The sequence below is a fragment of the Durio zibethinus genome, chromosome 7 (genome assembly GCF_047325235.1).
Source record: "Durio zibethinus cultivar Kanyao isolate XHJ-2024 chromosome 7, ASM4732523v1, whole genome shotgun sequence".
Taxonomy (NCBI): Eukaryota; Viridiplantae; Streptophyta; class Magnoliopsida; order Malvales; family Malvaceae; genus Durio; species Durio zibethinus.
Window position 1 is genome coordinate 17,666,939 of NC_143168.1, and position 55,829 is coordinate 17,722,767.

The 55,829-nt window shown below is 30.2% G+C and overlaps 5 protein-coding genes and 2 pseudogenes across 15 annotated transcripts; 1 reads left to right on the top strand and 6 right to left on the bottom strand.

Annotated features, from left to right (window-relative positions):
* The first annotated feature begins 3,569 nt into the window (after positions 1-3,569).
* Positions 3,570-22,226, top strand: LOC111286870 (uncharacterized). 10 transcript variants are annotated; one of them, XM_089763689.1, is made up of 15 exons: positions 3,570-3,754; positions 5,538-5,765; positions 5,939-8,491; positions 9,548-10,009; positions 10,127-10,861; positions 15,050-15,901; positions 16,142-16,645; positions 17,513-18,007; positions 18,199-18,726; positions 19,068-19,913; positions 20,203-20,322; positions 20,400-20,485; positions 20,565-20,768; positions 21,626-21,788; positions 21,878-22,226. In XM_089763689.1, exons 3-11 carry the CDS (start codon positions 5,969-5,971, stop codon positions 20,257-20,259), a joined length of 7,002 nt encoding a protein of 2,333 aa, XP_089619815.1. In that variant the 5' UTR covers positions 3,570-3,754; positions 5,538-5,765; positions 5,939-5,968; the 3' UTR covers positions 20,260-20,322; positions 20,400-20,485; positions 20,565-20,768; positions 21,626-21,788; positions 21,878-22,226. The 10 variants fall into 10 exon arrangements, with proteins under 10 accessions (XP_089619815.1, XP_089619805.1, XP_089619814.1 ...); XM_089763679.1 differs by having other exon boundaries at positions 17,510-18,007; positions 21,626-22,226; XM_089763688.1 differs by having other exon boundaries at positions 21,626-22,226.
* Positions 22,227-22,688: 462 nt separating this feature from the next.
* LOC111286874 (F-box/kelch-repeat protein At1g57790-like) lies at positions 22,689-23,889 on the bottom strand. The gene has a single exon (XM_022877030.2). The coding sequence runs from the start codon at positions 23,872-23,874 to the stop codon at positions 22,774-22,776; it is 1,101 nt and encodes a 366-aa protein (XP_022732765.2). The 5' UTR covers positions 23,875-23,889; the 3' UTR covers positions 22,689-22,773.
* Positions 23,890-31,013: 7,124 nt separating this feature from the next.
* LOC111277718 (cytochrome c oxidase assembly factor 5-like) lies at positions 31,014-34,634 on the bottom strand (annotated as a pseudogene). The gene is made up of 3 exons (XR_016343531.1): positions 33,921-34,634; positions 31,924-33,801; positions 31,014-31,344 (listed from the first exon to the last, which is right to left on the bottom strand). The product of XR_016343531.1 is annotated as a cytochrome c oxidase assembly factor 5-like (transcript).
* A 144-nt stretch (positions 34,635-34,778) lies between these two features.
* On the bottom strand, positions 34,779-35,986 carry LOC149518067 (putative UDP-arabinopyranose mutase 5). Its single transcript, XM_089763691.1, has one exon. It carries the CDS (start codon positions 35,984-35,986, stop codon positions 34,928-34,930), a length of 1,059 nt encoding a protein of 352 aa, XP_089619817.1. The 3' UTR covers positions 34,779-34,927.
* Positions 34,779-38,189, bottom strand: LOC111276870 (uncharacterized). Its single transcript, XM_022862786.2, has 3 exons — positions 37,846-38,189; positions 36,203-36,332; positions 34,779-36,115 (listed from the first exon to the last, which is right to left on the bottom strand). Exons 1-3 carry the CDS (start codon positions 37,957-37,959, stop codon positions 36,096-36,098), a joined length of 264 nt encoding a protein of 87 aa, XP_022718521.2. The 5' UTR covers positions 37,960-38,189; the 3' UTR covers positions 34,779-36,095.
* A 1,252-nt stretch (positions 38,190-39,441) lies between these two features.
* Positions 39,442-44,248, bottom strand: LOC111277425 (uncharacterized). The gene is made up of 4 exons (XM_089763692.1): positions 44,134-44,248; positions 41,474-43,755; positions 41,228-41,364; positions 39,442-39,766 (listed from the first exon to the last, which is right to left on the bottom strand). Exons 2-4 carry the CDS (start codon positions 43,752-43,754, stop codon positions 39,551-39,553), a joined length of 2,634 nt encoding a protein of 877 aa, XP_089619818.1. The 5' UTR covers position 43,755; positions 44,134-44,248; the 3' UTR covers positions 39,442-39,550.
* A 662-nt stretch (positions 44,249-44,910) lies between these two features.
* On the bottom strand, positions 44,911-46,924 carry LOC111277426 (protein SICKLE-like; annotated as a pseudogene).
* Between the last annotated feature and the right edge of the window lie 8,905 nt (positions 46,925-55,829).

Genomic DNA, 55,829 nt, shown 5'->3' on the forward strand with positions numbered 1-55,829 from the left:
TTTTATGTAGGTAAATTTGGTTAGTTAATTTATTTTTTGATTTCTTGTGTGCATATAATATATATATATATTTATATGGGAGAAATCAAGTTATACAAAAAAAAAGTTTTACATCTTTTTACATTTTTTTCTAATCATTAATTTTAATAGATCGAAAAGATAAGATAGATAAATTAAAAAGATAAAAAAATGATTTAATTACATCTCTTGAATTTATTAAAATCAATAATTAAAAAAGTAAAAAGATGTAAAAATTTTTTTGGTATAAGTTGATTCCTCCCCTATATATATATATTATATCCACAAAAAATAAATTAACTAACCAAATTTACCACCATAAAATTAAACTAAACCACTTGCAATAAATTAAAAAAATCTGAAATATTCTAAACATTAAAAAAATTTTGAAAAATAAAACATCCAAAAAATTTTAAAAATTTAAAAGTTCATAAAATATACAAAAAAATTAAATTTGTAAGATTAAAAAAATTAAAAATTTTTACAAAATTTTAAAGTTTTAATTTTTTTCGAAAAATATTTTATTTTTTATACACTTTCTTACAACTTTTTAAATAATTTTTAGTCTCTTGTTTCAATTTATTACAATTGGTTTAGTTCAATTTTATGTTGGTAAATTTGGTTAATTAATTAATTTTTTTTATTTTTTTATGGATATAATATTTTATTTATATATACGTATATATATATATATATATATGAGAAAAATCAACTTACACAAAAAAAAAAGTTTATTTATATCTTCATACACTTTTTTTTAACCATTGATTTTGATAGATCCAAGAGATGAAAGAGATAAGTAAAAAAAAACAAATCTTTTAGATTTATTAAAGGCAATTATTAGAAAAATGTATAAAAAATTGTTTTATATAAGTTAATCCCTTTTCTATATATATATATATATATCAAATATTACATTTACAAAAAAAATAAAAAAATAAATTAATTAACCAAATTTACAAACATAAAATTGAACTAAACCACTTACAATAAATTAAAACATGAGACTAAAAGTTTCAACACCTTCCCTTTTCAAGGATTTATAAATATTTTTTCCTCGTATTTGATACCAACTATATATTTTCAAGGAAGTTGTTAGCCCATCGCATTCCATTGGCAACTTGCAACAAATAGAAAATTTTTAGGCTTTTTATATTGCTCTTGGTTGGAGCCACTATCTTGCTTCTATCTATCAACTTATTGCTAATTTATTTTTGATGAGCCTTATCTTAGTGGACTTTTTGTACTAAAGAAAATGTAATTATCGTTTCAATGTGACTTACACCTACTTTTTAATTTTATGATTATTTCAAGGAAAATGAAGATAGTCTTTTTTTTTTCTTTTCTTTTCTTTGATGGTTTTGGCTCTAGTGGAGAAAAATTGACTTATAAGCACTCAAAAAGAAGAGACGTCACTGGGTCCCTGAGCTAGAAATTTCCTCCGCAATTTCTTTCATGTTCCCATTACTTTAAAAATAATTGAGAAAAAATTATTTCAAATTCTCCTTCATATATAATACATTTCTTATCTTTTTTCCTAATATCAAGAGTACAAATTCCCCTTTATAATTTTCTTGAATAATTCTGTTAACTTTTTCCACTTCAAAAAAAAAAATAATAATGAAAATAATTTTCTAGAATTTCATTGTTTTCCTAAAAATTTTCTTAAACATGGACTAAGAATCATGCGGCCACATGGATTACATTAACATTTATAAGATTTTAAAATAACATGTAATTATCGTTAGAATGTGATTTCTACGACTTTTTGGAGGAAAAGATGACATTCTTGTTGAAATAGGTTCCCATACTATATATATATTTTAATTTGGTATTAAGAGAATAAAATTTTCAATTAGACACTCAAACTTTACTTTTATTACATTCTTTACCTTATTTAATAAAAGCGTTAGTTAATGGATTGACGTGGCAAAAACAATTAATAAAATCATGATATGCGATAAAAAATGATACATTATTTTTATTTTTGAAATAAAAATTAAAAAAATTCAAAAAAAAGGAAAATTAAAAAAGAGAAAAAAAGATAGAATCGTGAGAGAGAAAATGAGGAAGGTGAGAAGGGAAGAGATACAGGGCAAGAGAGGGGGTGGAACTAAGGGTGTAATTAAATCAAGTTAAATTGATATAACAAAAATTTTGTGTTCAACTCAAAATTTATCTTGAGTTCGATCAAGTTTTATTTTTCAAATTTAAATTGATTCGAGATAAAAAATTAAATTATTTAATTTTGTTATTTATCAAATAAAAAATAAATTCGATTTTTATATTCGACTTTAAGTTTAATTATTTGTGTTCGAATTTAAATTCGAAATCAAATATATATATAAATAAAATAATAATTTTTTAATTAAAATAATAAGAATATGTTGAAATAAAAAAAGTTTAATTAGATTTGTAAACTGTTTAAATTGAATATTAAGATATTTAAACTCAATTTACTTAATAAATCAAATTATTTAAACTTAATTCGATAATAATTAAATTAAATTTTATATTTTAATTGAGTCTAAACAGTTTTGCGAATACTGAATTATTATTTATACTCCTAAGAGGAACTGACTGACCGATGAGGAATCTAAATCTATTTGTCCCGAATCAGAAAAATTATCACAGATGTGGCTTGCCAGATCAAAGCCGATTTGCCTAATTTGGGTCAGTTCACCCTCTACCTATCTTAGACCTACCACTCAAGGGCCAGTCAATCTCCTCCCTTCCCTTCCTCTTTCTTTTCTTTTTCCCTCTCCTAAAATTTTGGCTCTATTTCTATTTTTTAGAAATTTTTTAACTTTAATTTTTTTAACAAATCCAAAATTTAAAATTAATAAAAAAAGTTTTTGAAGATTTTGATTTTTTAAAGTTGTTTTTTATATTTTTAAATTTCACATTTTCTTTAAATTTTTATGTTTTTGGGACATTTTCTTAAAAATTAAATTTTTTTAAAATTTTTTTCTACTAATATGATAAGAGACTCAGGAATAATGTGATACTGGCATATTAAAAAAGTTTTACCTAACAGTTGATTAAATATAAACGGAGTTAGCTTTTAAAGTAATTTGATTTACTGAAGATAAATTTAAATATTTAATTGAAATTTTTTATTTTTAAATATAAAATTAAGAAAAATAGTATAATATAAAGATTTCTTCTTTTGCATTCCATTGTATTTATTTATTTATTTATTGTTGATCCGCGACAAGCTTTCTTTTTCGGTGAAACTACTACTGCATAACTACTGCATACTGCATGCACTTCAACAATTCAAGGAAACAACTCATTAGCGCGTTGGTAATGGTAATCTTTGGCAGTGATGTTGACGTTAAATAAAAATATTATTTTAAACAATATTTTGAACCTTTTGCATGATGACTAATTAACGCAAATAATACTCTTGAGGGTCCAATCACTCTAAAATTGTTTAATTTAATTACATATATTAGAATTAGGATTTGTGGATGTAACTTTTTCTTTCTAATTTTTTCTCTTTGAAATTTCTTTGCGTTTACTTTTCAAGACACTTCGATGGCCATCGCATCTACGCAAAATAATTGAAACTTCCTTGCTTTGAGTCGCCTTTCTCAAATAAATTCTGGCTTTGCTCTGTTACAAAACTAAAAAAAAATTATCACTTTGCTGTGGGAGAATTAATTGCTGAATCCTTCTCTTCTCAGTTCTCATCAGTAAGGTTAAAGAAAGGAAAATTTTCTCATCTTTTGAGGTACATCGCTAAAATCCCTTCCAATTTTAGGCCTTTGGCTTTCTTTCTTTGGTTTTACTTATAGTTTTTGTTATTCAGTTTGCTTCTCACAACTTAGAAAATGAAAAAAAAAATGGAGATTGTTATTGGTATTGTTAGCTCAATTGTCACTGTAGCAGCAAGCGTCACTAGGATAGGATGAGGACTGAAGGATACTGAAAATAATGTAATCCTTCTTCAGAAGGTCTCCTTTAGAGGTTACTTAATGAAACTTTTTTTTTTTTTTTTCACTTTACCCCTTAATTTTTCTTAAAAATGCAAAAGGAAACAAATGAAATAATTAATTTTAAGTATTCAAACAAAAGATGAATATACTTTTTTCTTTCTTTTAAATTTTTTTTCTTTTCTATGCATTTACTTTATTTATATATATCCAATCATAGCGTTAATGTGAAAAAAAAAAAATGAAATAGCTGTATGTTTTGGTCCAGCCTGAAAAACATATGGAAAGTTAAAGGTTTGGGTTAAATACGTTCTCCTATTTTACCACTTTTTCAATAAGATGTCTAAAAAAAAACCACTTACTTCCGTTACATACTTTGCTCTTTTTAACTAATAGTTTTAGTTGATGGACTAACGAAGAAAAATACTCAATAAAATTATGATATGATAAAAAAAAATTCAAGAAAAAATTTCAATTTTTTTTCTAAATTTTGAAATTAAAAAAGAAAATCAGAAAAAGAGATATAGAGAGAATGGAGAGAAAGAAAATAAGGGAAGGAGGGAAGGGGAGAGATGAAGGAGAAGGGAGAGGGGACGTTTTGACGGACCGATCGGTTTAGGGTAATTGTTTGGGGTTGATCTGCCCTATATTAGGTGGATTGAAGTCGATCTCTCTGGTTCATGTCAAATCAGCCTTAATCTATCGCAGACCAAACGATCAAGGACAAATCACTCCTTTTCTTTTCTCATTTCCCTTCTTCCCTTCCCTTTCTCTCTACTCGATTCTTCCTCTATTTTGTTTTTTTTTATTATTATTATTTTGAATTTCTTTTAAAAAATTCAAAATTTTAAAATTTTAAACAGTTTTTGAAGAATTTTGATTCTTTGAAAAAAAAGTCAAGATTTTAATTTCTTTAAAATGTTTTCTTTCATATTTTAAAATTTAATTTTTTAAGAAAATTTCATACTTTATTTATTTTTTTCTTTTATTTTAATTTTTATGTTGTTTAGGACTTTTTTTAAAAAAATATTTAAAAATTTTTTTTACCACTAACATGACAAGAAACCCACTAATTGCATAAGATTGACGTATTTATATGATTAAGCTTTACCCAACAGCTTACACTTTTCTATTGGTCAAATATGTCTTGTTACAATGAAGTTTGCTTCTTAGACAATTCGACACACGAAAACAAGTTCGTTTACTTAGTTGAAAATTTTTATTCTTTAAATATCAAATACAAAATGGTAATATATAGAGAACAAGTATGTATTTAATCTAAAAATGTTTATTTATTTATTTATTTATTGCTAACCCGACCACCGGTTTCTTTCCAATGAAACTACTGCCGCATGAACTTCAACAATTTCAGGAAACAAGTCATTAGCGCGTTGGTAATCTTTGACACGTTGTTTACATTATATAAAAATTATTTTTTAAAAATAATATTCTGAACCTTTAGCATGATGACTAATTAGTCAAATAGTGCTCTTAACCGTCCAATCATTCTCAAATTGGTTGGTTTACATATTAGAATTAAGATTTATGGAAGTGACTTTTTTTAATGTTTTCTTTTTTCAGTTTATCGCATTGATTTTCAAGACACTTCAATGGCCATCACATCCACGCAAAATAATTTAAACTTCTCGCTTTGAGTTGCCTTTCTCAAATTAGTCCTTCCTTTGCTCTGTTATGAAACTAGGACAAATTTGCTCGTTGATAAGTGGGAGAATTAATTACTAAATCCTTCTCATTTTCGTTCTCATCAGTAAGAGTGAAGAAAGGAAAATTTTCTCATCTTTTCAGGAGGTACGCCACTAAAATCCCTTCCAATTTTAGGCCATTTGCTTTCTTTTGCTCGGTTTGGTGTTACTTAGTATACAAGGAGCTTTTCTTTTTGGTCGTTTCATTATAATTTTCTTTCCCCAGTCCCCTGTTTTTTTTTTTTTTGTTCATTGGTTTTAGCTATACTTTTTGTTCAGTTTGCTTCTCACAACTTGGAAGGGGGAAAAATGGAGATTGTTATTGGCATCCTTAGCTTTATTGCCACAGCTGCAAAGCACACCATCTCTCCCATAAAAAACCATATCAAACACCTTTCCAATCATGAGAACCAGGTTCAGACCCTCAAGAATCAAGCTGAGAGCCTGAAGGATAGAAGAGAAAGAGTGCGACATTCCGTTGATGCTGCTAACAGAAACGGGGAAGAGATCGAACATGATGTTGACAACTGGTTGACTAAAGTCGACAAGAAGATCGCTGAAGAAGTAGAGAAAGTAATGCAAGATGAAGCAAAAGCAAAGAAAAAGTGTTTCATCGGCTTGTGTCCTAATCTCTGGACTCGTTACAAGCTTAACAAGAAAGCTGAAGAGGAGGCGAAGGCTGTTGCTGAGCTACTTGAGCAGGCCAAATTTGACAGGGTTTCTTTTCGTGCAGCTCCACAAGGTATCATTGCCGCATCAGTTAGAGGTTTTGAAGAATTCGAGTCAAGGACGTTGGTTTTGAATGGAATCATGGAGGCACTGAAAGATGCTAGTATCAACGTTATAGGGGTGCACGGGATGGGTGGCATAGGAAAGACTACGCTTGTCAAAGAAGTTGCTAGACAGGTCAAGGAAGGCAAGTTATTTGATTCCGTGGTTATAGCAACCGTAACTCAGACCTTTGATGTTAAGGGAATTCAAGATCAAATTGCAGATTTATTGGGTTTAAGATTCGAGGAACAGAGTATGGTAGGAAGGGCACTTCGACTGCAAGAAAGATTGAAAAAAGAGAAGAAGATTCTTGTTGTTTTGGATGATTTATGGGCAAGATTAGATCTTGAGGAAGTTGGGATTCCTTTTGGAAATGAACATGAGGGATGCAAGATTCTGCTGACTTCTAGAGATCTCAATGTCCTATCAAGTGGGATGGATACTCAGAAAAATTTTGCAGTTGGCCTTTTAAATGAAGACGAAGCCTGGGACCTGTTTAAGAAGATGGCTGGTCACTGTGTTGAAAGTTGTGATTTACAGGCTACAGCTATTGAAGTAGCAAAGAAATGTGCGGGACTGCCAATCGCCATTGCAACTGTTGCAAGGGCTTTGAGAAACAGAAGTTTGTTTGAATGGAAGAGTGCTTTGTGTGAACTAAAGAGGCCTTCATCAAGAGACTTTAAAGGGGTAACAGCCGGCGTATATTCAGCTATAGAGTTGAGTTACAATTATTTAGAAAGCGAGGAAGTTAAGTTGACTTTCTTGCTTTGCAGTTTCTTAGGCCATAATGGGTTGATTGAAGACTTGTTGAAATATATAATCGGTCTGGGTTTGTTTCATGGCGTCCACACAATAGAGGAAGCAAGAAACAGAGTATTGACAGTGGTGAGTAACCTGAAAGCCTCTTGTCTGTTGCTTGATAGTTACAACAGTGAACGGTTTGATATCCATGACGTTGTTTGGTATGTTGCTACATCAATTGCAAATAGGGACCTCCGCATGTTTGCGTTAATAAATGGTGATGTGCTGAAACAGTGGCCTGAAAACGAGGCGATGAGAAATTGCAGTGCGATTAATTTACTTGATCCTAATATTAGTGAGCTTCCGGAGGAGATGGAGTGTTCACTTCTTTCCTTTTTCCATATGGCCCATGAAGGTACAGTGAAAATTCCAGTCAACTTCTTCAGACGAACAGAAAGACTCAAAGTCTTAGATTTGACTGGAATGCACTTTCCATCCCTACCAGTGTCAATTGAACTCCTCACAAACCTTCACACGTTGTGTCTAAACCAATGTACACTAGATGACATAACCATCGTTGGGAAGCTCAAGAATTTAGAAATCCTTAGCCTTGCTGGATCAGACATTAAAGCACTACCTCAGGAGATAGCACAATTGACTCAGTTAAGGATGCTAGATTTGAGTCATTGTACTAGACTCAAAATCATCCCACCAAATGTCTTGTCGAGTTTGACCAAATTAGAAGAATTATATATGGACAATAGCTTTGTTCAATGGGAAGATGAAGTAGTCGGCAAAGAAAGGAGAAATGCTAGTCTTGAGGAGTTAAAGCATTTGTCTCATCTGACCACATTTTATGCTCATATTCCTAATGCCCAAATAATTCCAAAACATGTGTTCATTGAGGCATTGGACAGATACAGGATTCTCATTGGAGATGAGTGGGAGTGGTCCAGAAACTATGAATACTCAAGAACATTGAAATTCAAGTTGTATTCAAGCATTTACATGGATCATGGGGTAAAAATATTGATGAACAAGACTGAAGATTTACATCTGGATCAACTTAAAGGCATCAAGAATGTACTTGCTGAGTTAAATAATGGGGAAGATTTTACACATTTAAAGAAACTTCACATCCAAAATGGTCGGAAGGTCCAATATATTGCAACAGAGAAAATTAAGCTTTCTCAATTGCAGTCCATGACACTTGAAGGTCTGCCACAGCTCATTACCTTTTGCTCTCAAGACAAAAGGTGTTTCACATCCCAGCAGCAGGGAAACGCGAGCTCTGAGCCCTTGCCACTTTTCAATATACAGGTATTAATTTGTTTGTTTGTGGATTATTCCATATTCCAACTTTGGCTTTTATGCATATTTGCTTACATGCTAAAATATTAAAAAAGTCCTTTGAATTATTTCACTAGTTAAATAACTTTTTGTATTTTTATTGTATTAAAATAAGTACTTATACTTTTATTTATATCCAAATAAATTCTTATTTAAAAAGAAGTACTACATTTTTTTTTCTGGTTCTCCTTAATTTGGAAAATTTTGATATTTTACATAAATAAAAGTCTTACTTTAGCATTTGTGATTGTGAGAAACTAATGTCATACGTGATGTCGTATGTTAAGGGCTTATTTAAACATAAATTTAAGATTAAAAACTTAATTGAATGTAATAAAAATATAAGAATTTATTTAAATAATGTGGTAAAGTTGATATACTTTTTTGTTGTTTTAGCCTTTTCGGATTTTTTATTTTCCCTTGAATGAGTCCATAATCCCTCTAGATTATGTTATGTTAAAGGTTTAATATTCAATATATGCAGTAAGTTAAGAATCAATATTTGATATGACTGTTGGATATATTACATGTTTGGTCACTTAAGTATTTACTATTTTTTTTTATTATTTTGATTATCTAATTATAAAAGTTTACAATTTGATCATTAGCATTTGTCAAAATTTTAGTCTTTTGTCACTCAAATGTTAAAGGCCATCGGATGATTGATGTAATTTTCTAGGGTTGAATACATTTGCTACGGTGTGTTGCCATATAATTTTATATGCACGTGGCATTATCAATTTAGCATTATAAATTTTATAAAAAATTCAGATATTAATAAAATAAATTATACATTTTGTCACTTAATTTTGAAGAGTTTTTATTTTAGTGACAAAAATTTTAAAAAATAATAATTTTATCACCAACGTTTATAAAATTTATTAATGTTTTAATTTTCATTTTCAATTAAATCTTATTATTCACGTGACATTATAATGATTTAGTCACCATTGACATATTCCATTAATAATTTACTCTTTATTTTTAAACTCTTCTATTTTCTTTTTAAATTGTATTTGCATGCAGTTTATGTTACCTCACTTGGAAAGCCTGCAATTGTCCTCAATTAACGCCAAAAGAATATGGCACAGCCAGCTTTCAGAGGCATGTAATGGCATTCCGAATTTAACGAGCTTGATCATTGAGGGCTGTGACAACTTGGAATATCTATTATCGCCATCTATTGCTAGAAGTCTGGTGCAGCTCAAACAATTTAAGATAGGGGAATGCATGTGCTTGAGAGATATAATATCTACAGAGGGAATAGAAGAAGAAAAGGAAGCTGTGATTTGTTTCCCTCGCTTAGACTCCCTGGAATTAAAGTATCTTCATAATTTCATCAAATTCTGCTCAGGAAATTATAATATTGAGTTCCCAGCCTTGAAAGTGCTGAAGATCAAGCACTGCCCAAAATTAAGAGAATTTATTAATGAAAGTAAAATGGAGGGGGACTATCAATCCAATAGACAAGCTCTCTTCAATGAGAAGGCGAGTTAGTAGTCTTTTATTCTTACTTCTGTTCTCTCTTTGTTTTCATTTCTCCTTGCATTTTTGCCTTAATTTTATGAACTAACGTTACCATCGGCATGTTTTATTATTAAATAGGCTGCAGTTCCTAGCTTGGAAAGGATGACAATCTCCCACTTGAGAAATGTGAAGAAGATACTTCATAACGAACTTCTAGCTGGTTCCTTTCGTAAATTAGAAGAAATGACAGTTACAAATTGTGATGAGTTGTTGACTGTTTTTTCATCTACTATAATCGGAGTATTCAGCTGTCTGAAAAAGCTCACAGTGAGCGATTGTGATTCACTACAACAGATATTTGAGGTTGGAGGGTTAAATATCAAAGAAATACATGCTGTAGATTGCCAACCAAGAGAATTGTACATTTCTGAGGTACCAAAACTGAAGCATGTTTGGAATAATGATCCCCGTGGAATTCTCGCATTTCAAAATCTACGAAAAGTAGTTATTACAGAATGTCCGAGTCTGAAAAATCTATTTCCAGCGTCCATAGCCAAAGATCTTCCACAACTTGAATTTCTAGAAGTGACCCAATGTGGGGTGGAGGAGATTGTGTCGGCAGGAGAAGGATTGGAGAAGCCTATTAGGTTTAAATTTCCCCAAGTGTCTTCCCTGAGGCTTAGATACCTGAATGAGCTCAAATGTTTCTATCCAGGGCAACACACAATAGTTTGGCCGATGTTGAAAAAGTTGGAGACAGATTATTCAACTTTACTAAAGATAGTAGCTTCCGAACGCCTTAGCATCCAAGAAATGAATGGGAATGACCAACCGGAATCCACAATTCGACGGCCACTTTTCTTGGTTGAAGAGGTATGATTATAAACCTACACTATTTTCTTTAAAAAACTAAAACATGGTCACATGCATGGCACATCAATGATTGATATGTGTTACCAATACAATAATGAAATTTTAAGTTATTACATGAAATATAATTAATAAATGTTTTTTTTAATTTATCTGTGATTTAATAACAATAATTCTAAAATCAATACTTATATATTAAAGCTATCTCTAATTGAATGAGATTGCTCATTTTGGGATTTTGGACCATAATTTTTGGACAATTAAGAATTGTCATAAATTATCATTTAGGGTTAATTGGGTTAATGATAATTTGAGATTAATTGGATATAAAATTATACTATATCTAGTGGTAAATTATTAAATTACCTCTAAAGAGATTAATTGGTTTTAAGGATATTTTTATCAAGGTAAAGGAATAATAAACAAAAACGCTAAGAAAAGAAACAAATTGAGAAAGAGAACAAGAAAACAAAATAAGAAAATAATTTAGAGAAAACAAAAAAAAAAAGGTTTTGGTTTTTGGATTTTTTAAAATTTTTTAACATTATGCTATTCTTAAATTTTTTAAAAAATATCTTCTAAAATAATATAATTTAGAATAATTTAAAAAATATTAAACATGTACATTTAGCAATGGCTTTTTTTTTTTTTTTAAATGAGCATAAACATTTTGAACTCTTTTGTTTTTTAAAGAGACAAATGATGAAGTATAAAACTACTTAAAATGAAAATATAAATTTATTTTTTTATTTGTTTTCTCATGTTTCATGTTGCATGTTTCATTTTCACTTTTTATGTACCAGAACATAAAATATAGCCTATAAATTTTAAAAATTAAAATTTTAGGAACAAATTTAGATATTTTAAAATTAAAAAGCAGACATGTTTTGAGCTTTACATGGTTTTAGTATTTAAAACAATTTTGAATCTTTTTCTTTGTTATTTTTGTTTATTTTCTTAATCTTTATTTTTTAATTTACACTTAAGTAAAATATTTTTATATTTTTGATAAAAGAAAATTAGGGATAAAAAGAAAAAGGTATGAAATCTTTTGATTATTATATTTTTTAATTTTGGTTTTTCTTTATTTATTTATTTATTTCTTAAATATCTCTCTTGTAGAAATTTATGATTTAATAGGATATGTGTAAAAAATACAAAATATAAAAATATCAATTTAAATTGTTCTCAATAATGGAAAGTGACAAAATATAGTTTTCTAAAAATAAATTATACCAATAAAAATATAAATCTATTCAATAACATTATCATGTTTATGATCCGCATCCAACCTATAAGAAATTATTCACTTTGATATGAAAGTTTTATCATTTTATCATTTTATCCCACAAAAAACGTGTTACAAGTATGAATTTAAATATCTATTTATATATTATATCGTATCTTTACACTTAATCAATATGGGATTAAGGGCATTATAATTTCTTTGTTAAAGCTTGACATCCTAGTTTAACACATAACACACAGAACCAGAATTCAAGGCAAGGTTCTAGAAGTAGTTTTTATCGTGTAGCATTTAATTTTTAAACTTTCGGTTGATGATTGTTCTAATACCATTCATGAAAATTTTTATTTAACCTATAAAGTACTATTCATTTTAATATGAAAGTTTCATAATTTTATGTCATAAAAAGTTTCTTACAAGTATGGATTTAAACATTTTCTTATGTATTATATTTATCTTCATATCTAACCAATGTGTGATTGAGAGTTATAGTTTAAAAGTAAGTTTTTAACTTATTATGTTTAGAAAATTTTCTTGATTTTATTTATATTATAATTTAATTTGTTAACAATCTCACAAATATTAAGATAAATGCATATTTTATTTTTGTTTTAAAAAATTATATATGAGATTAAGTTTGGCATTGTGAAATATTTAGCTTTAATTGGTAAATGAATAAAACTATAATCATATAAGAATTTTTTTGAATTAATATGTTTGACAATATATAATCATTTATAAAATATATTTTTGATTATTTCAACTTACATTTGTTAATAAAAACATAAATATTCATAAAAATAATTCTTACAGAAAAACGCCTGTTGCATTCTAATTTTATATTTAAAGTTCACCTTTGATATACTTTCTATTTAACTCAATTTCTAATTCTGATTTTAATTCAAAATATTAAATTTAAATGCAAACGATTCTTTTCACCAATAATGCAATAGGTTTTGAAACATAAAATAATTTGAAGTATAAATAAATGAATGTGTTGTATTCCTAAAATTTTCACTTAATTTTTGAAATATTATTTTCATATTATTTTTCTAAATATAACATTTGAAGCAAAAAGGCTTAACTTAGGAGTTCAACAAAAACTTGATGCCCTTATACATCCAAAATTGTTTTACAAACATCCATATATAGTTTTATTATACTAGCATAGAGTTACATGGATTGCACATGTATATGTGTTATGAGTACAATTTTAAGTAAAATTTTTGAAATATAAATAGCTGTGTTCTTAATTTATTGAGTTTATAATAAACATAATTAGAAAATAGACATAAATGAAAATTAAGATCATATCTTAAATGACAGAAAATACATTTTTTATATCTATATCAATTTCCTTTTTATATTGGTGTTAGGAACTTTTGCCTTGCAAGTAGTCCATCTAACACTATAAATAGTTAAGTGAATCGTTTGAGCTAAATTTTCGGGTTCATATCTATCTCAATTAATTAGTTAAGTATTGTTTCAAAAAAATTATTAATTAAAATTTATTCTCCTTATAATTTTATAATATAATAAAATAATTTGTAAAAGGATTTTTTTTTTAAAATTACACTCATAATCAAGTATTACATTTATATAATTCATATCATTGAATAATTAACTAATAAATTATAACTTAATTAAAAACTAAATTCACATATAGTGAGAGTTGAATCTAAGATTTTAAGGTTTTAGGACTTTCACCTTGCCACCAAGCCACGGTCTCATTACTATTTGTAAATGGATGTTAATTTTGAAATATAGTAAAACTTTATATCCCTTTATGTCTAATGACATCCTTTGTATCCTTTCGTAATATAATAAAAATAATGTACACATAATATTATTATTATTATTATTATTATTATTATTATTATTATGTTCACTTGTTAACTTTGAATGGCCGATCTAGATGGTTGTTTTTTTCTTTTTTTTTTTTTGGTAAAATCTATCTTATATCTATATATCTATCTAGATCTTATATATACATATACAACTTTTAATTATTGAAACTAGAACATTAAAGTAGAATTTTTTACTATGCATACACACAATTTTTAATAATAATATAAATAGTGTTATGTTGAAAAATATGTATCTTAAAATGAACTTTTATCTTTTTTAAAAATTAAATCGAAGAATAGTATTTGTTTTTTAGAAGAAATTATTCAATTGAATTGTTGTTACTTTTATAATTTTAAATGTTAAATGAGATGTAAGATTTAAAATAAGACACGATGATATCACATAAAAATGATATGAAAAATATACAAAAATAATACTGTTTAAAATTTTAACAAAAACCATTAGAATTAACAAAATAATGTATTTCGTATTTTTGTATTGACATGAATTTTAATACATAATTTTCGTGTAATATATGGTTAATATACACGAATTATCAGTATTTTATCCGATACGAATACACGAATTATGCAACATGAATTGTATAATCCATTAAAATTAATTTTTTTATTACATGCTTCTAATAGTCCATTAATCTCTCAATTACTTTCATCCTTTGAAATTTTATTTGTATGCATGTTAACATTCGTATAAAGTCACGAGACATTATAAATATTTCATAATTTTTATGTTAATATCTAACTCATTAAAAAAATGAAAAAGATTTACAACCGTATAACATCGTGCTGGCCAAACTACTAGTGTTTATTTTTATTTTCCTTACATGCAAACATCACGGAATGACAGCTCTCGTTTCATCGGTGTTAACAATTTTTACTTTTTTTTTTAACAAATATACTTGATTAATCATATAAGTAGGAGGACTAAATAATTCAAAATTGAAATGATGATTGAAATGCACATTTTAAGGACCTTTGAATTACTTAAACCTGTGACCAATAGTTGAATGACTCTTTCCTTTTGATCTTGTGGAGGAATGTTGGCTCTGACTTGTTCTTATTTGATTGGTTTTCAAGGCCACTCCCAAATTAGAGGAACTGCGGTTAAGAAAAATTGATGATATTGCAATGGTATGTGATGGCCAGTTTCCAGCAAACTTCTGTCACCAGATAAAAGATTTTGCGCTGTATGACTCCCGTAGTGGATCTCCTAGTTTTCCAATTAATTTCTTCCAAATATTCTACAATCTGGAAATTCTTGAATTTGGGTTCTGCGACTTAAAATATCTAGTCTCTTGTGAAGAAGGTGCTGTTGAGAAGCCAGATGGAGGGACAATCCTCTCTCGAATTAGAAAGTTAAAATTGAATTATTCTAAAAATGTTACACATATATGGAAGAAAGATTCAGAGCTAGCCCACATTCTTCCTAATATTGAAACTCTTGAAGTCCAGAAATGTAATGATTTGATAAGTTTTGGATCCTCACCCTCCTCAGCATCCTTTAAAAATCTCACGACTTTGCAGGTGCAAGGGTGCAACATGATGATAAACTTGGTTACACCCTCAGTAGTCCAGAGTCTGGTACAATTAACGACAATGAGGATAAGGCGTTGCAATACAATGAAAGAAGTTGTTGCAAACGAGGGATCTGATGGAGCAACATATAATGAGATAATATTTTTCAGCAAATTGAAATATTTAGAACTCTACTGTTTAATGAGCCTCGCAAGCTTTTGTTCAGGGAATTACGCCTTCAAGTTTCCTTGTTTGGAAGAATTAATTGTGAATCAGTGTCCTAGATTGAAGATCTTTTCTCAGGGTGTTTTAAGCACCCCACGATTACAAAGAGTAAAATGGTCGTCTTATGGTCACAAGGGAAGTTGGACTGGTGACCTTAATATCACCATCCAGCAGTTGTACTCAGAAAAGGTATGGATTAATTCATAACGCTTCCTCCTGATAAAATTTATTTTGCATACTGCTGTTCAATTTTCTTTTATGATTGAAATACTGCCTTCTTCATTGTTTTCGAAATTCAAAAGATATTTATAGTAGTTCAATAACTAACTAAGAGTGTTAATTGTTAATTTGTTATTATTTGTATTTGTGAATTGTGATTGTTATCTTGTACCATATATAACGGGTCGAATATATCGCCTAATTGGTTAGGTTGGATACCATGGCATATATGATTTCAAATTCTCAGACACATTTCCTGAGTTGATGAAAATATGGAATACCAACCCTCAAGAAATTTTGGACTTCAAAAACCTTAGGAATGTGGAATTTTGTAATTGTAGCAGCTTGAAATACATATTTACACTCTCTATGGCTTTGAGCCTCAAGCGACTTTTCCATTTAAAAGTAAAAGAATGCAGTACAATGGAAGAAGTCATCGTGGAGCAGGGCGTTGAGGAGGAACCAACAACAGATAAGTTAACAATATTCCCCTGGCTTTGGAAGATAGAAATTGAATCATGTCTCAACCTGACAAGTTTTTATTTGGGAAGTCGAGCTCTTGAATTTCCATCGTTAAATGGCATTAGAATAGCTGACTGTCCAAAAATGACTACATTGTCAAGAGACAAGCAGGAAGGGACAACTGGTGATGGAAATGAAAAAAAGCTTGGTCAGGGGAACGTCTATATTACTGCAACCTTTTTCGGCCATAAGGTCAGTTTATTAGTGAAGACTCATTTTTATATTTTTGCAAGATTTTGTTTCATTTTTCTTTATGTCTATCTCCCATTTGAATAATAGTTGTACATGCATCTCTTTTGTTTTTTGTTTTTTTTTGTTTTTTTCCATTTGGAATGGCCAACTTTTATCACATCATATGAGAGTCCATAGGGTTTTGGGTATGTTAAGGTTTTTGTGGGTGGTAGGGATTTATATTTGATGCATTATTAGTATATTAAGTGCTATACACAGTTAATGAATCATACAATGACACTTCATAAAAGAATAATTTTAAATATATTTTTAGAATTAAGTGTATATGCTTTTCAATTAGGCTTTAAAATTTATTTTTTTTATAAAGTGTCATTGTATATTTCACTGATAGTATAGCACCTATAAATTACAGTATATCAAATATAAATTTGTTTTTTTTATAAAGTGTCATTGTATATTTCACTGATAGTATAGCACCTATAAATTACAGTATATCAAATATAAATTCAGAGCAGGGTATTTTCATATCCTCTTTCCTCTTTCACGGCGCAAAACTGGTAATTACATATTTGAGTAAGAAGCAGGTGAGTGAGTTGGCCGTGGTCTGTGTTGTGGGAGCATATGGAATGTTGTTTTCAAGGGTTGAGATCCTCTCCATTGGGCTAATGTGCTTAAGCAAATCAAATTTGATTAAACCAAAACAATGGAGGGGAACAAAACCCACGTGATAAAGTTAATCTTAGTCTTGAGTTTTGACTATCATCATTCCTTATCATTATAACATACCTATGCACTGAACTCAATGTTCAATTGTATTTTCTATCTAAAGAACGAAGAGTGATCTTACCATGAGAATTATGCCAGCAGATTGTCTCTCCAAAATTGGAGAGGTTGGATTTGTCCTCAATTAACATTCAAAGGATATGGCACGAGCAACAACTCCCATCCTCGTTATATATTGAGAAATTAGAATTCTTGTGGGTGAAGAGCTGTCACAATTTGAAATATCTGTTTCCATCTTTCATGGCAAAAGATTTTGTGCAACTCAAAGGCCTTGATATTTGGGACTGTAAGATCATGGAAGAAGTAATCTTCATTGAAGGGTTGACAGAAGAAGAAAGGATGAGCCAGACATTATTCCCTAAACTAGATTTCCTGTCGCTCAAAGACCTTCCCGAACTCACAAGATTCTGCTTTGAATCTTGCTTTAAATTCCCATGCTTGAGAATTTTAAGGCTAACAAATTGTCCTTTACTGAAAACATTCATCTCTAAATCTGTAACTGGAGATGAACCTCAAATTCATCAAAATACAGAAGGAAGTAACTTGGAGGTTGATAATTCCGCTCTCTTCAATGAAAAGGTGATTCTTCTTTTGTTTTTCCTTTACCATTATTTTCTTCACGAATTATCATTTTAATTTGTTGTGGCTTTTCTTTCATCTGTTATTTCATCAACCTTGTTTGGTGTTCTTTTTTTTTTTTTTGAACATTTGTTAAATTTGTTATTTTCATACGTATTTCAGTTATTAACCCAATTATATGAATTTATTAGGTGGTTTTCCCTTGTTTAGAGAGTTTGACAGTCACAGGTATGAGGGACTGTAGAAAGATATGGCAGGACCAACTCAACATGGATTCATTTTGCAAACTAAAGAACATACTGGTTAAAGACTGTGAAACACTCTTAAATATTTTTCCCTTTAGCATGATGGAAAAACTTGAGGAACTAGACAAGTTGGAGATTGTGAATTGTAATTCGCTAGAAGAAATAATTGAACCACGAGGACTCATTGCTAATGAATCAAATGCAGTAACAGCTACTGAATCTATTGTGGTAGAAGCAGTTACTAAATTTGTATTTCCCAGAGTAACATACCTACGACTTGATGAATTGCCCAAATTGAAAAGTTTCTACTCTAGGATGCATGCTACAGATTGGCCATCATTGAAAAGAATGAAGCTGGTTTCTTGCCACAAAGTAGAGTTATTTGCTTCAGAATGTCTTGGCTTTGGAGAAACTCAAGCAGAGAGCCAGCTGGGTGAAATCTCAAATAAACAACCCCTGTTTTGGGTCAATGAGGTATGAACACAAACAAAATTTTAAAATTCTTCTCATGCATATTAATTGCACCAAATCTTCTGTAACAATTTTATATCATTCATTTTGTGAGATTAGTTCTTTTTATTGTAGCAAGTATCTATTTTGTTACTATAAAACACTGGCGGTTTGCACTTTGCACATTAAATGCTTATTGAAATAACTACTGTTCTCATCTTCTCTTAATTATAAGAAAGAAAAGCAAATGTTCATCTAATTCTTACCAAGAGCTTTGTTGGATATTAAATTATAAGTTGCAATTATACTTTTAACGTCCTTTACAAATTTAAGCTCTGTTGTTTAACATATTTGTTAATATACAGGACACTTTTCCTGTCCTAGAAGAATTGATATGGAAGCGGAAAGATAAGATGAAAGGGATATGGCATGGACAACTCTCATTGCAGTGTTTCAGAAAACTAAAAGTTCTTAACCTCAAATGCTTTCCTGACACATCAGCAACTGCTCTTCCATATTGGTTCCTTCGGCCATTACCATATCTTGAGAAGATTGTCATAAATGAAGCTTCCTTCTGTCAAATTTTCCAGTTTGAAGGGATCAGCGATGAGGAAAGACATACATCAGCTCTCACTCAGATAAAGGAATTGAGGTTGTCTAAACTTCCAGAGTTGACACATCTCTGGAAAGAAGAATTCAATCCTAGAGCAACTTTATGTAAAATAAGAATTCTTGAAGTGCTGGAATGTGGACAATTAAAGACTTTAGTGCCATCATCGGTGTCTTTTGAAAATTTAACAACTCTGGAAGTTTCAAGATGTCATGGATTCATCAATTTAATAGCGTGCTCAACAGCTAAGAGCCTGATGCTACTAGAAAGAATGAGCATAACTGATTGCAAGATGATAGAGGAAATCATAGCTTGTGAGGGTGAAGAAATAAAAGGTGGCATTATGTTCACCAAACTCAAGTATCTGCGGCTAAGTTGTCTTCCAAGTCTAGCAAGCTTTTGCTTAGGGGATCATATCTTTGAATTCCCAGCCTTGAGAAGGGTGATTTTGAGAGAGTGCCCAAAAATGAAGAATTTCTGTGAAGGAGTTTTAAGCACACCAAAGCTGCAACAAGTGCAACTGACAGAAGATGAAGTTGAAGTAAGAGTACGGTGGGAAGGCGACCTTAAAACTACTGTAAAAGAGCTGTTCAAAGAAATGGTATGTGTCAATTTAAAGGATTTTCTTATGTTTTTCTAGTTTTTATTTCTTCAAATTTTCAGCCACGTTTGCTTTTCCCCATCCTGCCAAAAGTACTTGTGCAGTGATCCATAAACATAAAGCTATAAACATAAACGAGTATAATCTGAAGCTACAAACATAAAGATTTTAGTGTCTTCTTTTTACTAATGTAAATGATTGTAAAATGTTATTTGGTGCCTTTCCAGACATAACTAATTGATCAATTGTTGGTTTTACCTTTCCATGTTGTTGTTTCTTACAATCACAGAATGTCCTAAATTCTGAAGTGACTGAGGTGACCCTTCAGTTGGACAAGCCAGAATAAGGCAAATATGTTTTGGTGCTTGTGAGATATCTCATTTTCCTTTCAATTCAAATCCGATAGAAAGTAAGTACCTGTTCTACTCTCATAATTCTTCATTTGTCCACTTTATTTCCCTTCATCAAGTTGCAATTTCTTTAAAGAGTGACGTGGGAGATGCCTTTTGATCGTTGAATGTTGAATTGTTCTACTGAAGTTCGAGACTGCCACTTTCCTTTGAGCCCAAAAGGTTATTCCACTTTCTAAGAATGCTCTGTTTGAACTGTTGCATTTTATATTGTAACTTCAATTCTCAGCTTGAATTTCAGGTGCATCATGCATGGCACTGCAAATTACAACATGTATTCTCTTACTTGCAAAGTCAATCAGCTTAAGACTACCGTGTTTCAATATTACCAAAATTTGTTCTTCAAGGTTGATGGATTTTCCAATATGTTACGGATATCACTAAGTCTCTCATCCTTCATCCATTTCAACAACATTATGCGACAGAATAGTATATTCTTTTGCTGGTATTTTCTCTTTTCAATTCTTGACTTTGAACAATTCTGAGTTATTGGTTTCTTATGGTCCGATAATTTATTATAGTTTATATCTTTCTTATCATTGGAAATTTGACTTGGTTGGATTTGATATTCTTAATTCCTTATCAAGTGGGAGTTAGTTTCCTTATTTGACATCATAGAGAGCCAGAGTAGCTAGAGTATCATTTTAGTTTCACCCCACACTCTTAATCTTTGAAATAAGTGAATCAATTTATTCTTCAGCATAATTTTTACTTATTATTATTATTATTATTATTTCTACATAATCCGTTTCAAGAGAGGATGCCAGACATAAAGCAGGACACTTTGAGTTTATATGGTATGGTTATTCCCACCAATTATAAATTGAAATTTGAGAGTGAATATTGCAAGCTCATATTCTTATGAAAAAAAAATGCCCTCCATTTAAACATTGACTTTTTTTTTTTATTTTTATAGAGAATTTTTATTACAAAACAAAGAAAAAGATGGTCATTAATATTCCATATGCTTGGTGCTTTTTTTTTTTCGGTTTGCTGTTTGTCTCTTATTTTTAACATAACAATTTACATTCCCTAATCCTTGTTTCCATATCTGATGAAAATATTTGATTTATGACAAATCCATAAGCAGAAATATGTGAATTTCTGTTCTTAGTTTTGGAATCTTGCTTTTACTTATACTAAAATCTTTTGTCAGTATTTAATTATAAAACTGCTTATAACAGAATTATCAGATTGTGGTTTTTGAATAAGAAAAAGTTGTTGCAACTATTTACTGGAATGATTTGTTTAAGGATTAATGCTAAAATTAATACTAGATTTTGGATGGGCGTCCATATACAGGTATGAAGTAAAAATGAGATCAAACTTGGCTCCTTGCCTGAGAGGCGCAGTGATAAAGATTGTTCTCCTCTGGTTGAGAAAATCACTAAGAAAATCAACAATTGGACGTCCAAGCACCTATCTTATGCTGGGAGGCTTTAACTTGTCCAATCACCTCTCTTTGGTATGCAAAACCTCTAGTGTCGTCAATTCACTGTTCCCCAAAAAGTGATAAAATAAGTGACTCAATTCTGCTTTGCTTTCTTTTGGAAGGGGATGAAAAGTTCTACGATTATTAGTTGGGATTTCATTTGTCAAGGGGACATGATTTGAAAACTCTTAAGTTGTGGAATCAAGCATGTATCCTGAAGAACATCTGGATTCTCCTTACAAAATATGGTTCCTTATGAGCTGCATGTGTTTCTACTTTGGTGCTTGGGGGTGGGAGATTCTTTATAAATCTAGTCTTCCAAGAAATAAAGAGATATTTTGTTAATTCTCTTTACTTGTACTGTTTCTCTCAGTAATGTTGTTTAGCAAAATTTTTCATCTGATAGCACTGCTTCATATAAAAGGAAATTTTTTATTTTTTATAATCAAAATTAAATAATAAATAGATTTACATTGTTTTTTTTATTAATATTTTACCTTAATTTGAATTCGGGGTCATTTCAGATAATTTTATATAGTTGACTTTTTTTTTAATCAAATCCAATTGAGTTGTATCAAGAATGAATTGAAAATTTCAAGTTTAGATCATTTTTGATGACTCTAATTGAGAATGATGCAAGGTGGGGTTTAGTTAATTTAAATTTCATTATGCATCCGTTTTCAAGCCATATTGATATCAAATCTTATTCATCATCTTCATGTCATGGCTACTGTTTAGCACTCGATATATGAAGAAGCATATTATAATAGCGTAGTTTTAGTTAGCCATTTACATAACAATAATTAATCAACATGTAGTATTACATCCTATCACCTGTAATTTTTTTTTATCTTCAAGTTACTGGTTATGGCCTCTCATGTATAAAAAAAAATCAAAATATAATTAAATTAAGTTTGATAATATATTATAAAGATTAATATGAGTATAATGTACAAGATAATTTATTTAAACCTTTAAAAGATTGGAAACAACTATTAAATATGGAGGCGAAACAATCTTACATAGATATAAACCAAGAGCTATGTTGAAGGAATTTAATATTATAGGAATCTTTACTTGAAAGATTATCAAAGAAAGAATGATACTTTCCGGTTGTGAGTGAATAGAAGCAAAACGAGCCATTTTTGTCCCAAAAGTTTGGACCATAAATTTTGTTACCGGTTCCTCTCACGACAGCCGTTTTGGAGAAGGATGCACCCTTACTTACGAACAACATATTCTTTCCCAAACTTCTTACCGGTTCCCATATCTTACTTGTCAGATTCAACTTTAAAACATGAATCTTTTGATCATCCTTTGTAATGAGAACGGCTAACAATTCTTCTTCATCTTCCATTAGAGATGCTTGAGCAATTGAATTGATACGGCATGATGGGAAAGTCATTTTGTAGGTATCCCAACTATTTTCTATGTCTTTCAGATCAAATACTCCCAAGTTTCCCTTGGCATCCAAACAATAGTATAATCCTTTGTATAAAACTGGATTGCAAATTGATAATCGAAACTTTCCCTTACATGGAAAATTAAGCATTTCCCAAGAATCTTCTCCTAGTTTATGGACAAAAAAGGAGACTGAATAAAATCGCCCTTCGATTCCGAGAACCAAACAATCTGGGGAAGGTGGAGAAGTAAAGAACATCGAATGCACCCATTCGAGGGGAGGTAGCTCAGGAAGTTCAATAACCTCTTTCGTCAAAGGATTGAAGAGAAACGGATGTGCCTCATCTCGAGTCATTAGTAGCCAGCCATACTTTGAAAAGCGGACTTCAGCACCTAATACTTCTGCTGGAAGGTCCAACTCGCAAGTGTAATTATGTAGGGGATGAAAAAATTGGCCTCTGTCAGTATTGCCTTTTAGGATTCGGAACAACCATGGAAATGGAGAATCCTCATCATGTTCGAATGGAGAAGGAAGTGGACGTGGTGGAGAAATGGGGATTGATCGCCATGTTTTGCAAATTGCATGGAAAATCGCTTTGTCCCCTGCAAAGAGATTTGATGATACCAAACTTAAAAGCTCTGGTGGAAGACTGCTCCACACATCCTGATCTTTGTTCACTTGATGCTCTTCGGATGGTATCAAATCTTTGTTTTTCATAGTTGCTGTGGCATTTACAAAGAAGTTAACAAAAATTTTGATTACAATATAAAATAATAAATAAAGCATATATTTATCAAGAAATAAAAAATAAATATTGTATAGTAGCATTCAAGCATTTGATTTAGTAGTAATAACGTAAAATCCCTATTGCTGGAAGAGAGCAAGAGTGAGGTCTGAAACTCCCTTTTTTTCATATCAAAAGAAAACGAAATACTTTAGTCATGTTTGGATGTTTTAATACAGTTCAGATGTAGGAGAAATCAAGCAGTCTCAATTAAATGACCCAATTTTATTCGGCTCCTCGTATGTTAGGCTCTCAAGAGAAGCCTCGGCTAGCCCTCGTTGCTTTTGCAGTCATACCACATATCAGCAAGCATAACAAAACAAAGCTCTTAAGGTAACCAAATTCTAATTAACTAGCTATCTCAATTAAATTTCCATAATTAGTATCTCGACTTACTTTTTTTTTTTTTTTACTTGGAAAGTGGAAATTGAGAAATTAACCAAGGAAAATAAAAACTAAAAACTATACGAGACAAATGCTTCTAAAACATAAAAGCGAGATTTGGGTTTTGTTTTTTTTCTCCTGTCAATTGAGATGATCAAAATTAAAGCATGAGTGTAGAGTTAAATTTCAATAGCTAGTTTAAAACTTAAGCAATTAGACTTGAATTTCCAAATGTATTTAATTGCTAAATCATAATACGAAAATTGGGGGGAAAATTGTGAAAGCTAAATCATCAGAAATTATTAGGTAATTACGAAAATTGTGAAAGCCATATGCAATAATGAAGAATTAAAGCTGACTTCCATGTAACACTATTTGTGATAATCAATTAAGAAAGAAAACTTATTAAGATGCATAATCTTTAATTGTGGGTAATTAAGATTGATAATAAATAACAGGTTGTTGGGATTCTAGTTGGAGTTTTGCTTCCGATTTAATTAAACAAAGCTAGAAACATGTAATCCCAACACAGCAAATCATGCAGTATACGTACAAAAAAAAATAGGGTTGATAGAGATCATACCTAACAAATCAGAAGATATAATAATCGCCTCTTTTCTTGAAAATACAATACCTTCAATCTCTCCTTTGCTGTCTTAATTCCACCCATCCATACCAAAAACATTATATATATATATATATATATATAAGGTTATGTATGTATGTAAGGTTAATATTGGGATTTTGGCAATTAATTAATTAGAATTCTTTTCGGATTTAAATTTGTAATTATGGTAGCAATAGGTATTATTAATTGTAAACCAAAGATACTCCTTTTCATATTAGGATTAATATAACTATAATTAATATTACAATTATGCAATGAAGATGAGGAAAACTTGTGGTTTTCCCAATCACGATTGGAGCTAAAACAGACTGCTCTATTTCGCAAAAGATGAAAGCAGGGTATTTGTCGCAGGTGTCACAGAGCTGTGACCAAGAGTGCCTGGTGAATGGTTGTTTGGCTGAGTGTACTTCCCCATCGCATGAAAAACAGAGCTTGGCAGAGTCAGCTCTGCAATATAAAAGATCTTTGGATTGGTTATAATAATCACAGAGTCTCCTCTGTTTTTCCTTATTTTTCGAATCAGTGATATGGTTGATGGGTTGGCTTATTTATTTATTTTTGGGGTTTGGTTTTTGTTTTGCTTGGGTATAGGAAGAATTTGTTAAGTAAAGAGAATAACATAGCAGTGAAATACAGCTAAGTTTTGTTTTGCTTGTGTTGTTTATTCTATGGTTTCATATGTTGAGGAACAGATTCTTCCAGTTCCTCCTTCTGTTGACCTTATTATCACTGCATCTATCAGGTCGGAGGGTATGACCATCCAGTATCTAGTAGGTTGTTGCTCCAAGCTACATTGCATAGATGCAAATCGTTATAATTATAATGTTTGGAGCCTTGGTTATTTCACTTTATCCTGACATTGATCCTCATTCCTTGATCTTATTTTAGTTTAAAAACAGAGTTTTAATTGTATTAACAAAAATTGTAACTCAGTATCATGCAATACAGGTTGAAACTGGAGATGCAGTTCTTGTTCACGCTGCAGCTGGTTGGATTGGATCTTTAATATGGCAGTGGGCAAATGCCCTTGGTGCCACTGTAATCGAACTTTCTCACCCAAAGAGAATGTAAGTTTAGCAAAGGAAAATGGATGTCACCATGTCATAATTTGTACGGAAGAGATTTTGTTGCCCGTCTGAATGAGATAACATCAGGCCAGGGGTTTATTATTATTATCATTTTTAAGCCAACGAGTCAATTCGATTTTTTTAACCCGCGTGGTCGTTAAAAGCTGAAGCTGAATTTGTGAGTAATAATCTGAGCAAAAAATTTGAGTCTAACAGTAGTGTTCAATTCAATTTTGATTTTGATTTGGTTGTATTTGATGTGAATAGTAAAATAGTTAGTCAATTCAATTTTTAATTTATAAAATTAAAATTAAAATTATCCAAGAATTGTATTTTTATTATATTTGTATTACTATTTTTAAAGTTTTAATAAAATAAAAAAGATTTCATTTATAAAATTATGTCAATACCTTTAAAGTAATTTAGAATATAAAATATTAAAATTTTAAACAATTGAGAACTGAATTAATTTGAATAGTTAATCTTTGGTTTGTATCAATTTGATAATTTTTTCAAAAAAAATATTTTTTTACATTTTATTAACAAATTAATAAATTAAAAGTGTCAACAATAATGTGATTTGTTAATAAAATATTAAAATTTTAATTTTAATGATCATGGTTCAATCATTGGTAATTTCAAGTATAAAAAATAATAGATTTAAAGTTAATTAAATGCATTAATTTATGCACTAATTTATTGTAATACAAGGATGAGAAAAGGTTAATAAAAATCAACCAACTATAATTTTATTAAACTAAATAAGAAATTAAAGAAAAAAATAGACTACATAATTTTTTTTCTAAAAAGAAATTAAATCTTAAGAGTTGTCTACCATTGGCAACATACACCACCAATGAGATGATTTTCACCGGCTGACAATAAGACAAGGCAAATATGTTGTAACACTTTGATCTTCTAAGTCATAGACATAAATATTTCTATCTTCACACTGAGTATAGTAAATAGAGTTTCTCTTTATATCAGATTCTTCAACTACTAGATAACATGAGCCGTAACATTGATATGCAAGGAAATTTGCATTATTTCCAATATTTTTCACCTCAACCCATTCTCTTTCATAGAAATCAAACCTAAAAGCTTCAAAATATGAAACCCATTCGCACAATCTTGAAAAATAAATCTTACAAACAAATATTATCTCTCTAAAAAATTTAACCAAATATTTTTTTTGCGTTGAATAGTAAAGTTGAACAGCTTTGATTTTGTTTTGACGAATAATTTTGTAAATCAAAGACTTGATCCTTCAAACTCAATTGTAAGCAAACAATATTTTAAAGAAATGCGATAAGTCTTTCCTCCAAATGTTGTCACACTGATCACAACATTGTCTTTCAACTTTTGTTTTGAAAATTCACAAGCACCGAGAAAACAAAATATAAACTGATCCTCTACGTTATTAAAGAAAAGGATGTGGCAATTTGGATCACTTGGAGGTGCCGTGAGAATGCATGTATCAAATTTCATATTGAAAGGAAGAAGTTGAATTATCTCCGTTGAAATAAGATTTAAAAGAGAACAATCAAATGAGAGTAAATCTAGTAACACTAACCATCCAAAGGAAGAGCAACATATTTATTTATTACACATCTCAAGAATGATTTTAGTGTAATACTGATGTTGTGATACGTTGAAAAAGATTTGCCTTTGATCAAACTCTCCATGAGATATAACAAACCAAGGGTAAGGTTGAGATATGCAGGGAAGAAGAGAATACGATGGTCGTTCATCCTAGACCTTAACTGTTGCTTCCATGTTCACAAAACCCAAACTATTTTCCTGCATGAAAATATAATGTACCTGAGCCAAAAAGTTTTAAAGAATTCTAAAAAAAAAAAAACCAAAGTGTCCAAATATAAGAAAACCGCAAAATCCTAAATCTTTAGGGCATAATATATATATATATATATATATATATATAAACCGAAATGTGGATTTTGTTTTTCTTTTTCTGTCAATTGAGATTATCAAAATTAAAGCATGAGTGTAGTATTAAATTTCAACAGCTAGTTTAAAACTTAATCAATTAGACTTGAATTTCTAAACGTTAAAAATATTTTTTCTAATTCTTTATTTAATTGCTAAATCATAATACGAAAGAACTCGGGGGGAAAAATTGTGAAAGCTAAATCATAAGAAATTACTAGGTAATTACAAAAATTGTGGAAGCCATATGCAATAATGAAGAATTAAAGCCGACTTCCATGTAACACTATTTGTGATAATCAATTAAGAATGAGAACTAACTAAGATGCATAATCTTTAATTGTGGGTAATTAAGATTGATAATAAATAACAGGTTGTTGGGATTCTAGTTGGAGTTTTGCTTCCGATTTAATTAAACAAAACTAGAAACATGTAATCCCAACACAGCAAATCATGCAGTATACGTACAAAAAAAAATAGGGTTGATAGAGATCATACCTAACAAATCAGAAGATATAATAATCGCTTCTTTTCTTGAAAAAACAATACCTTCAATCTCTCCTTTGCTGTCTTAATTCCACCCATCCATACCAAAAACATAATATATATATATATATGTATATATAAAAGGTTATGTATGTATGTAAGGTTAATATTGGGTTTTTGGCAATTAACTAATTAGAATTCTTTTCGGAATTAAATTTGTAATTATGGTAGCAATAGGTATTATTAATTGTAAGCCAAAGATACTCCTTTTCATATTAGGATTAATATAACTATAATTAATATTACAATTATGCAATGAAGATGAAAAACTTGTGGTTTTCCCAATCACGATTTGAGCTAAAACAGACTGCTCTGGTTCGCAAAAGATGGAAGCGGGGTATTTGTCACAGGTGTCACAGAGCTGTGACCGAAGTGCCTGGTGAATGGTTGTTTGGCTGAGAGTACTTCCCTATCGCACGAAAAACAGAGCTTGGCGGAGTCAGCTCTGCAATATAAAAGATCTTTGGATTGGTTATAATAATCACAGAGTCTCCTCTGTTTTTCCATATTTTTCTGATCAGTGATATGGTTGATGGGTTGGTTTATTTATTTATTTTTGGGGTTTGGTTTTTGTTTTGTGTTAAGAAGTAAAGAGAATAACATAGCAGTGAAATAGAGCTAAGTTTTGTTTTGCTTGTGTTGTTTATGGTTACATATGTTGAGGAACAGATTCTTCCAGTTCCTCCTTCTGTTGACCTTATTATCACCGCATCTATCATGTCGAAGGGTATGACCATCCAGTATCTAGTAGGTTGTTGCTCCAAACTAGATTGCATAGATACAAGTTGTTAAAATTATAATGTTTGGAGCCTTGGTTGTTTCACTTTATCCTGACATTGATCCTCATTCCTTGATCTTATTTTAGTTTACAACCCGAGATTAATTATATTAACAAAAGTTGTAATACAGTATAATGCAATACAGGTTGAAACTGGAGACGCAGTTCTTTTTCACGTTGCAGCTGGTGGGATTGGATCTTTAATATGGCAGTGGGCAAATGCCCTTGTTACCACCGTCATCGAACTTCTCACCCAAAGAGAAGGCAGGTTTAGCAAAGGAAATGGATGTCACCATGTCATAATTTGTACGGAAGAGGTTTTTGTTCCCCGTCTGAACGAGATAACATCAGGCCAGGGATTTATTATTATTATTTTTTAAACCAACGAGTCAATTCGATTTTTTTAAATCACGTGGTCATTAAAAGCTGAAGCTCAATTTGTGAGTAATGATTGAAGCAAAAATTTTGATTCCAACAGTAGTGTTCAGTTCAATTTTGATTTTGATTTGGTTGTATTTGATGTGAATGGTAAAATAGTTATTCGATTCGATTTTTTATTTATAAAATCAAAAATAAAATTATCCAAATCGAGGGAATTGTATTTTTATTAAATTTATATTATTAGTTTTAAATTTTAATAAAATAAAAAATTATATTTATAAAATTATGTCAATACCTTTAAAATAATTTAGAAAATAAAATGTTTAAAATTTAAACAATGAAGAACTGAATTAATTTGAATTGTTGAGCTTCGATTTGTATCAATTTGATATTTTTTAAAAAATTATTTTTATATTTTATTAATAAACTAATAAATTGAAAGTGCCAACAATAATATGATGTATTGATAAAATCATTAAAATTTTAATTTTAATGATCATGATTTAATCGTTGATAATTTCAAGTACAAAATATAATAGATTTAAAGTTAATTAAATGCAATAATTTATTGTAATACAAAGATGAAAAAAGGTTGATTAAAAATCAACCAACTATAATTTTATTAAACTAAATAACAAATTAAAAACAAAAAAGAAAGAAAAAAAACTACACAATTTTTTTTCTAAGAAAAAAAATTAATTTTAGTAGTTGTCTGCCATTTGCAACATATACTAATAATGAGATGATTTTCGATGATTAACAATGGGGCAAGGCAAATATGTTGTAACATTTCAATTTTTCAAGTTATAGACATAAAAATTTCTATATTCGCACTAAGTATAATAAATATAGTTTCTCTTTATATCAAAATTTTCAACTACTCGATAACATGAGCCGTAACATTGATCTGTAAGAAAAATTACATTATTTGTAATGCTTTTCATCTCGAACCATTCCCCTTCACAAAAATCAAATCTAAAAACTTCAAAATATAAAGCTCATTTGCACAATCTTGAAGAGTAAATCTTGCAAATAAGTAGTATCTCTTCAAAAAATTCAACCAAATATTTTTTGCGTTGAATGGTAAAGTTAAATAGCTTTGATTCTATTTTAACAATTAATTTTGTAAATCGAAGACTTGATCATTCAAACTCAATTGTAACCAAACAATGTTATAAAGAAATGCAATAAGTCTTTCCTCCAAATGTTGTCACACTGACTATAACATCGTCTTCCAACTTTTGTTTTGAAAATTCATGAGCACCAAAAAACAAAATATAAATTCATTCTTTACGTAATTAAAGAAAAGGATGTGGCAAGTTTGATTACTTGGAGGTGCCGTGAGAATGCACATACCGAATTTCATATTAAAAAAAAGAAGTTAAATTGTCTCCATCGAAACAAGATTTAAAAGGGAACTGATACAAGATCCAGTAACACTAACCATTCAAAGGAAGAACAACATATTTGTTTGTTACGCATTTCAGGAATGATTTTAGTGTAATACCGATGTTGTGATATGCTGAAAAAGGTTTGCCTTTGATCAAGCTCTCCATAATATATAACAAGCCAAGGGTGAAGTTGAGATTTGGGGGGGAGGAAGAGAATATGGCGGTCGTTCATTATCAACCTCAACTATTGCTTCCATGTTCACAAAACCAAACCTGTTTTACTGCATGAAAATATAATATTGTATACATCAGCAAGCATAACAAAAACATATCTCCTAGGTTAACTGAATTGGAAGAAAATAAATTTCAGTCAAACCCCCAAAAAAGTAAAGAAACCCGTCTAATGGTAATTAAGCCATAACCAGAAATATAGTATTGGTAGAATGATTTAGTTTTCTTGCTTGTTTGCAACGTACAAATCCAATTTCTATCCTTCAACTCATGAATATCTTTGATGAAAATATCGAGTGAATAGAACTTGATATTTGTTATTAAATTCAAATCAATATTCTACAAAGAAAAGGCAGAGCCGCCTGTCAAGTGGAGCCAGCGAGTCAAAATATGAAAAGCTATATGCAATAATGAAGAATTAAAGCAAATTTACATAAAACAGGTTTGGTGGTAATCAATTAAGATGCATAATCTTTCATTGTTAGTTATTAAGAATATAAATAATAGGTTATAAAGATTCGAATTGAAGTTTTGCATCTTGTTTGATTAAAGAAAGGTATAACCAAATAATCCCAACACTGCAAATCAATCAATAATAGGCATAAAAAAAATAATGAAAGTGATCAAACCTAATTAGTAAGAAGATAGATAATAAATCGCTTCTCTTCTTGAAAACAGAATACCTTCAATCTCTCCTTTACTCCCTTAATTAATTCCACTCATCAATACAAAAAATAAAACACAATATATATACATATATATAAATATATTTATGTGTATAAGGTTATGTATGTATGTAAGGTTATTATTGGGCTTTTGGCAGCTAATTAATTAGAATTATTTTCGGATTTAAATTCGTAATTACAATAGCAATATATATTATTAATTATAAGCCAAAGATACTCCTTTCCATACTAGGATTAATATAACTATAATTAATATTACAATTATATTTATTAGCTTTTGGAATTAATTATTACTTTAGAGGATCCTCTGATGTGGAAAAAAGGAGATGGGTGCATTTATCATTGGGTTGCATCTTCTGTCTTGTTCATTATCAAAGCCATGTGTTTGAATGACAAACTGTCTCTGTTTTATTCTCAACTTTTTCCCATCTTCTTCAGTCCCCATTCCCTGTTTCTTCCTTATTTTGATAAGTATAGAAATTTAGAAAGAGATAATCAAGTCTTTTGAACCCAACTTCTTCAAACAGGACCCAGTGATCCTAAGAAAACCAGGGGCTCTTCAAATTTTGAAATGGAAAAATGTTACTAAAGTGAACTTATAGGAAAGAAAACAAAAAGTAGTAAGTCAAACTTCTTCAAAGCTATCTTAGCAACCATAAATGTCAATTTCTGTCAAACAATTTAAGTGCACTCGAACTAGCAGCAAAAATAATTGTAAATGACATTAATCTCCTTGAAATCAGCAGTAGAGAATTCATTCCGAACCAAAAAAATGGATAAACCTCCTAAAACCAATTAGAATAATAATTTGGATTCTGCATGAATAAAATCCTTCTAAAAAAACATCTTCCCATCAGTTTTGAAACAGGAACACAACAAAAACACCCACCCACATATGAACATACAAACCTTTCTATTTTCCTAGTACTACTAGTTTTTGAATTGCTTATTTATATCCCAAACCCTTTCCTACTTCTTCCAAATCTATTAATCTGAACACATCTAGCATCAACTACCCTGATTGATTGAACAAGGAGTTGATTTCAAAATTTACGGGACGATCACCCTGCTGTGAAAAAGCACATACCAACAAAGATGAATGGACCAAAGAGGAAGACCAGCACCTCATTGACCATATTAGTGTCCATGGTGAAGGTTTGCTAGTGTTCCCTCCCCAAAGCTGCGGGTAACTTCACTTTCTAATTCTAAGATCTCTAACATTTCAATTCTTTCATATTCTTTTTCTTTTGCCTTCTTGCTAATTATTAATTTGATTTCTTGAATTGTGTCTACAGGGCTGCTTAGATGTGGCAAGAGTTAGAGATTAAGATGGATAAACTGCTTGAGGCCTGATATCAAGAGAGGAAATTTCATTTAAGAAGATGAACTTATCATTTAACTTCACAATTTACTTGGAAACAAGTGAGTGTTTTGAAAGACTTTTACAAGGAAAGAAATATTTGAACATCTTTTTCAATTTCATAATATCTGAAAGATTTCCCGTTCCTAAATCTATTGACAGATGGTCTTTAATTGCTGGAAGATTACCAGGAAGAACAGATAACGAGATCAAGAACTGCTGGAACACAGACATCAAAAGAAAGTTAAAAGCTGAGCAATTGATCCCCAAACTCATCGTCCCCATAAAAGATAAAACAAATCCTACACACAGTACAAGAGACATGACAAAGAAATATGAAGAAAAGAAGCAGCATGCCTGTCATCTTTTGCAATTGAAATAAGTTTCCCTGAGTCCTACAAACTCGGTTGATATACAAGGGCTTTTTCTCCAGTACATTCCCTGAAAGAACGCTTCTCAACCTATGCTATAGAAGTACCCAATTGGACTAATTAAGTAATATTCTCCATTTTATGTCAGGGAAAAAAAAGCGAAAGCAAAGGAAAATGAGAGTGGTAGAGGAAGGGAAGGAAAAATATACCTTGACACAATCTGATTCGCTTAGACACTTTACCAGGTCCATGGCCACACCTTTGCAAGACTTTGACATTTTTCACTTTCTCAACTAATGAAAAAGACTGTCTTCAAATCCAACCAAAAAGAACATGGCAAGCAAGTTTGTTTGATTACTGGGTTTTTAAATTGGAGGACTCTTGGGTGTTCTCGTTGAAACTTAAAAATCCAGGGAAACTAGTTGCTGGTGTCTGGTGGGGTTTAAAGTAAAGGTTTATAGAAAAAGATATTTAAAGTTTTGTCCCACAAAAATTGTTATTTTAAAAAAGGAATAAGTCAAATTTTATTATAGATTTTTTAAACTTTTTTATACAAAAGACGAAGGACAAGAAAAGAAATTATTTACGTTAAAATTTAAATCTCAAAATGTTAAATTTTTATAGATAATTACATAAACTATTCGAACTAGATTTCAAATTAAAAAATTGAATATATGACTTAGTGAAAAATGTTAATATTTTCTATTCAAAAAGTCACGTTGGAATTCTCAGCTAATCGTACACAATCCTGATATCAAAAGAAAATTGAGTGTCTATTGTAGTTTACTTTTAGTAAATAAATTGTAATGATAAACTATGACATTATTTTTGGAAATAATAATAATTTTATGGGAATGAGGAAAAGGAAATTCCTTAGAAATTCCTATAAAAGAAAAGAGAGAATTTAGCAGAAATAATTCATGATTTTTGACTCGAGAGGCATTAACCCAAATTCTCCATCCAAAAGTTCCATCAATCAGCAAAGCGAAGATAATCTCAAATAAACACAATCACATTGCAGCGTATCTATAGCCATTAACTAAAATTAGACTATGCATAACCCTCTCTGCAACAACAATGATGTAATATCCTTTATTCATCAACCATCATAAAAGTACTACGATAGGGTAGAATTCGATGAAAACACCGACATCGAGGAAGAGCGAATCATAGAAATAATTCTAGCCATAAAAAAAATTATAACCATGATTAATTCCTATACCCGAGGGGAGGATGAGCTAGATCCAACTGATTTCCAGAGCTTGACCCAATCCAGCATGGCTGTAGCAGCACGAGCAAACATTGGATCTCTTGATCCTAGCTGCTCTTTAACAGCTTTTGCCACCTCAACTACGCAGTCCTCTGCTGTTGTAGCTTCCCGTGGCAACCTCACCGACTGAAAGAAAGGTACAACTTCCTCCATCAGTTTCACGCCCTCCCACTCTTTTTTCAAGCTTGCTATAGCATCACCTCTATCGTTTCTCCACACATAAGGCAGTCCAGTTTTCACACCAAGCCCCAGGTGGTCGCACACAACCTTAACACACATCCCACTCCATATGTCTTCCATTGTTTCCCACCTAAACTTACCTTCCCCTGCCAACCTCAAAGCTGGAAGCAAGGCAGGTCCTACCACCTCCCGATCAAATGCGATGTTGATTCCACTAACAGGCACCAGGGCCCTAACTGGAACAGTAATAACTGCATCAACATACCGGGAATTCCTTTGTCCTGGCTTGAGGGCTTGGGTAGGTGCATCATGGTCAGCCAAATTAAGCCATAGCCCACATGAAAAAGCACATTTTACCCCACTCCGAAGACTGAATGGGTAGCCACGAACAAAATCCACTCCTTCAGAGAAAGGGTCATACAGAGTATTAAAAAAGAAAGGCGTGGCTGGGGTTGCAAGGTTGGTAATATGCTGGGCAACAGCATCCACCAAAAAGCCTTTATTGTCCCTGGCTGGGAGACAGTCATCATCCATAGATATAATGTACTTCTTCCGAGAAACAAGATAGCCAAAATACCTGCATGAATAGCCAGAGAAGATGATTGCAGTAGAAGAACCCACCACTTGATCTATGTCAGGCTTTTTATAGACATCAAGGTTAAAGCCTTCAGGTATTTTGAGTTCCTCTTTCAAATCAGGGTCTTTGACAATTATGAGATGAAATCGAGAGAACATAGGTCTCCACTCATTCATGAATGATGTCAGGTCAGAACGGAGTGCTCCTATCACAACATCAATCTCATCATCCTTAATAGCTAGAGACATCTTACCAAGTACAAATAACAATTGAATTCAGAATAGTCAGGCCTCTTAAATGCAGCTGGTTGTTACTCTTTAGACCAAAGTATTACGTATCCCACTGATTAAACCAATCTCACAATTTCTCAGAACATCCTACAGAGGGAACAAAAAATCAATTAGGAAAGCAGCTTCAAACTCATTTGGATAAAAAAAAAATTCAAAATTCCGAAAATGACTTACTAGTAGGAAGGACAGGGGTAATTGTGACTTGAATGTTGAGTGCCTGGATAAGTGAGAAGACCTCGTCCTTGCCAGTAGCTATAAACAGCTTGAGAACTCTTTCAGTTAGCTTTCCAGCTCTTAATGTTCTCTGCCAGCATCATGAAAATTAGTCTTACTAAATAAATGCTACTAGAACCAAACAAAGTCCAGACAAAAAAATATATAAGGTTACAGAGACAAGCTAGATTCATAAACCTAAATACATGCTAGTCAAACAGAAAAGAAAGCCAAAATAAGCGTAAAGAGCTGAAATTTTATTCAATCATTCTCAGGTTCAAAGGATTTGAAAGACAAAGGGAAAACAGAAAAGAATTTAGAAAACTAAAATGTGGTAAATATGCAACGGAATAAATACAAGAAAAAGGAAAACAAATAATCATAGCAAAAAATTTAATAAACAAATGGCAGCAACAGCGGTACAGTCATACCAAGTCATTCGAAACAGCAATGTGAGCTATCCATTCAAGCATAAAAAGGGCAACAATGGGAAAACTCACGAGCCTCTCTAACTTAAGTTCAACAGCTAGCATGGTTTGTTGTTTTTGTATTTAAGAACAAAAATATAACCTGCACGCATATCTAGAACTCCCTGATATCGAACTAAAATCACCAAAACTTTTATTTTCCCAAATATCCATTCAATGCCACTTAAATTGTCAGCAAATTTGTTCAAATCAATCTTTCAAGAAACAGGGAGGGCATTTTTCCTGTAGAAATGTTAGACATAAGAAAGTACGCTTTTGGATCCAAATACAGAAAGACACTGCACAGATCCAGCTACTCCTGCCTTGTTTTCAGCAAGAAAATTTCATCAAAAAGCAAAGAACTACTGGTTGAAATTATGAAAAGAAACTCCTCTGCTCTCCCAGCCACAAAGATTGAGTACATCAGTGGGCTACACACCCAACATGGCTAACTGCTTAGTTTGTAGAAATTGCCATCAGCATATTAATTTATTCAGGTTTCTCCATACATTGTAAACAAAAATGGATCGCCAGATTGTTAGTACTGCCAACTTTATTTGTCAAAAACTTTAAATTCAACATCAGTTCTTCAAAATTCTACGCTGATTTTTTCTTACCAAATTAGAATTCCATGGTCTACCCCCTGACATGGAAATTAAAACAAGAAAGAAAGAGTAGGACTCTAAACATCCTAAGGCCCCAATCTTCTCATACACTATGATCTAGAGTGGTGTTTGAATTGGATAGGAAATAATTATTGAAATCCATTATTGAACATGAAAAGACAATTGAATCATATGAAGAACTACAACATAATTTGAGACTTTAAATCGAATTAGATAACAGAAACAAATTTGGAATTGCAGAATACAGCATAGGCAACACCTCAGTAAAAGTATTAACTACTTTCTAAGAACTTAGCCATATCCCATCAAAATCAAAGGATTCATTTTCCCCAGAAATCATCATAGCTACAGTCATATATACAACCCCAAATATGAACAATTCATAGCTTCACATAAAAAGAAAAGCCCAAAAAACAAACAAGAAATTAAAACTACCCATGTAGCCAAAAGGCAAGAAAAACTGAAAAAGAAAAGAGAAAATTCAAGAAAGAAAAGATGAAGAAAGTTTTACCAGGAAGAGTTCGATGAGGATATGATCAGGAAGAGGAGAGAGATCGGTGATGTTGGAAAGATTAACTACAGCTGAATCTATAGTTAAAGATAGCAAAGAAGGCGGGGTTCTCATTCATTCATTTACATTCATCCTCAATAATTTATATTGATTTCTAAAATTTAAAAAAAAATTAAATAATAATAAACGGGTAATATTCTTGGATCTATAACTAAAAAAATATATAATTCTAAAATTAAAATAAAAAAGAAAAATAAAGAAGAATCGGTCTGCGTGCTTGATCCGATTATGATGTTTTGCAGGCGATAGATCTTCAGCGGTTTCTCCGTCCCATGTGTTTGACAATTTTTTTATTGCCCTGACATGCTTGCTGTTATCTTCACACGTTTCTTTAGCTGCACGTGTGGGAATGGATCTGATAGGTAGAATCATGGGCTGAGAAAATAACCGTTCAGACCTAGATTGAGCAATCCTTATCCAACCCACTCCTCCTATGCTCCACTTCAATTAAGGCCTCTTAGGCCTATTAAAAGCCCCTTAACCTTATTATTTAATATATTAAAGAAAATAAAATAAATATTTGATTTAATAATATATTTTAAATATTAATTATCATATAATTGATATAGTCATAGATAAATTTTTAAATAAAAACGTATTAGTTAAATAGTAATTTTATGATAGTAAAAAATAAAAAATAAATGATTAATGCTAATTAATTATGATCTAAATGTTAAAATTGATTTTAAAATTTTAAATTTGGAATATAAGTTTTTTTTTTTGCATGGTAATGTAATAATATGGTTATCTGTTTATTTATGGTAAATGTAATATGTTCATATTTTATTGAAAAAGAATAAAAATATTATTTCATATTATTATTTTTATAATTTCAAAAAAATAAAAGTGAAAAATGTGCAGCATAAAAATAATATGTTTGATTAAATAATACATTTAAAGCTTTTTTCCTATTTTATTTTTTAAAAATCTTAATTCATAAAAATTATATTCATGCTTTATTTATGTTGTTCATTAAATACATACACATATCATTTAACAAAATATTTAAACTCTAATTTCATATTTTACTTCACATTTCATTGTATTAACATATAAATAAAAACAAACTCTTAAAAAGCTTAATTGTTTAATCAATTATAAAATATAAAATATTTAATTAAGATTAATTACTAATATACAAATAATGAGGTGAATGTTTTTTATGGTATACTGATTTTATAATATTAAGATATGTAAAAAGAAATATAAATATTTTTTAAAAAATTTAAAATTATTCAAATAAACAATTTTTTGAGCAAAATTCTAGTAGTATTTTTTAAAGGCGTCTTGAGTTAATAAAAATGCAAAAGCAAAACATTTGGTTCCAAAAACATTACATAGATGGTTGATGTTACCAAAACAGCTACATAAATCCTTCCCGCACTCCAAGCTTCTCTACTCTTTAGTCTTTAGATTTCATTTGGATGGCTCCTGGGAATAGAATTCCACCGCGCCATCATGTCGTTTTGGAACCGAGCCATCACGTCCTTTTGAAACTGGATTGAATCCATTCTCGGCCATCATCCAAATAAAACATTAACGAAATAAAGTTTGCTTACTACAACTAAGCTAGTACAAAAATCTCAAATACAAGAGTTTACTAAAGCATCTAAAACTAGAAGAAAGTCCATGATGAACCAGATTCCTACTTAACTCCAACTACAGACATGAGAAAGCGAAGCTTGGCATTGACTTCCACCAGATCACAAGTGTCGTTGAAGGAAGCAGGGGGCTCAATTCCAGTGAAGTGATAGAGAGCTTTCAGTTCCTCTATGCACTTTTCTTGTCGTGCGCCTTTATATCCAACTACTGTTCGGAGAGCATTCATCTGTTCCCATATCTTCTCCTCACTGTATAATGTCTGCAAACAGAATTAACTCGACGTGATCAGTGTGAACCAGCGTACAAGCAAAAGCTACATATCAACAAAGCTATTGAATAGTCTATAATTCTTTGTGATAAACACGGTTACTCCTCAAAAGACTTCTAATTATACGTGCTAGGATTGTTTTTGGTATAAAAAGTTTTTAAGGTAAGAAGAGGCTTTACCATTTCAAGGCCAAAGCAGATCACAGACCTCATAAAAGATACATTATTGATTTATAAATTGTACACCAAGGGACTGTTGGCAACAAGAATCAACTGAAGCCTTACAAGTTTCAATCCTCACCAACTTAACCAATCCCCGTTAACTATGAGGGATGCTTTGACAAATTAATTCATGTTCAAAGCATGTTTTAAGAAGATCAAGACAAAGGAACATCAAATAAATTGAATATGACCATTCTATCAAGTAACAAAACCTGCGTCATCAATTGTGCTCTCATCCCACCAATCAAAAACTACTATGTCAATCATGTTAAAGTAATTGTTTCAATTATTTGCTATCAATCTTATATGTCAGAACCTATGGGTGTGTGTGAGAAGGAAGAGAAGAAAATAGAGGTTCAATATAACCAGAAGCAACATACTATTTGGCATTGGTGTCTAATGAGACTGACTCTGTAGACCGTAAAGATTCACAGGTTGATAAATGCATAGGAAAGCCTCTCAGAACAATTAATGACACAAAATATATGAGCACATAGGCATACACCCTATGCATGCATACATACAAACTGGTTGACAATATGATTATTGAGTTAAAAGCTTTTAGGAAAAAAAAAAAGAGAAAGAACAGAGCAGGTTTCACTTATTTACTTAAATCTATTAGGAGCATCTCTCATGTATAATAAAATTCACAAGCCAGGCCCCGTGTTTCAAATGCTGCCACCAAAGTATATTGTATTCCATAGTGCAAAAATTAAAAAAAAAAAAAGAAATTATCCGTAAAATGTAATATTCAGCTAAAAAATATCTGTGGCATCCTTGCATAAGACCTAAGATTGCAGTTAGATATATTAGAAGAATGTGGCTATGAAGCACCATTGAAATTTTTTATAAGAAACTAAGAATAGAGAAAGCGTGCATCAATGGTTACCAAAAAAAAAAAAAAAAAAGCTGGTGCAAGCGGTCAACAAAGGGATAAATCCCTGAAAGGAAAGGAAATGATTTGATTGAAGATTACTAAATCAGTCGTTGGACTTAGAAAGCTGAGCCTAATTGATTCTAAAATAAATTCGGATACTAGAACTACCAAAGGTAAGAAACAAAAAAAATGTGGTTAATACTCGGAATATTTTGAAACAAACAAAAAGGAAGACAAAAAATTACGGCCCTTCTGCATCAATTGTTCGAGTATGGCTCCCAATTTTAACGAGACTAACATTTGTATTCAGCAATAGCGACATTGTTATGCAATATAATTAAACTTAGGCTTGACCTCATTTGAAGCTGTATCAATGGCATTTTCTGTAGAAATTCGAATGTCATCTGATTCTTGAGCCTTTGTAGAAACAGGAAGCTCTGAAGAATCAGAGATTTCTTGGTAAACCATGTAACTTGATGAAGGCTGAGTTTCTGCATTGGCACCATTTGAGTAAAATTATGAGAATCTCAATTAACCTTACGATCATAAAACAGTATTTAAAACAAGATAAACTGAAAAGAAACTATTGCCAAAAGCTACCTTCAAAAGTATTCACATATGAAGGGGAGCCCTGCTGACTAACTGTAATTAAATCTTCTAACTGGTCAAGCCCTCGCTGCTCATTGATTTCTCCTTCATCTTCATTGGAGAAAATCACATCTTTTTTCTCCTCATTCAGTAGAAAATTTTGTTCTACATTATTTTCATTATCATCTTCTGCTTGTCCTCCTTCCATTAACATAGCACTTTCAAGCTCTTTTCTACTTCTGCCATCATTTACTTTTTCACTCACTGGCCCTGCAGACAGTTCTCTTCCGGGAATGTTGTCCTCAGAAAAACCTTTAGCATCTTTACCCAAATTCGTCTCCTTTGAGAAAGCATCCAAATTTTCCACAGATTCCTTCATTTTCACTTTGTTATCTGCTTTATTTTCTACTGTGGCTTCAAACTCGCTAGTCGGCTTTTTCATTCCATCATGGGCAAGAATACATCTAGTTTTAGCCTTTTCAACATCTCCAACAATTTTCTTATCATCCTTCTCTGCACCTACATGCTCTTTTTCTGCACTCCGCTTGTCATCCACTGCATAATCAGTTTTTCCCTCATCCCTGATTCTTTCTAATAATCCCCTAGTCTCTCTTACTAACTCTTCATCCCCGTCAATATCAGCAGACTGTGATAATTGGAAATCTACCTTTTTTATTTGAAATGGTGTTTTCTTCTCAATTTCGCTGCCATTCTTCTCATCTCCCTCAAACTCAACCACAATATTGCAAACCTCCTCTAATGGCTTGTCACTCGTACTTCCATCGCTGACAGATTGCTCCTCCTTAACTTCTGTTGTTCCCACAATGTTAACCTCAATCTCTTTTGGTTGTTTTCCAGCTACATTTGCTCTCTCTTCTCTCCGCTTATCATCCACTTCACAATCTGTTTTGCTCTCATCTGTGATTCTTTCTGATAAATCCCTTGCCCCTATTAATGGTTTCTCATTCTCTTCAATGTCAATTGCCTGAACTAACTGAACAGGTACATTTTTTACTTCAGGTGGTGTTTCCTTCGTACTGTTCTCCTTCTTCTTATCTCCCTCTAGGCTACCTAGAACAACACTTATCTCATCTACTGGATGTTCACCCGAACTTTCTTCTATAAGGGGTTGTTCCTGTTGCCTTTTTGTAGTTCCCTCATTCCCTTTCAATAGTTTTACCTTGGCATCAACTTGTGCTTTTTCCACAACTTGTTTATCTTCCACTGCATCACGACTTCTACCCTCTTCTCTGTTTCTTTCTAATGATCCCCATGACTCTCTTACCAATTCATCGTTCTCTACATGAACAACTGCATTTTTCAGTTCAGCTGTGGTTTGCTTATTTACATTGTCTGTTTCTTTCTTATCACCCTCAATGGTAGTCAAAAAACCATGAATCTCATCTCCTGGCTGTTCATTTACACTTTCTTTGATAGACTGTTCCCCCTTCAATTTTCTTGTTCCTCCAATTTTCAACCTAGTCTTCTTTTTTCGTTTTGGCTGTGCATCTACATTCTTAACACTCTGCCTAGTCATTCTTACTAATTCCTCTTTCGCTTTGACATTTTCAGCTTTCAGTTGTGTTTCCCTCTCAATGTTGCTGCTCTGCTTCCCATCTCCCTCCACAAAAGCCTCAACACCATTGCCCCCATCTTCTCGCTGTTCACTCCTAATTTTCTCTATTATAGGCTGCTCTGTTATTTCCTTAACTTCTACCTCAAAACTTTGGGATGGCCTTTCCTCTTTTTCCTCCACAATTTCATCTACTTCTTCCATTGATGTCTTGTCATCATTTTCAACACCACCTTTCTGATATACACCCTCTTGCAAAATATTCCTTTTATTGAGTTCCTCCTCCATGTCAACTAATTCAATTCTCATCTCAAGTTCTTCAATAGTATCCATTTTTAATTCTTTTTCCTCCCTCTCTATATTAAAACCTCCTTTAATCACGTCATTTTGTCCCCCTTGATTCTCATCTCCGTTAGCTTCTTCTTCACCATTAAGTGCCTTTCTGTATTCCAATAATGGGGCAGCTGGCGTAGGCATTGGAAGTAACCTACGCATGACAGTCTCAGTGCAAGCATAGCTCACCAAGAAGACCCCATAAGGGATGGAACAGACAAACCCAATAGCAGAGATAGCCATAAGTGGAGGAAGGACAAGTGGTACAGATGATATAACAATTCCAGTGACCAAAATTTTCCTTCCTAATCTCAGCATCCAACTTAGTTTGCCACTGTTTCCTTCTGAGGATTCTTGAATTTCCCATTCTGATTTTGGGTCATCCATCCTAGAACAAGTTAACAAGCCTTAAATTAGTTACTCACTTATCCAAATATAACAAATATTGCCATCATCATGTTGATTAAGTAAAATTCTAAAAAAAATTCAGCATCATAAATGGAGCCAAAAGAGCCAAAAGAGCCAAAAGCAGAAAAATATTTGAAACATACATTACAGTAACACAGAATTAATCTATCATTAAGATGATTCCAAATTTTGAAACACGATCATACAAACCAGCTCTAGAAATTAAAGAGGAGAGAGGAAAAAAAAAAAAACAATACTTGGTAAGAGAGATTTTATATTCCAAGAAAAATTTTCAACTCTTTAATCGTTCATCCACCCCTACCCTCAAGAAAAGAGAAAAACCATACAAACTTTTTACCTGATAATGATACTTAGATGGTTACTTTGAACAGTGTTGAGGTCACGATGAATGCGTGTTTGATTGAAACTTGAAAGAAAGGAAGTAGATGTGTAGAAGCCCTAATAATGGAGTCGAAGGGTAAGTTTAAGTTGGAATACATAAAAAAGAGGCAAGAGCGTGGTGACAATGACACGCGTTGGAATGAGGAGATTACCAGATGTCCATTTGCATGCAGAAGATAGGTTTCCGCATTTCAACGTGGTTGCTCAACATTGGCACATGACAGCCTTGTTTTTTTGGCCTCTGCATGTCGGAACAAATCAATGGGTATTTCTTTTTTTTTTTTTTAAAGCAAGGAAAGAGTTCGTGAATTATGAGTGCAATAAAATCAGATTTTGCAAAAGACATGATAAAACCAATCCCCATCCCACGAATTGGTGCCTGATTTGCAGGATGTGACCCAGAAAATTTCTACCACATCTATATAGTGATACTGATTATTGATATCATTCTTGCTGTAAGTTAAGTACCTGCTTTCCAGGGATCAGCATTCAGCACTATCAGCAGTTTCCATGGAAACCCCTGGCATTTTTATTTCCATCAATTTCTTCCCCATCTCACTCGGTCACTCCATATAGTTCTCACCATCCACATTCTAAAGGACAAAAAATGGACAACCTTGAGAACTGAGAATGTAAGGAGTGAAGGTTAAGTACCTCTAAATTAGGACTCTTTTGGAAATTAAACTGGAAAAAGCAACTTTTCTTATTGCAAACAACACTGATACAGCTTTTTTAGTAGAATCAGATACTCCACTATTAAAAAGAAAACCAAATACATGCGACCTAAAAATTGATGCAATCTTTTCTCTGATGATTATAACAGATTAGTTTAAGTACTAATTTCTCATAAACTATATTATGAGAGGATACCTCTAGAGTTTAGAGTTTAAAATTCCATTTGGAAGCTTTCGAGTTCGAATCCCCAGATAGGCAAGGTGGGATTTGAGGGAATGGGAGAGAACTACCTCCCACTTTGTAATCCAATATCACTTATGCCAATATACATACTCTGAGGGTGATTATGGAAACTCCTTCAGGCCTTCATCCAGCTCCATTCTCAAGCACCAAGCTTGGCAACCGATTATCAATTAAATGATCGTAACAGATCTCTTCCATATGACCGTCTATTGCAAGAAAGCACATTGACTGGCTGTCCTTGAAGATTTGAGCAACTTTCATACATGTTGTGCGTCCTTAACAGCTTTGTTGAATGAGGCAGCAAGGTATTCTGCAAGACTTGGTTGGGAATTAAACTTGTTAGAAGTTTCTGACCTTTTTTATGCCAATGGATTTTGGGAGCCAGGAATTTGAGGAGCACGAGGTACTCAAACTGTCCATTCCAGCTTCTTGTCTTCTCCATAGACTAGGTTTTAAATGCTGCCAAGGATCTTCCAACATGGATTCATCAAAGAAACAATCTGGCTCCAATGTCCCATTTGATGCTGAATTACAACCATGAAAACCTTGGCTCGTCCCCCACCCCTTCAAATACCAGGACTGATGATGCCACTGTATTCACAACCCCTACTTCTTCCTGAACTGAAACCAGTGACTACCTCAAGGTCCTGGATCATGGATTGGATTGTTGCCAAACATTTGAGGCCTAGCTCTTCCATAAATGAAATTAGGGCTATCTACTGGTGAAAAGCCACGGCATGAAAAATTACCATACTATGCATTAGAGGGATTCCAGACCCTAGGAGCAGTTCCAGGATGCATGGGAAGAGTACCAAACATTCGTCTCCGGCTTCCATCAGAAGCAAAGTTATAATAATTAGCAGTGGCCTGGGATCCATTCCAAGCATCAGAGTGACCTTGATGCATGGGTTAAGGACTTGTTATTCTTGGGCTTCTGTGGGCAGTAAAGCCACTATATGGACCTTGTTTGTATACACTCTGACCAAGTCAGAACTAGCTTTGCATCTGATGGACAGGCAGATTCCTATCCAAGTTCCTTGGTCCTGCCAAATCAGAATAAATTAATCAATCAATCGTAAAAACAGAGAAGAGTACCAATTGATGTTAATTGAGAAATTATTCAATACAACTGATTTTAATCAATAACTCTTTTACAGAAAATCAGTTTAGTGGTACAAATCAGATCAAACTCTTATAACATCCCTCTTAGGACCGTTAATATCTAAAGTTTCATTAAAATATATTGAGGGAAAAAATTATGGTTACATATGCAAAGTATGAGCAGAACTTCTGAAGTTGTCCAGCCCTGGCAACTTATGATAAGAAGAAAGTTCTAAGCTGGAAGACGGATTGGAAGGGGAAAGAAGGGGAGGGATGGGGCAATAGGAGGAGAGCATACATTATTGCATGCATCGACTTAAGAAGCAGTTTAATAGATGAAAATCATGTTCATTCAGATAATAATAGGAGGAAAACAACCTACAATGGGAAGGAAAAGGCCTTGCCATTGGCCAAGCCCTCGTAGTTGGAGATGTAAAAGATTCTTGCATGGTCTGCTTATCGCTCTTGCCTCTCTTCTTATTAGTGGAAAATGCAGCCGTAGGGTCAGTATAGCAGTCAAAGCGGGGAGTTCTACAAAAGCCATCCTGCACAATCGAACTTAGCAATGTCTCACACAACGGATTAGAAAGGCAAGCAGACATTGCAGAAGTCTCAACATTACTAGACACTTCAGGATGAGCAGCTTCCATACGCATTGCTTTCAACCTTTCTTTTCTAAGATTCCTCCATTTATCTGAGAGAGAAAGACAGAGAGAGAAAACGTTCAAACATATTTATTGTCATTCAGCTTGATAAAATCCGTAAAAAGGAAATGAATTAGCACACGTTTGAATTTTGAATCATGATATAGCCTGGCAAAATCCAAGGAAAATCGTGTGTTTTTGCATAAGATTCCCGTGTTTTTAAAATATGGATATTAAGTTTCAACCTCTATGTTCTAAGTTTACTTTACAACTCCAACAACCTTATAAGTTAGAATTTGCACCAAACTTAAGATGGTAAAATAATCACATCCAATGACAATACTTCCATCTGCAAATCATCTTTTTCGCTTTGACCTTACGGAGTTAATATACATAAACCAAAAAACACAAGCAATATAATTATGAAAAATTCTAAAAAACTGTGGGTTAACTTAGGAACAAGGGAAAAACCAATATACTCCTGGGCAATAGTCATATGCATATATGCCACCCCTATATTCCTAATCTTCCCATTACAGAAGAAATCATCTACTCAAAACTTATCCATCAAAAAGAAAATCTTTTATTTAACATTTTGGTTTCTGCAACTAAAATATTAACCAACTCGTAGAAATAGCCGCTGAAACCATTAGAAACAAATCACTCGAGAAAGCTTGAACCCTTGGAACTCACAAACCAGAAATTGAAAAAAAATCATAATTAGAGTTCAAAACAATCAAGTCATCTGATTTCACTTTATATTTGAGTGATTGTTCCTTCCATTTTCTTACACTTGTACACAAAAATGTCATGGATTGATTGGGATTGGATCGTCCCCATCCACCTGAGGTGGCCCAAACTATCTTCTTTGATCCATGGGATAAACAAATGCAAGGCATGGGGTACCCTCACATGCATGGCCAAAATCTGTCTTTAAAAAGCTATGATTCTTAGACAAGTGAGAATCCAACTCTGAATTTTTTGGAGTTGGAGATGCATGCACTTTATTATTTGGTTAAATACCCAAATGCTAAAACTATTTTTCATGCAACCAAAATCTAAATTACGTGTCTGATTATCTTTAAGTAATTCTATTTAATATTTTCCAAACGTTTGTAAGTTTATACTAAGAATGAAATTCTAAAATTCATATTCCTTTAAAAAAAAAAAAAGAAAAGATAAAAAGGGAATTGGGAGAAAAAGGAAAAAAGAAGAGAAATTGGAGAGGGTGTGCCTGCGTCGATGTACCTTATCCAAGGCAAATCAAACTCAATCCACCCACTCCAAGCCGGCTGACCGGTGTCAATCAGCCCTTCCTTTCCTATCTTCCTTCAAATTCTCCTTTCTCCTTTTTTTTTTTTTTTTTTTGAAATTTTACAATTTTTTTCAAATTTTATTTTTTTTTTAAATCAGATTTTGAATTACTTGCATGTGATAAAGAAATTTGACTGTACCTTAAGTGTTACATCAACATGTTATATTTTATATAATTCCTTGTTCAATGTATATAATTCCAAGAGAGCTTCATCGACTTGATTAGCAAGGTGAGAGGCCATGGTGTTCAAGTTTACCATGTAACATGGATTTCGAAAGATATAATTAAAAAAATAGCTCAAATAAGTCATAAATTTACAAAGTTTAAAAGTTCATAATTTCACAATAAATGACAAAAATGTTCAAAGCTAAAGCCAACCAGATTGAAGCCTTTTTATATCATGAATCATCAACCAACAAAACTTGTGAATTACCATAAAATAAAACGTATCTTTTCCAATTATGGTTTATTACCAAATAAAATTGAAAGGACAAATGGCAATAAAATCTGAAAACAAAATATAAAAAATGCCAACAACTCGTAAAAAAAAAATTCAAAACTCAAAAACTAGGAAATTAATTGAAAGACGATTTTTTTCTTTTTTGTTATTAAAAAAAAGAAGGAGAGAGAACATAAATAAAAGTGATAGCAGATCAGATCAGATTCGATTTTTTTGAATAATGCATAATATTATAAATTTTTAAAATATAATTCGATATTCTTTTAAAACTGATTTGATCCAAATCGAATTTTACCGATTAATTGGATTCATCAACTTTTAAAATTTAATTTTTTTTATATATTATTTTAATATAATTTTTAATATATTTAAATAAATTTATTTATAAAATAATTATTTTATTTTATAAAAATTTAAAATATATCTAAAAATTATAAAAATATATAATTTAATTTGATTTGATTTTTTTCAAATTTTCATGATCCGAAATTTGATATGAACTTAGTGTATATATATATATATATATATATGTTTATTATCCGATTTTGATTATAACAAAAAAAATTGATCTGAATCGAATCCACCACTATAATTTAAAATTAATTTTTTATTTTCTTAATTATATTCTCACTAAACATAAACATGAGGTAGAACGAAGAGTGATTGCATTAAAGATGAGTTCTTTGTTATTAGAGATGAGAGCCATTCCATGTTTATAAAATAAATCATCTATGTTAAACCAAGAGCTATGATTAGCGAAAAATAATCCTAGACAACAGACTAACCATTTGAAAAGCACTATAAGAGCATTATAAGCCGTTTATAGCACAATAAAAACAACTTATTTATTGTGCAAAAGCCAATAAAAAGGAATCAAACAAATATATCTGCAACCACCATCATAGAACAATATCAATCCATAAACTCGGCCAAAAGGACTGACACTGCATTTGCTTTATTAAAAAATAAGAGGATAACGAAAAAAAGTAGAAAACTTTTTTTTTTTTTTTAAACTTTGATTCATAAATATAGGATGAGAAGAAATGAAAAAAAAAAAAAAATATATATATATATATGTTTATATATCTCAAACATATTCTTGACCACCAATAGTTTCACCCAAAAATTAAGAGGCACGAGTGGGAGCTAAATCATGGAGGCGAAAGAATGCATTTGCCTACATTCGAGATATCCCCTGCATAATCAAAGGAAAATACAACCAACCAACAGGTTATAGGTCGAAGTGTTCATTTAACAATCAACCCTTTTACTTCTCACTGTTGTATAAAAAACGTTCGCATGCAGTATAAAAAATGTTTGGTAGAATTTCGCAGGAATAAAATGATGAATTGAAACTTAAACGATTAAAAAGCGACATTAGCGGTATTGAGAGAAGCCAAGGAAGAAAGAGAAAAGGGAAAGGGCAGCTCACCGGATGCAAGGTTGGGAAAGTTGAGTTTTCCACATCAGCCTTTTTCCTCAATTAAATCTCGCAATTCATTGCCAGTTTCTTTTGTTTTTAATTTTATTAAAATATTTATAAAATCATTTATATCTTTTTATAAAAAGTTCAACAAAATTTAATAACATTAAAACACTTTTATATAATTAATTCAAATTAAATATTTATATTTTCAATAATAATCTTTTTTAATTTATCCAATAATATATTTTCTATACACCCTTATATAAAAAAGTCCCTTAAGCCATTTTACCAAGACGTGTTCTTTTTTTTTTTTTGGATCTTTTTATAATGTTATGTCGTTTTAGCCAAGGAGGGGGTTTCTTTTAGTTGGAGACGGAGTTTGTCGTTTTGGTTGGGGGAGAGTTTCGTCTGTTTGGAACATATGGCAGAAGTTTTTCTATTTCTTACATATGTTCCTTTTTCTTCTTACAAATGTCTTTTATGTTGTTTTTTGTTTGACTATTATTTTTTACTACAAAAGGTCTGTTAGTTATTTTTTTACTGCAAGAGGTATGTTTAAAGTTGAGTTTTGAAGTTTATATTTACGGGTTTTCATTGCTATTACAGACTTGTTACACAGAATTTGGTCTATGATTTTTTTTTTTTGTTTTTCCTTCTTTTTTTTTTTTCTCGTGTTTTTTGTAAAATTATCCTTTTTTTTGTTGATTTTGATATTATACTTTTTTATGTTGAATGGGATTTAAATTTTGTGATTATTTGGGTTGCATGTTATTTTTAATGTATTTTTTTTTTAATTATTTGTCTTTGCATTTCTGACATTGGATGAAACTTGGATTGTTTTACTATTTTTAGATTTTCATTGTTGTTTTAGATTTTGTATTGATGTTTTTAGGTAAAATCTGTATTATGGAAAAATATAAAATTAAGTTGTTTGTATTTATAATCAAAAAATTATGGTAATGCATGAATAATGTATATAGATTTTGCATTTGGATACCTCTATTTTACTTATCACGATGTGAAATGAGAGAATCATTTTCTAGTTAGAAAGTTTTGTTCAAATGATGAAAGGATATTATTTGATATTTTCTTATTAAATTGTTTATTTTGTTTTGGTTATAGGATTAATAGATTGTCATAATATCTCACATATGTGGGAATAACAGGTTTTATAAAATAATTATGTTTAAAATATATAATATAGATGGACAATGAATGAGGATTATTGTTAAACATTCAATTTAAAGTCAATTAACGATACATGAAAGGATCCAATTTGAATATAAGACTATAATAAATTATATATTTATTTGCTCTAAGAGAATATCACACTAACAGGGTAAGATGGAAGAAACTTTCAATGTGATAAATTTAAAAATAGCAACAGAAAAAAAATCTTGATTTTAATACTATATTAAGCATTTAACTTAAATCCAATTGGTGGTAAGTAGATCGGCCCAATTTAAATATAAAATTATAAAAAATTAGATATTCATTACATGTGAAATAACACCACACTAACAATTATAAAGTAAAATTTCAAATTTAAGCAAGAAAATGACCCCAACAATGCCAAGTTTCAACTTCATTTTCAATGCATAAAAACTTATAATTTTGCTAATGGATTTGTTTATACTTTGAAGGTTTTGATCTAGATATATGATTTTATGTATATTTATTTGTTAATAGTTTTGGTGGTTTTTTATCACTCTGTTGGATCATCAAGGAGATAAATCTTAGAACATCTAATACAATAACAAAAACAAATCATTTTTAGGAGGATAAAAAAAATTCGTTATTGATAATTACTTAAATATGGGCGACTATTGCTTATTTTCTATCATAGCATATAATATTTTTCAAGTAGTTATCTATTATGACTATAAACAAATTACTAAATTATACCTTTTCTCTAGAATTGATTACTTTCATATTTGCTATAACAAACAATATTTCCTATTTTAATTTTATATTAAACTTCTATTACTAAGTTTAGAATAAATTATTTCTGACAAATAAAATACAAAAAATTAATTTAATATATCGGACGAAGCCGGTTCACTCACTAGCATTTTTAAATTCCAACACCTATTAATGTTTCGTTGACATTTGATAACACATTATAGTTACCGACGTGTATAATGTTATTGTATTGAAAAATATTTTTTAATATTTTTTTAACAATTTTAATCATTTGTAATGGACCACATATCAATTTAATTTCATAGGAAAAAATATCAAATCTTTTTTGTGATATTTGATTGGCTTAATAATAGATTATTGTGCTGAAATATTATAATATATATATATATTAATTTTATTGCATTTGTAATGGATTGCATATCTACTGTTAATTTCATTGTTTGAAAAATATATATAAACATTTTGTAATATTCTTTTTAATATTTATTCATATTTTTAAATTTTAATTTGATTCTCATAACAAATTTAATTTTTAATAATAATAATAATAATTTACAAAAAAATACAATTTATGATATTTTTAATATTATATTTCTTTTTTGGCATATCAGATTGGAGATGAGAAAGAAGTTTCGGTTCGAAACAATATTTTTATGTTGTCTTAATAACTCTTTAACTATTAAGCCAAGAGTTGAATATCGATCCATTATTTAGGCTCCATTTATTTCATACAAATTGATTTTTAGAAAATATTTTTAGAAAAATATTTATATTTTTTGAAAAAGTAAAAATTTGTTGTTATTTGAATGAGTTAATGAAAATAATTTTTTGTTATTTGATAATTTTTTGAAAAATATGTTTTTTTCCAATAATATTAATATAATTATTAAAATATTAAATTTTATTTATTATTAAAGTATATTGAAACTATTTATTATTAAAATTATTAATATTGAAGAATAATTATATTTTAATAATAATATTTAATATTAAATATTATATTAATATAAAAATACTTAAAATAAAACTATTTATTATTCTTTATATTAATATTTTAAAATATTTAAAATAGTATTACTATTCCTAAATTATTATTTTTATTAATATTAAAATATTAATATTTATTATTATAATATTTATACTATTAAAATATTTATATTTTATGTTGAAAGTAACTATTATTAAATCATAACAAAAAAATTTTTTATTTATATTTATTATTAAAATAGTCATATAAATACCATAATAAATAAAATATAAAATTATATATTTTAAACTAAAAGATAATAAGAAATTATTAAAAATATTCATATTAATAAAATAATATTGTTATATTATTTAACATTAATTATTAAAATAAGAAAAATATCTTTATTATTTATTATTATAATATAGTACTATTTATTATTGAAATATTAATAATATTTTATGTTTAATAATATATAAAATAAAAATATTTAAAATTGAAATATCAAAAGACTTTTAGTGTTAGTATTTTAATTTTTTAATTAAAATTAAATAAAATATTTTTATTAATATAATAATATTTCAAATTAAAACAAATTAAGTTCGAGTTTAAAACATTATCTTCAAAATATTACTTGAATATAATTATAAAAATATTTAAAATTAAAATATAAAAATATTTTTATTTTTATTTTTTAAGTAAAATTAAATAAAAATATTATTTCTTAATATAATAATATTTTGAGTTAAGTCAAATTCAGTTTGAGCTTAAAAATCATGTATAAGTTTGATTCAAGTAAAAATATGATCAAGCACATTGATAAATAAATTTACTCATAAACAACTTCTTTTTAAAAATTATCTCCCTTTTCAAAAGGAGAGGACAATTTCCAAAAAAATTCTTCATTTTCTATTGATCAGTAAATTATTTTTAATTGATCAATTAGCTTTATACCAAAGAAACACATGAAAAAAATAATTTTTCAAAAATTATTTTTAACAAAACAACCTCAAAATTTTGGTCCTTTATGAATAAACAATACATGATCCAAACCAAGTCACATGTCACCTTTTAAAAGCTTTTTATTTTATATTTTAATAATTATTTTTAAATATTAAGGTGCCATGTGTCAACTTATGATTAGTCTTTTTGTTTTTTGTTTTATTTTGTTTTGTTTTCTTTTTTTTTTTTACTTTTTCCTTTTAAAAAATTAATAATTTTTTTAAAAATTATAAAATATATTTATAAAAATTATATTTTTATGTATAGGACTCACTTATGCTAAATTTTCTCTTTGCTTTTCCCTTTTTATCTTTAATTTTTTTAATAAAAATAATTAAGATTTTTTTTATTCGTTTGGAACATGTTTGAATGATGTGTAGTTTACAGTTTCATTTCTTTTTGGTTATCGCATGTCATTTTTTGGATTTTATTTTATTTTTTTTACTTTTCTTTAAAATTATTTAATAGGTACTTTTAAAAATTATAAAATTATATTTTTAAAATATTTTTTTTATATATTTGAGACCTATTCATATGAAATTGTTTTTTTTCTCTCTTTTTTTACCTTTTTTTAATCTTTTTTTGTAATTAAAATTTTAAAATATATTTAATAAAAAAAAATTTTGAATTAATTTTTTTCGTAAGACGCACTTGATATTAATTATATGTTTTCTTTTTTTTGTTACCATAATTGACCAAAATTATTATAATATTTCTTTTACTATAATTACAAAAATACTTATCATATTATATTTGACTAAAATTATTGTAATACCTTCTAACCATAATTATAAAAAAAATGTCCTTTTAATCACTTCATATGATGTTCTCTTATCATAATTATGAAAATATTTCTTATATTATAATTGACCGAAATTACTATAATGCTCTCTAAGCATAATTACTAAAATACCATTTTGATTACTTCATGATTACACATTAAATTTTAACATCTATATAATAATATGAAATTAATCCCTTAGAAATGATCATAATACCCTTTTAATTATTTAAAAATTAAATTACATGTATCTAAATTAACTATGATACTTCTATTGTTATGATTAACAAAAATTAATATAATACCCCTTTAACATAATTATTAAAAGATAAGGGCTATTTGCATGTAAAAAAAAACTCTCAATACACACCAAAAAATTAACCAATAAGAAAAGTACTTAAATTTTCATTAGTTAATTATCTTTTTATCCTTTACATTCATTGTCAATAAATTATCGAAAATGAATTTTTGAAAATTTTTTTAATATATCAAAAATTCATTTTCGAAAGCTTCTTAACTATACCAGAAATTCAATTTTACAAAGTATTGCAAATATCCAAAAATACATTTTCGAAAAATATTACAATTATCTAAAAATATATTTTCAAAAGTAATTTTTTACTTAAATTTCTTTGTTGTGATCTTTTTGATTAATGTTTACCATGAGAATATCGAATGTCTTTTGCTACGATCTCCAAATAGGTTTATAATGATTTCTTCGATGTATACAATATTTAAATCTAGCAATAGAAACTGCTAATCTTTTGGCCAAGCATTATTCGATTAATAACATTTGAAATATGTTATCAATTTTAACAAACATGCATTTGAAAGGAATTACTAATTGTGAAAAGTACTTGAGTAAGTGACAACTACACCATGTGCAATGTGCAGTCGCTTTATCGCACATGATGCAGCAGTCAATTTGCACGAACGCCTTTTTCACACCTAACGATTCCTTTAAGGTGCACATCTGTCAAATTTGCAAAATGTTACAAATGTTATTAAATTGATAGTGCTTGATGACTGAAAGATTAAAGGTATCTATTGACGAATTTGCTAGTCTACTAATGATATAATGAGGTCAATTCTGTGTATTGAAAAGTTATTTAGTT

Coding starts and splice junctions, on each gene's coding strand:
- LOC111286870 (XM_089763679.1), top strand. CDS start 5,969: ATGGAGATTGTTATTGGCATCCTTAGCTTTATTGCCACAGCTGCAAAG. Junction 10,862..15,049: donor CACTTTTCTTGGTTGAAGAG/GTATGATTATAA, acceptor TTGGTTTTCAAG/GCCACTCCCAAATTAGAGGA. Junction 18,727..19,067: donor CCCTGTTTTGGGTCAATGAG/GTATGAACACAA, acceptor GTTAATATACAG/GACACTTTTCCTGTCCTAGA.
- LOC149518067 (XM_089763691.1), bottom strand. CDS start 35,986: ATGTCTCTAGCTATTAAGGATGATGAGATTGATGTTGTGATAGGAGCA.
- LOC111276870 (XM_022862786.2), bottom strand. CDS start 37,959: ATGAGAACCCCGCCTTCTTTGCTATCTTTAACTATAGATTCAGCTGTA. Junction 36,333..37,845: donor TCCTCATCGAACTCTTCCTG/GTAAAACTTTCT, acceptor TGATGCTGGCAG/AGAACATTAAGAGCTGGAAA. Junction 36,116..36,202: donor TACCCCTGTCCTTCCTACTA/GTAAGTCATTTT, acceptor TTCCCTCTGTAG/GATGTTCTGAGAAATTGTGA.
- LOC111277425 (XM_089763692.1), bottom strand. CDS start 43,754: ATGGATGACCCAAAATCAGAATGGGAAATTCAAGAATCCTCAGAAGGA. Junction 41,365..41,473: donor ATATGTGAATACTTTTGAAG/GTAGCTTTTGGC, acceptor GTGCCAATGCAG/AAACTCAGCCTTCATCAAGT. Junction 39,767..41,227: donor TTGATACAGCTTCAAATGAG/GTCAAGCCTAAG, acceptor TTCTGTTTGCAG/ACATTATACAGTGAGGAGAA.
- LOC111286874 (XM_022877030.2), bottom strand. CDS start 23,874: ATGAAAAACAAAGATTTGATACCATCCGAAGAGCATCAAGTGAACAAA.